The sequence below is a fragment of the Amblyomma maculatum genome, chromosome 6, assembly GCF_055883805.1.
Source record: "Amblyomma maculatum isolate TAMU_Amacu chromosome 6, ASM5588380v1, whole genome shotgun sequence".
In the NCBI taxonomy this organism is placed as follows: domain Eukaryota; kingdom Metazoa; phylum Arthropoda; class Arachnida; order Ixodida; family Ixodidae; genus Amblyomma; species Amblyomma maculatum.
Window position 1 is genome coordinate 177,625,903 of NC_139349.1, and position 72,089 is coordinate 177,697,991.

A 72,089-nucleotide genomic window follows, 5' to 3' on the forward strand; every position below is an offset into this window, starting at 1 on the left:
GTCTCACCCCCCTGTAAGGGGGAGGGGACTTAGCGGCCCATCCGCACGGGATGGTCGCATTAGATGCTGGCCGGTTTGGTTTCGCCGGCGGCCTCTGCTGCCAGTCGGACGGCGGTGAGTTGGAGCTCAGGGTCCGAGCTTCGCAATAAGGTTTCCCAGGCTTCCCTACTGCTAATGTTTTGCGCCCTGCCTGGGGAGTAAGCGCACTCCCAAATTATATGGTCGAGGGTTCCTCTCGCCCCACACTTTTTACATTTATCGTCCTCGCAGTCCGATCGGATATGTTTATTTAGTACTGGGTTTGGGTATACTCCAGTCTGCAGGCGTCTCCACGCCATTGCCTGACCTCTATTTAACGCCGTGTTTGGTGGGGGGAAACGCCTCCGGCATTGCCTGTAGTGTTCTGTAATGTCTTGATACGAAATTAATCGCCCTTCTCTATTATGTTCTACCTGAGCCGAGCCATCCTGTACAGCTCGGAGGTAGAGATATCGAGCTGCACTGTGGGCCGCCTCGTTACCGCTGACAGATTCATGCGCCGGGGTCCAGATGATGTTGATCGTCCTATCAATCACTCCTTGTGTTAAAATTTTGGTGGTGAGGAGGTTTACCCTCCCCCTACTGAAATTTTGGATTGCAGTTTTACTGTCGCTAATAATATATCTAGCTTTGGTGCCAACGCAAGCGATCGCTATCGCAGCTTCCTCCGCTATCTCGGTTTCTTTCCCTAGTATGGTAGCCACCGTGATGAGGGTGCCTCCCCCATCTACCGCCGCTATGGTCATGTATCGACTGTGTCTGTTTCCTGCCGCATCTACGTAGGCAACTTCATTTGGGGGTTTGCTCCGATATATTGTTTCTATCGCTTCCGCCCTTTTCTGTCGCCTTTCCCTATTAAACTCAGGGTGCATGTTTTTGGGTAGGGGAGGGATTCTTAGGTGCGCCCTGATTTTCCTGTCAATGTCAACCCTTTCCTTTTGCCCTCTGTCTGTGGCTATTCCAAGGTTACTTAGCGTAGCTCTTCCCACTCGCGTCGTGCTGAGTCTTTCAAGTTGCGAGGTTTTAACCGCTTCCGTGATTTCTGAAATCGTATTGTGCAGTCCTAGGGCCAGTAGCTGCTCCGTCGATGTACATGTTGGGAGGCCTAGGGCCTTTTTAACGCATTTTCTGATTAGCGCGTCTATCTTTCTCCTCTCATCTGCCTTTAGGTTCAGATATGGCGTGGCGTAGCCAACTCTGCTAATGATGAAGGCTTGTACCAATCTCAGGAGGTTTTTTTCCTTGAGGCCGCCTCCGTTACGTGAGACCCTCCTGATGAGGTTTAATGTCTGGGTCGCGTGGTTTTCTAACTTTTTAATGGTGATCGTGTTCCTTCCGTGTGTTTGTAAGTGGAGTCCCAATATTCGTATTGTCTCTACTTTTGGTATCTCCCTTCCTTCCACGTACACCTGTGGGTCAGAGGGAGGTTTGTTCCTGAGTGCCTTGTCATTATACACGAAGATTTCTGATTTTTCAGGCGAACATCGCGTCGGTAATGTGACGTCAGCCGCCAATCCAATCCACGTAAGCCTGATGCAGGTATTGTTGAAAAGGCTTGGTTCCTGCCTGGGAAGGCGAAATACCGCAACAATGATGAGTGGAACACGCCTCGCTTGGTCGTATGGAACACAGGTAAGCCAGCAACAGGGTTAGTGAGCCGACCTGGAAAACGAAGTAGGTGCGAATTAGGTGGGCGTCCTTGCTCTGCCGCCACTGCCGCCAAAATGCCTCGTATGCGATAACAGCCACCAAGAGCAAAGCACGACCAGCGCGTCGGTAATGTGACGTCAGCCGCCAATCCAATCCACGTAAGCCTGATGCAGGTATTGTTGAAAAGGCTTGGTTCCTGCCTGGAAAACGAAGTAGGTGCGAATTAGGTGGGCGTCCTTGCTCTGCCGCCGCTGCCGCCAAAAACAATCGTAAAGCTCAACAAGTAAAGCTCGTTGCAAATTTCTATCTGGTTCACTCTTCAATTTCGGTGGATCTATTAGGCATCGGAGAAGGTTCCACGTAGTATTGATATCTAGGCGACCGCTCAGGAATTCGCACATTTTTAGCCAATCGGTGCGAGCGAGGCCTCATGCCTATTGGTCTCCTTGTGTAGTTGGCTTCGTTATTCGAATTCTGAGATTTCGATTGTGCCTTTGGTTCTTCCACCGTTTTATGAGACTACTTCTAGCTTCTGAAAGGTGTAGGAGATGGTTGTCAACAGCTGGATCGCTTCGCGGTTTCGTGTAAAATTAAAGTATCAATAGTGTTCTTTTCTTTCGTGACATCACACACGCAGTTTCATAATTATCCTCTAAAACATCTCCGCTGGTACACTTTCGTTGCAAAGGAGATAATCAGCCTGAAGTGTAATAACATCTCACAAAAAAAGCTTTCGAGATTTTGACAAGGAACACAAATTTTCCTCTTTGCAGTGGTGGTAAAATATTTATTGTGGGAACCAGGGTACATTGCAAGGATTGAGGTGGTTCCTGATTCCGGCTGGTGTCTGTCAGGTCATGCCTGGCAGCCACCGCTCAGCCCAGTCAACCTGCATCTTTTGCACTGCTGGGTCCGAGCTGGAGACCGGGTGCACCCACTCCTCTTTTTCCGTGAGGCCCCAATGGGGCGATGACTTGAAATCTTCATTAAAACATTATGTTATTGAGGTGGTTTTATGTTCGCCGCATAGAGAGCATGTGGGGTCGTACCGGCCCGGGTGTGCCAAGGCTAACCAAGCTGGCGAGGCAAAGACTTTGGCTTGTAGCTGTCGCCAGAATACTTGATGGAGTTTTGAGAGAAAGGTGTGAGGTGGGGAATATAAGAGTCGTTGTTATGTTTTGATAGGTGAGAAATCTGTCCAGTGTGCTTCCCCAGTCCTCGGTATGCCCCGCTCGGTTGACATGCGCCTGAGAAGTTGAATGGGCTGCCTCGTTGCCGGGGTTGCCTGCATGGCCTGGTACCAAGGCAATGTTAATGGGTAGGGGAGTTGTGGAGCACGAGGTTATGATTTGATGGCGACTAGGTGTATTTTCCCTTTTACAAAATTTTGAATAGCTGGTTTAGAATCGCTGAAAATAAGTGTGGCCGAGGAGGAGGGGATGGCTAGCTCAATGGCTGCCTCTTCGGCTTCTGTCGACGTTTCTGCTTTGGCAGAGGCAGAAACTGTGTGAATGAAGTTATAAGAAATCACACTGATGGCATATGCCGTGGGGTGACTGTATTCTGCCGCGTGTACGAAAGTCGCTTCGGTGTCAGTAGCGTGGGCTTTGTGTAAACCCTTGTCTTGAGCTTCTCGTCGTGCCTTGTGGTGAGCAGGGTGCATAATTTAGGTAGGGGTTGTACGGTAAGGTGGTTCCGGATGTGTTGGGGAACTAGGCGGCTGTTTTCAGTGGCTGGACCAATTTGATGACAAATGCCTTTACAAGGCGTCGGAGATCTTGCTCTCCCATTCCTCGGTGCCTGTTCGCTATTCGTTTGATGAGTCTGATAGTTTGATGGGTGGTGATAGTCAGTTTCAGTATATTTTCTGTGTTGAGTCTATTGTTTTGCAGGAACATTCCCAGAACTCGAAGTTTACTGACCTCGGGTATTAGGAGCCCATCTATGGTGATGTTTATGAACGCATGTTTGTGCTTGGTATGGTGGGGGTTTGGGTGGGCAACAGGAGTTAGGATTTGGTGGGGGAGCACGCTAGGCCGATGCATGCAACGTGCGTTGCCAATATGTCCGTTCCAGCTTGAAGAGTGTCCTATATGTTTCCTGCATTTCTCGTGGTTGTCCACAGGGTAATGTCGTCCGCATAGAGGGTGTGGTAGAGGTTTTGGATTTGTGTTATTTTGTGGTCCATCGGGATGAGGGTGACGTTAAATAGTAGGGCGGAGAGGACTCACCCTGGGGTGTTCCACGATTGCTTAGGGAGAAGGTGGGGGATTCTATAGGACCAAGTTTGAGTTCCGCGGTGCGGTCATGGAGAAAGGCTTCGATATATGAGTGGGCCGTTCTCCTATCCTTAGGCTGGAGAGGGCGTAAAGGATTGAGAAATGGTGTATATTATCAAATGCTTTGTTGTGGTCCAAAGCCAGTAAGGCTCTCGTGCTGTTTCGATGCTGCGTGTGTAGAATTTCTTCGGAAATCTGAAGCATGATGTCTCGTGTGGATAAGTGGCTTCTGAATCCCAGCGTAAAGTATGGGAAGAGATTTCAGTAGACATGAAAGTTCGGCCATGCATGATGTGAGAGAGATTGGTTTGAAGTGGGCTATGTCTAGGGGTTTGCTGGTTTAGGAATGAAGGTGACTCTTGTGTGTGTCCATTTCGGGGGCACAGTACCTGCCTTCCAGTGCTTGTTGAGCAAGTATGTCACAGCTTCGACGGTGTTGCCATCGAGGTTGCGCAGAGCTTTGTTTGCTAGCCCATCTACTCCCGGGGTGGACATAGTGCGAAGTTTATACATCGCTGCTCGAATCTCCCATGTCGTTATGTCTGCATCGAGATTGGGGTTGGGCTTGCCCGTGTATGAAGGAAGGATAGTTTGTGGCGTAGTTATGAGGTATTTGGCTTTTAGGGTTTGTATTAAAATATCATCATTCATTTTTAGGCTGTGGATGATGCGAGTTGCGTTGCAGTTATTACCACTACAATCATCGTCGTCATACGTCCGGCTGCGATTATTTTCTCCCGCATAGTTATATTTCCATCCTGCTAAATCCTCGTGGATTACAATATCTGTAAACAATAATAAATAAATGCATCTGCCACTTGTTCCAGATTCACCATGCACTTTGCTATGTGCTGCAGATACATTCATTCAAACATTGTAGCGTCATATCCATACTTGAGTTCTTACCCATTTTTTACGCCGCTTTTGCACATTCTAATTAGGTACACCCTCGTAACCCAACAAAGCGTCAATTACTTATTCCGTTAAAAAATTAGGAGCGCGCTGAAGCTTCACCTTCAGAGTGGATGCGATGACGCCTTTGACAGTTATTTCATCATGCGAAACATTTTTATGGGGAGGAGAAGACGGAAGAACATTTGTATCCGCCAGAGGACACCCGGCCCCGTCTAGGAGAAGAGGTCTTCAGCCTCGGCCGCCAGGCGAACGGCGAATCGCTTAGTTTTTTCGTCGGAGCTTCTTAGCGTGGTCCCCTATTCATCACTAGTTTTAATCGCGTTGCGCCCTGGGGCACGAACGCATCTCCATATTATGTGGTCTAATGTTGCCACATGGCCGCAAAATTTACAAAATTCGGTTTCTGCACCATCCCTCTTTCGTCCTCTGGCACCCGTCCAACTCCACCACAGGGGCGAAAAGAAATTTCGAGCTTGGAGTCTTCTCCAGTCGTACGGTTCCTTTTTACTCTGGGACCTATCCGGTGGCGGATATATCCTCCGGTCTTTCTTGAGATTGTCGGTCACATCCCTAAACGTACCAATACATTCTTTGCTCTTAGATGTTGTGGAGACGTCCGCAGCACCCTGAGGTAGCGAGGAGCGGGCGAGCATGTGGGCAGCCTTGTTGCCGGCGAGACCGGCGTGTGCTGGGGTCCAGATTATGGTCACGCTTTCGGCGAGAGACGACTCGTTCAGAATTTCTGCAGCACGATTGCTGACTCTACCCTTGCTAAAATTCCTAACCACCGCTTTGCTATCGCTGATGACGTGTTTCACGCCTGGTCGTGCAATGGCAATGGCTATTGCAATCTCTTCCGCCTCCACCGGCGGTAGATCTCGGTTTATTTCGATTCCTATGGCGATCCCGGTGTCTAATAGGGCGACCGAGGTTACGTCGCCTTCTTTCCCGATCGCTACATCGGTGTAGGCGACCGATCCCGGTGGGAGTTTGTCCAATTTGTTAGCGAGGTCCTTAGCTCTGCTTTTCCTCCTCCCCTCGTCGTGTACAGGGTGCATGTTCTTCGGTATGGTCGAGACGTATAGATGCTTTCTGATTTCTCGATATATGCTTTCTCTGACAGTTTCGCCTTCCCCAGGCGCTAGTAGGTTTACCTAGTCGAGGATTTGCCTACCCGCCGCCGTTCCTGCGAGTCGCTCTCTCTGGGACAGCCTGACCGCCGCAGCTAGCTCTTTCCACTCATTATGCAACCCCATTTTCTCTAGAATGTCGTTAGAAGTAGTTATGCGGAGTCCTAGAGCGCACTTCGTGCATCTTTTAATTATGGTGTTTAATTCGCGTTCTTCGGTCTTGTTGATATTTAGGAATGGAGTCGCGTAGCAGATTCTGCTTGTGACAAAAACTTGTACGAGTCTGAGTCTACTAGCCTCCGTGAGACCACTCCTTCTGTTGGACGTCTTAAATACTCTGACTACGAGCTCCGCCTGATCTTTTAATTTCTTAATCAGGCTTTTGTTACTGCCTCTGCGGTTGATAATCATACCTAATATTCTAATTTCATCTACTTTCGGGACTTCGTTCCCGCTGACTTTAATTTTGATGTCTGGAGTTAGCTTTCCACTACTGCTGGTCATTACCAGGAGCTCCGATTTTTCTGGCGAACAGCATAGACCTAAGTCCTCTGCGTGTTTGCTGATTATATCTGCTGCCTCTTGGAGCCTGGATGTGATGTACGAGTCGTTTCCTTCGCACATCCAGAGGGTCACATCGTCCGCGTAGATGCTTAGTTTTAAGCCATCGAGATGGCCAAGCTTACGGGGGAGCTTCCTCATTACGATGTTAAAAAGGAAAGGTGAGAGTACAGCCCCCTGCGGAGTGCCTCTGTTACCCAGCGGGAACTCCTCCGAATTTAAGCCCTGAAAGCTGATGATCGCCGTCCTGTCTCGCAGGAACGATCTAATGTAGTTGTAGGTTCTTTCGCCTACTCTTAGCTCCGCGAGCCCGTCGAGAATGGCGTCGTGGCTGACGTTGTCGAGAGCTTTCTTAAGATCTAAGCCTAGAATAGCTTTCGTATTTTTTTTCCTGAAGTTCTGACTACATCGTTATGTAGTCTGAGCATGGTATCTTGCGTATAGAGGCCGGGCCTGAATCCGACCAATCCAGCCGGCCACGCATCATTCTCCTCGGTGTATTTGGTTAGCCTCCTCTGAATGACTTTCTCAAGTAATTTGCCTACGCAGGATGTTAGTGATATTGGGCGGAGATTCTCCAAGCCCGGTGGTTTTCCCTGCTTGTGGATTAGGGTGATCTTAGCCCTCTGCCACTCTTGGGGTACTTGACCACTCTCCCGCACCTGATTTTTAATATCTGGTTGGGGCATTGATCGATTCGTCGTCCAGATTTGCGAGCATCTTGTTATTAACGAGGTCCGGCCCGGGGGCCGAGCGTCTTTTTAGGCCGTGCATCTCCGCTCTGACTTCTGCCACTGTTATGGATGCGTCAGGCTCGCTGTTCGCCGGTCCTTTGTAATCTCTGTAATGCGCTGTGGTGGGGCGAGCTACGTACGTGGACTTTAGCTTGCCAATGAGCTGTTTGTCCGTACCTTTTAAAGTTATACCTCGCCTTGACCTGTTCTATGTTGGCGGCCATTTTGGACTTACTGGGGTCTATCAGGAACCTGAGCAGTGGCCAGGTCTTGGCCCCATTCATGGTGCCCTCCATCTCGTCGCATTTGTTATCCCAACGTTGCGACTCTAGTTTCCGGGCGTTTTGTTTTTCTATTTCGACGTTGTGTCTGGCTATCTCTCTCCTAAGATTTCGGTTCCACTTTTGCTTTTTGAGCTTCTTCGTTAGCTCTTCTTTCTTTTTGAACATGCCGAATAGCCTGCTATCCATCGCCTCAGGCAGAGCTTCGCCTTTAATTTCTTCGGTGGCCTCGTTTACATGGGTAATTAATTGTGCGGCTCAATTTTGAATGCAGTCTGTATCTCCAATTTCTTCATTTTTTTAAATAATAATTGGTTCACAGGAAAGGAAAGACGCAGTATATGTCACAATTATTCTGTGGACACTGAACCGCGCCGTATGGAAAGGGAGTAAGGTGGGAGCGAAAATGGAAAAAGAGAAAGGGGTGCGTAGTAGAGGACTCCAGAATAATTTCGACCACCTGGGGATCTTTAACCTGCACTGACATTGGGGGAGGGGGGGGGGGGCGAGATGGTGAAGGGTGGCCGTTCCCGGCCCTCCGGGGCTGGAACTGGTAGGTCAGCGCCGCTTGCGGCGGGGGCTAACCAGCCGCCCAATATTTCTCTCTTGAAGCCGTCCTTGCACCCGCCACCGCTTAGAAGGTGGACGACGGCTGTTGCTGCGCGCGTCTTTATCTCTCTCTTCTTTCAATACTGCTAGCAGTTTTCTGCCGTCGGTGGAGGTCGTTCCTTCGCTACCACGTGACAGCGTGACGTCACGACCAGAGGAGAGCAGGGGCACGGCCGCTCAATGGAGGCGCACTTGGTGCGGCCCGTCGCGTCGCGCCTCAATGGCTGGCGAAGCGCGTATTGGGAGAAGTTACAGTTTCCGCCGTCATTCTCCGCGGGGGCGCCACCACTCCAGGACAAGGCGCCGCCGGCACGGACGAGCAGACGACGCGGAAGGGTTGGCGCTGGCTGGGTTGGCGTGTGTTATCGTTTTGACTACCCAGCATAACCGCGTGTTTCTGATAGTTCTGCATGCGTGTCATCGGTGCCTGTGTCAACAGCGTCCTAAGCGTATGCAGCACCATGCCAGGCAACTGCTGTGTGCCGCTGTGCACCACGAAAGCAAGAAAAGATCGGTTACCATGAGTTCCCGTGCGATTCACAACGTCGGGCAGCATGGCTGAAAAACATATCTCGGGAGGGCTAGGATGGAGAAGGAAGCCGGTGAGAGCCGAGTGACAAGTCACTGGTATACTCACTGCACTTCACAGATGACGACTACAGGAAAAACATAAAACTGAAGATCCTGCTTCCTTCAGCTGTCCCCTCCGTGTTCCCGAACTGCCCACATTACAAATTAAGTTACTCACGCGGGCTCATGTTGAGCCAAACAACATTGAAAAAATTAATGTGCGCAGGCCAATAGCTTTATTTTCCCCACTTGTTATAGCTACACTTCATTTCCTCCTGGACAACCCCCCGTGTCATCCTGAAGCATGTCTTTCAAGATAGCTGCGCCACGATCACTTTTATGACGATGATATCAAAATGGTATGCCTTGCCGAACATCGCATAAGTGAAGCTACGGAGACACCAAGAGGAGCCGCTCTATTTGTCAGATGACGAGCGCCTCTCTTGGTTAGAGTTGGACCTTGCCATATCGAAGACATTCAGGTCCAAGGAGGCACGTCGAAGCAAAGGCTAACCAAACAAACCTACGAAGCAACAATCATGACAACCAGATCCACAGTGGCGCAAATTAAGTACCTTCTTGATCACATCAAGTATCTTACAACAATGTCTTCTGTGTGCCTTACTAGGGCATTGCATTTAACCGAATCTTATTTTCAGCTTCCGATACGCCCTAAAGCAGGCTCTGAAAGCGGGTCTATAGTATCTCTTTTTAGCAGCCTAAGGCAATTCAAAGGCGGGAACGACAAAGGTGACGCAAGGGCTGCCGTTTTCACCTCGGAGAAAATACTGAAGGTACCACTAGCGAAAACAAAAATATATCGACTGAGATTATACACATTTTGCCATGGTTAGCAACTTGCAAGCATCAGTCTGCAAATGTACCTATCAACAATAGGCAGCTATAAAATTTGGCATTCGTGATTGTTAATGTCGTACCTTGCCAACTGCCCTATCACGTCTGCTGCGAGAGAGTTTTCGAGTCAGCTTGGATATGTGTGGTGTGAACCTGCAGCTGAGATAGAGTTAGCACCGATTGCATTCTTGGCTGGTCACCTTGCACGTCCATTTGAAGAGAAAGTATGAATAGTTTTACAGAATCTCATGAAACATTTTTATTTATTCTGTTTTCAGTGCCTGCCCGTGTTTTCATTATTTATATATTGCCAAAGTTTAAATAACTTCTAGTGCTTACTTTAGAGTGTCAATAATTGTATTTTATTAGTCCCCATCCATTTATTAACTTTGTGCCTTGTGATTTCAGCAAAACCCTGGACTTATCAAAATACTTGATGATGGACGCCTAAGGTATCTGAAAATCACCATGCAGCTTTGTTAGCAAGGTGATGAAGTGCCCGCAGATCATAAGAAGCAGCAAGCTATGCAACATGTTAGTTTCATCCCTTCTTCCCCATTTTGTGCAATTTCCGGAGTTGATTCGCGAGAGAGAAGACCGCAGTCACACTAGGGACCTAACCAAACTAAGGCGACCACTGCTGACCAACTGGACAGCCAACATCAATCAGACAGTGGAAAAAATCACGCTTGCACATAAACCTTTTTCGAGAAAACTTCTTCGCTTGTAAAATAAGCTTGCGTGTCTTTTGTGCATCACGCGGCTTCATAATCAAACGAGAAAAAAAGTGCCTGAGCCTGCGGGCGTGTCGTTGAACTGGCTGTCTTGTGTTGTTTCTTTTGCAACAGTTTGTGTTAGCTAGTATGTTTTGGTGGTGGTACCCACTTTAATACTATTTCCAGTGAAAATGGAGGAACAGGCTGAACAATAATGTTGAACGCTACGTCCTGAATTGTAAGTTTCCAGAAAAGTGCACGCAGAATAATGGTCCCAAACCATGTCCCGATTTCAAGATTGCAATATCTAATACGTTATTACAGTCGTTGAAACGCAACTAAATGGGTGCCCACTCAGCGAAGCACACGACTGCCTCGTTCTCGTTGTAAACGGAAGACCACGAATGACTTGGAAAAGCCTAGTGATGATGACTTGCCGCTATCACCTTATCAATAGCAAACTTGCACATAACATCACATACTGTGTGAAACGCCGCTCATAGTCCTAAATTGAGCAAGCGCCGACCACGCGGACGCCGAAACGAAAGCACAGCCACGGCCGCTGCGCGCAGCTCTCCGCCCGGACTCGATGGATGGATGGATGGAATATAGGAGCGTCCCCTTTGAAACGGGGTGGTAGCAGTAGTTATCAGGCTCATTTTTCTCCATATATCTTAATTATTGATTTAGAATGGTTAACTAAACCATCATTCTATTTATTAAATTTTGCTCCTACATTACTAACATCATGTCACTTCTCTGCTTTTAAGCCACCAATCTTCCAGCCGTTTTTTGCTAGTTTCCACCGCCGGTTTATTCACCCGGCCACTGTTATCTCTAAACCCCAGAGCTTCAGGAACAGTGATTGCGCCTGCATCAACTTCCGGATGGATACCATTGCATTCGAGTATGATATGGTCAATTGTTTCACTGGAGTTTCCACATACAGCACATGCGTCATCTCCATTGTTAAACTTCTTTTTGTAGCTGCGTGTTCTAAGGCACCCTGATCTAGCTTCAAAAAGTAGGGCACTGCCTCTTGAGTTATCAAAGAAATCTTCCTTCCTGATCTGCATTTTCCACTTTCGGTATAATTCCACACTCTGTTTTTTTTTCATCGAATTTATCCAATTTTTACCTTCTGTGTTTTTGACCTGTTGCTTAATGCTCCTTATTTCTCCGTCCTTGTTACTAGCATACTTACTAGTTAGTTTCCTAGTTCTTTTCCTCCATTGTGAGTCAACCCTTTTTAGGTACAGGTATTTAAATACCTTAGCTGCCCATCTGTTACTGTCCAATTTCCTCAGGCGTTCCTCATATAATATTTTACTCTGAGCTTCCCGTACTTCGAAAGATGCCCAGCCCATATCTCCCTGTACCGCCTCATTTGTAGTTTTGCCGTGGGCACCTAGTGCTAATCGTCCAACGGATCTCTGATTTGTTTCTAATGTCGACTGTACCTCTGATTTTAGGCACAAAACCGCATTTCCGAAAGTAAGTCCGGGCACCATAATTCGTTTCCAAATACCCCTCAAAACCTCATACCTATTGTATCCCCACAATGCCTTATGCTTCATTATCCCGGCATTCCTTCGCCCTTTGGCCTTAAGTGATTGTTCATGCTTTCCAATGTATACCAATCCTTCGTTTACCCATACCCCCAAATATTTATATTCTGCTACTCTAGGTATTTCAAGGCCTTGAATTTTAAGACCCTGATCAGTTGAGGCGTTGAAAATCGTCAGACCCGACTTAACTGCGCTGAAACTGAAGGCTAGAGCGTCCCCTTCGTCTCCGCAATACTTAACTAGAGTTTGCAATTCTTCCAGACTCTCAGCTAGCAGCACAATATCGTCTGCATACATCAAACCGGGGAGGCGTTGCTCTACCGCCTTTCCACCTAATCTGTATGACAGGTTAAAACCTAGGTTACTGTCTTGTATCCTCCGTTCAAGATTTATCATATAAAGCATGAACAGCACCGGTGATAGAGGACAGCCTTGTCTTAATCCTTTGCATACTTTGACATCCTCCGTACTTCTTATCCCTTCCCACGTAATTTCTACTTTGTTATCCCGGTATATTTCCTGTAGGAACTCTATTATCTCATAACCGATACCTTCTTCTTTTAATATGTTCCACAGGAGTTCCCTGCTTACGTTGTCGTACGCCCCGCTTTTGTCCAGGAAGGCCAAATACAAAGGTCAATTTTCCACTCTAGATATTTCGATGCATTGGGTAAGCACGAACAGGCTATCATCTAAGCGCCTACCATTTCTAAAGCCGTTCTGAAGTTCTCCGAGTATCTTGTTACTTTCTACCCATGCTTGCACCTTTAGTTTGACCGCCGGCATGGCTAACCTGTACATTACAGATGTTATGGTAATCGGCCAGTAGGATTTTATGTGCATCCTGTCTCCTTTCCCTTTATAAATCAAATTCATTTTACTCTGCCGCCAGCTGTCCGGAATTTGCTTATTTGTTATGACTGTTTCCAGAGCTTTTAACTACGTTTCCTTACTTTTTGGACAGAGTTCATTAATCAGCTTGATCGGAATTCCATCTACTCCGGTAGATGTGTTTTTAGGAATATTTTTTCTGCCTTTTTCCAGTTTAGATTGGTCAGTTCTAAGCTGCCTTGTATTATGCTACCTTGTGTTGCTTCCTGATTTGCGGAGATTATCCTATCGTCGCTCCTAAATGACTCGGGTATAACTGATGTAATGTAGTTCGCAGCGTTGTCTCCCTTTAAACAATTTCCCTCGTTATCTTGAATCCGATCCTGCTTTCTTTGATTCTTCTTCCCTAGCCAGCTTATATGGTTTCAGAATTTTCTTGCTCCGCCTCTAGAGGCATTGTGTATATCAGCCATCCAGCGATCGGTGGACTGTCTGATTTTACTTTGGACGAGGGCCTGCACTTGAAGTTTCTTTTGTCGATATGATTCCCATTTTTTGGTCGATTTCTTCCTGAGAAGCCTGTGCTTTCTTTGTCATTCGGTGTTCCCTTGAAGCAGCCCGTCGTTGTTCAATAGCTTCCCTGATTTCCTTATTCCACCAGCTCCGTGGCTTCCTCTTTCCATTCTAGCGGTTTGCTACTTTAACCTCCTGAATTTTACTCCTTATGAGTAGTTCTACCTGTTCATAATCCCAGTCTTCCATGGGGCTTTTCTCTATTGCTTCCTTTATGTCTGCTGCTATCTGCGCTATTTGATCGTCGTTTAATTTTGCGTTTACGTTTTGTCTAAGTTCCATTTCTCTTTTCATCAAGGGCCCCATCTGCAGACTAATACGTTTATGATCACTTCCCAGACTACACTCCCCTTCTTCGTCTATTTCCATTTTTGTGACCTTGCTATAAATTTCCTGCGACATTAGACAATAGTCAATGGTCGTCTGCCTGTTCCGGAATTCCCACGTGATTTGGCCTTCACATTTTTTTTCTCTATTCACTATAACTAGATCGTGTCGCTCGCTGAAATCTAGCATTAGCTTCCCTTTACAATCCGTGTATCCACCCAGATCGTCGATGTGGCCGTTCATGTCCCCCAGCAGAATAATATTGGCCCCGTTTCCAAACTGGCTTATATCGTCACTGAGACATTCAACAAGATCCCTGTTTTCTTGCCTGCATTGATGTCCTGTTCCTAAATAAACTACCCCTAGCCATGTCCTTATGCCGGAAATGGTTCCTGAAACCCAGATATGTTCTTTAAAAGATGATTTAATTCTTTGCCAATTTGTTCCTTGGTGTATCAACATACCTACCCCTCCACCCTTTCTTTCCGTTCTCGTTCTGTTCACCCTTCCCAGACGTAGCCTTCTATAAACGGCGGATCTTCTAGTTCCCTGAGATGAGTCTCGTAAAGAGCGTACACACCTATTTTGTCATCCTTCAACTGCTGTTCTATCTCTAGCCATTTCGCTCTTTTTCTACCTCCTTGCATGTTTATGTAGCTGATCCTAGTGTTAAATTTCTTTTTTGTACTTTTCTTTCTCGACCTACTCTTTGCCATTTTTGGGGGCTCAGCCTCCATTATTACACTTTCTTCTGCTTCACTTCTAACTACCTCTGTGCACGGAGTCCTCGCGGACCCCCTGGGGGGAGGGGGGGGTCCTCGCGGACCCCCCACTCGTCCCGGAGCGGTGGCGCCGCAGCGGTGGCGATGAGAACTAGGCGCAATACGGCTTTTCTGGGCGACGCGACGGGCCGCACCCAAGTGCGCCTCTATTGAGCGGCCGTGGCAGGGGCCCCAAGTCGTTTCTTCGGCCGTAGTCGTTCCTTCGCTCGGCGCGGCGGCTACCACGTGACGGTCTCCTCGGCCCGCCGCGTGAGGGCGCTCGCTAGGAGAGGTGGGGCGCCGCAGGCGCGCTCCGCTTAGTCATGTCTGAGGAGTTGTACAAGGCGTCGCAGCCAGGGCCATGTACCCAGCGCTACAGAAACTGCTTCTATTGTGGAACTATCTCTCTGGTCAACTGGACAGAGATGGAGAGGCGCGGTTTCTGCAGCGCTGGCACACCCGTTTCTTCGTCGTTCGGGACGGCAGGCTTGTTATGCCAGAGAGAGAGAGAGAAAACATTTATTGCTCTAAAAAGTTTCTGGTTTTAGCGGCGGGCCAATGTCTTCATATCTTCGGCCTCTTCACAAGGTCGGCGCCCCTATTCCAGGGCACCGCTGAGTCTTGCTGCTTCGCAGGCGTGCCGCACCAGTGCCCTTTAGGCCTTGAGCTCGCTGCTGGTCAGCAGACCCTCCCATTGTTCCGCACTCGGGTTATTTAGTTTGTGGAAGGCTTTGTTTCGTTCGCATTCCCATGTGATGTGGTATAGTGTGGGGGTTGCCCCGCACCACGGACATGTGTTCCTGTATTGTGTAGGGAACATCTTGTGTAGTATGTATAGATTGTGGAATGTCCCTGCTTGCAGTCTCCGCCAGCAGACCGCCTCGTGTTGTGTTAATGATGTGTGGGGTGGTGGGTATTTGAATCTCCGCCCTCTGTGGCAGTTTAGTATTTCTGTATACGTTGGTTCCACCGTTATGGGGTCCTCCAGGGCTTCTGACTGCCCTGCTCGGTTCGTGATCTCGCGAACTAGGCTGTCTACCCTCGAGTTACCCTCTATCCCGGTGTGTGCCGGTATCCAGAAAATCCTGTGTCTTAAGGTCTTATTTGGAAGCCTTGCTTCGAGGAGGATGCTCAGCGCTTCCTTGCTTATTTTGCCCCGTGTGTAGTTCCTGCATGCTGCTTTGGAGTCTGTTAGGATTATGAGAGATTTGTTCCTACGGTAACCTTCGGCGGCCGCTAGAGCTACGGCAGCCTCCTCCCCCTCCGTTACCATACAGTTTCTTAACGTCGCACTGCTGATTGGTTCCCCCATGTGGTCTACCACTGCTGCCGCGACTCTGAACTTTCTGGTCCTGCGGTCCCATGGGTATAGGGCCGCGTCTGTGTATACCGTATTTTCCATTGTGGCTAGGTTCCGCTGCACATAGTCTGCCCTGGCCTGCCTTCTAGCGGCGTGGAGGTTGGGATCCATGTTTCTCGGCAGGGGGCTGACATCCAGTGTTTGACGGACCTCGTCTGGAATGGTGGCTGTTCTATCTACGATCCCTTCTACGTCGTGTCCTAATCTCTCTAGGAGCTTGCGGCCGGTGACTGTCTGTTGGAGCCTGACTATTTGCGCACTTAGCTGGGCGTCCGTTAGTTCTTCGAATGTGTTGTTTAGGCCCATTTGTAGCAGCTTTTCATTTGATGTGTTTTTTGGTAGGTGGAGTGCCGTCTTGTACGCTATTCTTAGCAGCGCCTCCGTCTGTTCTTTGTCTTTCTTGGTCATGCGGTGGTATGGCAACGAGTACGTGACTCTGCTGACTATCAGGCTTTTGACGAGCTTGATCGTGTCGCTTTCCTTCATCCCGCTTCTGTTCTGCGATACCCTCTTTATCATGCGGCTTACTTGTTCTGTTGACGTCTTGAGTAGACTGATTGTGTGAATACATCTTCTGCTTCCTTGGATCCACATGCCTAGGATGCGTATCATGTCCCTTTCCGGTATATTTTGGCCTTGTAACCTTACTGTCAGGTCCACCTTGGTGGGGTTGGACCCTACCCTAAGAAGTTCCGACTTCTCCGTGGCACAGGTTAGGCCCCTTTCTCTCACGTACTCTTCTACACATGTTGCTGCTTCCTGCAGTCTCTCTTGCTTTTGTCCTAGCGAGCCTCGATTCGTCCAGACCGTAATGTCGTCGGCGTACATTGCGTGCTGGATGCCATCGATCTTGCTGAGTTTTCTGGCCAGTCCGATCATCGCAATGTTGAAGAGCACTGGTGAGGCTACGGATCCTTGCGGCGTGCCCTTTCGTGGGGTGGTGAAGGTGTCGCTTCGCAGGTCTCCCAACCCCACTGTCGATGTGCGTTCTGATAGGAAGGATCTTACGTAGTCGTGGGTTCTCCTTCCGCAATTGGCGTTGTTTAGGCCTTTCATGATGGCTTCGTGGCTAACATTGTCGAAGGCCCCTTTGATGTCCAGGGCCATGATAATGTTTTCGCCAGTTCTGGGTGCCGTGTCTATGATTTCTTCCTTGATCTGCAGTAGGACGTCTTGTGTTGACAGGTTCGCCCGGAAGCCGAACATGCTGTGCGGGTACTGCTCCTCGGCCTCTAGATATTGTTGGATTCGCCTGGTGACGATTCTCTCGTACAATTTGCCAAGGCACGACGTGAGGGAAATGGGTCTCAGGTTCTCTATCTGAAGCTTCTTGCCGGGCTTGGGTATCATAACCACGACAGCGTGCTTCCACTCCTTCGGGACCATCCCCTCTGCCCACAGCATGTTGAGGTACACCGTGAGCTGGTCGATTGCCTCGTCGCTGAGGTTGCGAATCAAGGCGTTCTTGATCTTGTCTGCGCCGGCTGCTGTATTTCGTGTTGTCGCTCTTATCGCCGCCTGGACTTCCTCTCTCGTGATCGGCCTGTCCATTGCAGGATTTTCCGCCCCTTGGTACTCCCCGTCGTAGCCCTGGGGGTTGTCCTTTCCGTAGCATTTGATGCGGACTGCTTCTAGCAGTTCTTCGTCTGTTCCGTCGTACTGGTGGACCAATTTCTGAATTGCCTTGCCACTTTCTGTTTTTGTCTTGGTTGGGTCCATGAGGGCCTTTAGTATGCGCCACGTGTTGGCCGTGCTGAGCGTGCCGTTCAGTGAGCTGCTGAACTGCTGTCATCCCTGCCTGGCCAGTTGTGTTGCGTACTCCTCTGCCTTTATCGTGATTTCCGCGATCCTCTTTTTGAGTTTTTTATTTAGCTTTTGCTTTTTCCAGCGTTTGGTGAGCCCGCGTCTTGCCTCCCATAGCCCGAGCAGCCGCTTGTCCACCTCCGGTACTTGTTCTGTTCTATTTCTTTCGTATAGAGTTGTTGTATTTGTTTTAGTTGTTGGCCCCACTCCTCCACGGAAGTGATTTCCCCTTTTAGTTGTTCGCAGTGTTTGCGGAAAGCGTCCCAGTTGGTAAGGTGGGCCGTTCCGATCTTCTTCTTTACGTTGGCTGCTTCAATTGTCGTTCTTAGTATGTAGTGGTCACTGCCTAGGTCTTCCAGCAGATTTTCCCACTCGGCCTGCTTTGTTCCTTTAATGTAGGTGAGGTCAGGGCAGGTATCTGAACTCACACTGTTACCTCGCCTAGTCGGTTGATTTTCGTCCGTTAGGAGGTCACAGTTTATGCTTTCCGCCGCCACGCATATCTGTTTCGCCTTTCTCTCTGTTTTTTGGTATCCCCAGCTCGCGCTTCTTGCGTTGAAGTCACCCGCGATTACTAAGGTGTTCGTCTTGGCTAGTTTATTTGCTTCCGAAAAGAGCTTGCTGAAATCGCCACCCTTTTGTTTTGGGGGGCTGTAAAGGTTAATTACGAAGGTGCTCTTTGCCTTGTGCTTCTTTTTGGGTATAATTTCTGTTATTATATGTTCTATCTGTGTGCCCTCAATCTCTTTGTGTGCTATGGTGACCAGCTTATTGCTGATGAGGGTAGCGACGCGTCCGTTTTCCTGACATGTGTATCTCTTCAGGGTGGGTGTGGTGTTAGTCTCCTGTAGCATGATGATGTCTGGAGGTGTGTGTCTGGTATTGATGAACTGCTGGAGGAGTCCCTGCTTGCGCCGGTATCCCCTGCAGTTCCACTGCCATATATCTAATTGGTTCTGTCCTGCCATATTGCGTCACTGCTTTTTCCACTTTGGTTTTCTGCCCCGAATCTTCTTTCATTAAAAAGCCTGTCTCTGGCGTCGTTTGTGGTTTTTTGTGTGTTTTGGCTTTTAACGTATGTTCGGAAATTTTGATCTTGTAGCGATACTTTCTGCTTCAATTGCATCAGTTGGTTTTGCATCATACTCATAAAATTTTCCAATTTGCTCTCTAAGATTTGTGGTTGTTGTGTGTGCTGCTCCAAGGGTTGTTCCGGCGCTTGCGGGGCCGGGTTCATTATTCGCGGGGGCGAACCCTGTCTCTGGAGCTGCATTTCCTTTATGAGGTCATCTATTCTTTTTTTAAGTTTCCGCGTTTCCTCGCGGCAGAGTTCGAGCTCCTTTTTAAGTGCCCTATTCTCCTCAGCGAGTTTCTTTTCATTGTTTGTTTGATTTTGTTGTCCCGAGTGCGGAAAAAGTGATTTGGGAGGGCCTGCTCCCCAGCTCACCTTCACTCCACCTTTCTTCTGTTGTTGCTTTTGTTGTCCCGGGTCTCCGCTTTGCTTTACCAAGGGTGGGTAGGACTCGTCTCTGGTCCGACTCTGGCCCCGGCTGTGGCTCCGCGAACGGCTTCTGGACGGGCTCGCCTCATCCCGGGCCTGGCTCCCGGTCCGCTCCGAGCTGAAAAACCTTGGTCCACGTCCTCCCTTCCGGTTCCGCCTCCGGCTTTGTCGCTGTGTGGGCCCGCCTCGTGTGGGTCCTCCTCGCAGCTCTTCGGCCGTCTTGAGCCGGTGCTTGCACTCCCTCGTGCCGGCTGCGTGATCGCCTCCGCAGACCAGGCACTTGGTTGTGCACGAGTGTCCTTCCATTGGATTCTGCGTTCCGCAGAGTCTGCAGGCCTTGCTTCCCGGGTTGGGGCAGACGTCCGATCTGTGTCCTTGTTGACAGCAGATATAGCAAATCTGCCGCGTCGGGCGGTATGGGTAGCACCACATCTCTCCTCCGTAGTATAGTACTTGTCTTGGTGTGGTGGGTCCGTCAAATGTGATGACGGCTGAACTTGACTTTCCAAGCATCCGGGCGCTGTGGATCTTGACTCCTTGCGTCCGCACCCTTAGGTTGGCTTTGAGTTCGGCAGATGATGTCCCCGGTTCTATACCGTGGATCACGCCTCTCTGAGTGCCTTCGGGGGCTGCTACGTAGGCGTCGACTTCATACGCTCTGCTGTCAAACGTAAGATGGGTAATACGTCTTACGTTATGGGCCGTATCTTCATCGTCTGTGCTGACTATGATGATGTTCGAACCGTTTCGTAGTCTTATAATTATGTCTTCGCTCTTGCACTTTGCACCGGTCGCTGCGACAACGGCTCGGGCGACTTGATGGGTTTGTAGCGATCGTATCACGAGGCCCCTCGGTCTCAGGATCATCTTGAAGTCGTCTTTCGGGAGCGGCGGCAATCTTGGGCCTGGCCGGCGCGCCGCTTTCTTGTCTTGCTTCAGCGCAGCTGGCGTTCCAGCTGCCGTCGAGGCGCCCCCCGGCGTTTTCGCGCCTAATTCCACTTGGGCGGGTGGCGGGAGATCTCCGGGGTTTTTCCGTTCCTTGCGGGGTTTCCTCTTGCGTTTCGATCTGGCTAATTCCCAATTTTGGTCGTCTTCCTGCTCGATTTCGCTCTGCGAGCCCTGCGGGCCCAAAATGGCGACCTCGTTTGGCGCGAAAATCGCCGCGTGTCCTGCCTCAGCCGCTGGCCGAGTGCTGACGCGGCAATCTTCTTCTATCTCCTGGATTTCCATGAAATCTTTTGGTGATGCTTCTGATGCCCTCTCAGTGTTGGGTCGGTTGTCGAGGTAGAGGGCCGTCTCCATCGCCGTCGTCGCTCGTGACGAGGCCGGAGAGTCCTCGAACGCCCGTTGTCGCGCTATGCCTAACGAGGCTTAGCTCGCACCCCGCCGCTCGGCAAACGCAAAGTCCGGTAGAAAACCCAAAAATGGGCCCACCTCTTCGAATTTGCTGTCCAAGTGGTCAACTTCTGTTCCTCTTCAAGCTCCAACAAGAATTTTGGAGATCCGTTGAGATGATCGGGCCTGGCTGGTCGAAATTTGCGGAGCTCATGCGAAGCACGTCCGCTCCCTCGAGCTACCGCAGCGCCTCCCCTTGTTATGCCAACTTTGCCATACTAAACCCTCCCCCATTTGTTACGTACCTCGAATCATGAGGAAGTGTATTGCCATATAAGATTTAATCATCTGTCATTAATTTGCTCATTGTAACTCCGTTTGAGTTTGTGTTCTGTGGGTATTGATGAACACGGAATGACTATTAATATCTGATTGTTGCTAGTTAGGGAGATTATCGCACCTTTCGTTGTCCTCCCATGTATGTAATACAGTGCGTGTGTGTGTATGCAAGTACCTATGTGTGTGGAAGAAAATTCCTGCTACTGGAGCGACGTGCTGCGCGCAAACGCCGGCGCCGTGCCGAGGAGACAGATGAAGAAAGGCAAGAGCGGTTGGCTAAGCAATGCGCCTATGCCACAGAATGGCAAGCCCGGTGGCGTTCTACAAGTTCAGTGAGCGAGAGTAGTTTCATGGACTCTCTGATGCCGAAGAAATGTCTATGAGTAGTGCAGAGTGATATAATTACCACAGAAGAAAGCGCCGTGTAGAAGAGCCACCGGACCGGAGAGAGAACGGCTTACTAAAAGAAGAAAGACGTATGCAGAGAAGAAGCAGAACATTGTAGTGAACCGAGGCGGCGACATCATGGCTCAACGACTGGAGGAACAAGAGATGAGAGTCGGCGAGTTTGCGTCTGCTAAGCGTCAGTTTGAGAAACGCTTCACGAACAATCCGTTTTTAGCTTCGGGGCGTTCGTTGGCCATGTTTGGCGGTATGTAGCCTCGCTGATTAAAGAACATGAGGCGCCCGTAGCGACTTCGAATTTTAGCGGCCTTCCCTACCAAAGTCACTATGCGGGCCACCAAAGCGTGTTTATTGGAATAAACAAACAGTAGAAACCATGTTTTGTCCAGAGTAAATCCTTTAGTTGCACAAAAGGCGAAGCCATGCCAAGCCACCAGCAGAGCCAAGCGCAGCCAGGGAGGTATTGCTTTCGCAATCACTCAGACTTAACCAGAGCTAAGCACAGAAAATTTTTTCTTTCTTCTCTACTTTGCCCGCCGGGGTGGTACAGTGGTACACCATTTCCATGGAGGCGAAACGAAGAGGCGTCCGTGTGCTGTGCGATGTCAGCGCACGTTAAAGATCCCCAGGTGGTCGAAATTACTCCGCAGCCCTCCACTATGGCTCTCTTTCTCTCTTTCCACTTTCACTCCCACCTTCCTGCCTTCACTTACGGTGCGGTTGAGGTGTCCACAGCAAAACAAGTGAGACAGTTACCGTGTCTTTCCCTTCCTATAAATAAATCCATTGTAAATCAGAAGCAGCGAAGGTGGCTCAGCTACAGAGCCAGTAGCAGGACCGTGCATTTTCTTTTCCTTCTTCTTACTGCCACAACAACGGCACTGACATCGCACAGCACACGGACGCCACTTCATTTCGCGCCCCGCCGGGGTGGTGCAGTGGTAAGACACCCGACTACTGCGCTGGAGTACTCGGGTTGGAACCCGACCTCGGCGGCTGCGTTTCGACGGAGAAACGAAGAAGCGTCTGTGTGCTGTGTGATGTCAGTTGTTGTTGTTGTGGCGGTAGGAAGAAGGAAAAGAAAATGCACGGGCCTTGTACTGGCTCTGTAGCTGAGCCACCTCCGCTGCCTCGTGCAGATAGAAGAGAATATAGAGAAGAAAGAAAAGCAAGAGGGAAAGAAAGACGCGCGCCGCAACAACAGCAGTCGTCCACTACCAGCGGTGGCGTGTGCAATGACGGCCTACAACAGATAAAAATTCGGTTCCAGGCCAGCCCCCGCCGCAAGCAGCGGGGACCCACCTGCACCAGCCACAGTGCACGTTAAAGATCCTGTCGTGACGCTGGGGCTAAGTCGACCCGGCCTTCACTTGGTAGCGTGCAGAGACTCCGGGTTGATGAAGGATTAAATCTTCGAAGTTGGTAAAATATATACAAGCAGGTTTAATGGCAGTTTGAGAAAACTTATTTACATGAAAAAGAAGGGTATATCAGCAAAATGGCAAGCGTTAAGAGTTTATAGCGAGAAGCGTTTGGATGAGCCGTTTACCCAGGGCTCAGAGCCTCATTTCGTGCTCTGCAACGTCCTTAAAACCCCCTATGTCCAGCTCCTCTCTGAAGATGCTGACCAACCAGTTTCAGGGCACGCCTCTTCAGATATCGGCATCCAATCGAACACATCACTGCCTGATGGTCTGATGCACTGACTGGTCCGGTATTGTTTCGTTGGGCGTGGTCACTTGTTGGCGGGTAGAGCTTGGGAACGGCGAGGAGGTACATTTCTATTCTTCAGCAAAGATCCGATATGGTGTTTCCGGCAAGTGGATTTCCTTCTCAGAAACTCAAGTGCACGTGCGCGCCACATACTGCTCCCAGCATTGTCCCTTTCCGACAATTGCAAATCTTTCCTGCATTCCCGGGAATTCCTCTAATGGCCGTATTCGTCATGCTCCTTTCTTGTCCTGTACGTCAGCGGACGTGTCACTCTGTCGTCTCCTTTGGACAATAGGCATTCCTCACTTGACAACAGCGCTTCTCGACGGGAAGGGTGAACAATTGAACAAAAGCACATCCGGCTATTTCTCACAGGGCGACGTTTCTTTGTATTTTTTTGGATGTTCCCTTGACAGGGCCAATTTGGCATTTGCAGGGTCTCGACAAAGCAAAGCAGGCTCACACAAAAAGATTCATGGAAACAGGCTCACTTAGAGCCCTTGCACCAACAGCACATACCCACAACACATATCGATGCCCACAGGCGAACAATAGTGCGCGCAAGTGCGGACCATGCAAGGTCATAGCAATCCCCAGGTGGTTGAAATTACTCCGTAGCCCTCCACTACGGCTCCTCTTTCTCTCTTTCCACTTTCACTGCCACCTTCCCTTTACTTACTGCGCGGTTGAGGTGTCCACAGAAAAAAAGCAAGTGAGACAGTTACCGCGCCTGTCCCTTTCTATAAATCAATCAGAAATAAATCACTTCGTTTCGCTTCTATCAAAACGTAGCCGCCGGCTGTCGGGATCGAACCCGGGAACTCCGGCACATTAGTGGGACGTCTCACAACTGCACCCCTATGTTTATGGCGTAAGTTTGTTGTTGGAGAAAAAAGGCGTAGCATTTGTCTCACTGCTCGGTGTATACTTACAACTACGGCACACAATTGGAGGCACATATGTGTTGCCGGTTCAAATTCCTGTCGTAAAGGAGACTTCAAGTAGACTAGCAGATACGTGCTAAATCGGAAGCGAAGTGGTGTGACGCCACCCCGAACGCTCTGCAAAGAATGAGTGCGTTGCGCCAAAATTTTGGCACGAAATCACATATGTCTGCGGAACATATAGAACGATTCCAAGATTTTCTCTGATAATTCTGGCACATGACTGCTTTCAGACACATAAAGCCAAGGCGAACGTAATAACTGACCCGTTTAGCTTCGGGTTTAGAAAATAAATTGAGACATAGTTATCGCTGTTGTGTTAGCTGCTCTGGGCTCGGTAGTTCAGTGTTTTCGTAGAACTATAGCCGGTTATAATAAAAAAAGGCGATAGAAGTCCCTTAAAGAACACTCGTAAGCCAACGGCGTGGGTGATTTTAAGGATGCTATGGTTAATCTGATTAAATTGGGGTAAAATGCTTTCATCTGCAACACCCGCGCTGTCACGCTAGCAAGTCTAAATGAATTATTCTCACGCCACTTGAGTTCGTCGACACCATTAGCTGCAGGATAGTGCACTGAGGAGCAAAAGCCAATTTTGTTTGCGGCATCTGTCTCTAAGCCCTAGTTTGAATAAAACATCTCGGACGTCGTAAGCATAATATGGAATTTTTGCTTTAAAATGCAGTCATGAAACTAGACAACTTGTTACGGGTGCATTTCTGACAGAGAGTGAAAAGCGGTAAAAAATATTAGACACTTACATGCTCGCCGACATAATGGCCTTACACCTATTGGGAATTTTTTGTCTTGGTTGTTCTTGATTTCGCCAATTTTTGTTCTATCAGCACATAGTAACGAACAATGAAAATCCAGACTCCGAGTTTTGAGCAATGTCAGTCGGGTATCGTCTGGAAAAACAAAAGCATGTTACAAAACTGCCACTAAACATGGAACCGAAAGAACTCGCTCCATATCTACAGCGTGATAAGTGAGACAAGGGAGAAAACATATAACGACAAACACAGCGCTGCGTTTGCCGTTATATGTTTTCTCCTTTGTCTCATTCATCGTGCTGTATATAGATATGGAACATCGTCACCAACTCGCCCAACAACTGACCTTGTAGAAAGAACTCGCATATCAAAGCGATGTTAACGTCCACAGTGCATTCATGTAGAAGAAAAATATTATTATTACCTGGCCCGGAATAAACCTCATGTCGAATAATTAGTAATTCTAGCCTGCATAATTTACGACACAGATAATTTAGTCACCATTTGTTTTTTATGTTTAGCACATTCAACGCTGTAAAGCGCAACTACAATTAGGGAGATACCGGCCAGGAACACGCACAAACACAACTAGTCTCATATGCGGAGATATATTCCTTTAGAAGCAGGTTATGAATGTCTACCTCGCTGGGCGCTTTTCCGAGAAACGTTATTCAGGAAAACATTATTCAGGAAACTACATATCAATGTAAAGAGGCTAGTATTGAACGCGCTGCTCTAGATTTATTGTGGCCTGACCCCATATAAATCAAGTCGGCTGCACCAGTCGCTTATTTAGCAAAGAACCCAATTATTAGTGTGCGTTACGTAAGCATAACATGCAGTTCAAAAAGAGGGAGTCGGCACTGTTTACACGCACTTCTTGAATGTCTGTATTAGTAAAAGGGTTGGAGAAAATGTGGACATAAACAAAAGCGGTCACACGGCCGACGCCGCATGAGGGTGATAGTAGATAGAACCATTATTTCTGGCAAGCAATTGTGAAACCTTGAGTGCCCACAATAAAAACAGTCACACAGTTAAGACGGGGCCGGAAATACTGTGCGAAATCAAATGTTCTACCACGCTCAAACGAAGAAGTAACGATTGAATATAAATGATTGTCGTTAGTGGCACTTCACAGGGTATAATGTAATACGCGTTTCGTGATCGCTGTCTGCGTTCATGATTCTAGCAATAGCAGAGTGCCATGCACAGGCAGTTTCAAGAGGCTGGTTCATCGAACATGCCGGTAAAGTGTTAGAATCTTCAATGCTAGATTTTAGACGCAGCCACAGGGAGGCATGCTACCGTACAATAAAAAAGCACTGGCTGCTGATAGGCACATGAGCATCGATAGATTCTGTGAAGTATATGTTCAGGCGCCTACGCTCGCTGACGATGCGGCTCACATATTAACGCGGTAGCGTTAAGGAGCTCGTGTCGCAGAAAAGCCGGTGTCGTCGGCGTCGGCGGCGTTGGCCGTGAGCGATAAATCCCGGCATGCACTTTATAAATAAAAAGCAACTTCGAAGATGAGCTGGGTGGGAATCGAACCAGGGTCTCCGGAGTGTGAGACGGAGACGCTACCCCTCAGCCACCCGTTTTTTTTTCTTTATTTCCGAAGTATACATGAACAACAAATGGTCACACTTAATAAAACACTTCAGCTGCCCTTGAGCTAACGCGTGTGAGATTAAAATTTCTTCAATTTTACCCGGTCATCCAGAACTTCTGCCCACTGTGGTGGGTCAGGGAGCGCGCAGATACATTCCCGTAGATAAACAGCACTTTCAACAAAATTTTCACGTACACTGCAAATGTTAATATCTTCATGCCTTACTTGCATTCGTGTTTTCCACAAGCTGTGGAGGCCTAGAAGCATTATTAAATCATAGGGTACGTCTTCGTTCTCCACCGGTAAAAACCGGATGCCATAAGGGTTTAGTGGCAGCTCTTTTTTAATGGTTCTTTGTAGCACGTACGTCTCAATGAAATACTGCATCCCAGCAGTCTAAGAATATGTGTTCGATTCTCTCTGGCTTCTTGCAAAGCTGACAGTTTGTCGTCCAAGGGACATAGATTCCTTTTTCGTGAAGCCAGGTTTTGACGGGTAGAGTGTTCGAGTGCAACTTAAAAAAGAACGTTTTGGCAGCCGGTCGAACTGGCATCCTCTTCACTCGTTTTAAAATATCCTGCCCTGGGCCTCCACGGTAAGGCTCCCGATACAAAGGTGCCGGCAGCATGATTTCCACTAGGTCCTTATACAGCTTTTTCTTGCCAACACTGTACAAATATTCAAGGGAAAAACGCACTTCTAACAACTTGTAAGAAAGAACTACCTCGCGCAAATATCCTGTGACAGCACCACGCATGTTTTCACTTGAGGAGACAACAAATCCGGGTAACAGCCTTTGCAGCCGCACTTGCATGACTGTTCTTAAAAAGGTGTCATTTTGGTCGCGAAGAAAAAAAAAAGCGCGATACCACTTGCCGCAGAAACAAATGAATCAAACCGACTCCTCCGCTTTTTAAAGAAAAAAAATAAATTCGTTCGCCTTGTCTTTTCCCAGGTCGAAGTCCAAAGAAAAACCGCAAACACATGATGAATTTTTTGAATGGCAGTTCGTGACGCACATAGAACATTCATTACATACCATATCTTTGCTATCAAAAACACATTGCAGATGAACGCGCGTGAAAAGATTGACAGTTGCCTTCCCTGTCATGCTTCCGCTTTCTCTCGCACTCTATTTGTTTCTTCCTTCTAGTGTAAGCTAGGATCGCGATAACATTGCAGGGGCACACCCAGATGCTGCATTGGCAAGGAAGACCATTGCAATCGGGAGAAAGAAGCCGGTTCAGCATCCCATAAGCCGTGCCAAAATCCGGAGCTTTTTTCCCAGTTAACCCGACATCCAGTCTGGCCACAAAACTTTTCAACAACGTTAACCACTTCACAAATGCTCTCTGTTTTTACAAAATACTGCAATGTCGTCCGCGTATGCAAGTAGCTTCACATGCGCCGACTGAAGCTTGAAACCTGAGATGCATTCATTATTGAGAATGGCCAAGCATAATGGCTCGAGATAGGCTGCAAAAGCAGAAGAGAGAGTGGGCATCCTTGCCTCACCGAAGAACGCACTGCGAGACTGTCACTGAGATCGCATTCACTATAATACGCGTCGAGCAGTTTGCGTACGCCATTCTCACTCCCTCCACGATTACCGAGCCCAGGTTACAATGCTCTAGAATGGAGAAAAGGATGTCGTGTGATACGCGATCGAACGTTTTTTCCAAATCCAGCTGAATCATGGCAACCTGACTTCCAAACGTGTCTACACATTCTAGTACGGTTCGTGCCACATGTATATTTGTGGCGATGCTGCGACCTCTTATGCCGCACATTTGGTGCGGTCAGACTAATTTGGCTATTACACTCTGCAATCTCTTCGCTAAAACCTTCATGAAGATTTTGTAATCAACATTTGTCAGGCTTATTGGCCTATAGGACTTCACCAACAGGCGTGAAGTCCATCACTTTTTGGAATAAGTACGATGTGTGACGTAGTAAATGATAATGGAACTTGTTTGAGTTCGTAGGCTTCTCTTATCACTTCCAACATAAGGCTGGAAAGATGGTTTTCAAATGCTTTGTAAAAGGAGGCGCTCAGCCCATCTGGTCCAGGGGCTTTCCCACATGGGAGGTCATCTATGGCCTTTTCTATCACTTGCATTGTAATAGGCATTTCAAGGCTCTCTTTCACACGATCTTCGAGCGTGGGCATTAGCCGTAAATATTCTATTGGAAACCCTTCACTATGTTCGCACATATTACTCAGAAGCTCAGCAAAACATTTCAGAATCGCACACTTTATATCTTTAGCATCGTTTGTAATCTGCCCTTCATGTCTTATTTGCGTGATTTCCTTCTGGCAAGCATACCTTTTTTCATCTGATAGCGCTCGCTTTGTCGGCGCCTCGCCAGCCCACAATTTATCGCTTCTCGCGCGTATAACCGCGGCTCTGTACTTCTCAGTGTCGATTCTTTCTAAATGAGATTTCACATCTCTTATTTGCTTAGTGAACTTTCCTGGCGCACAGCTTTCCATGCACAACAGGCACTCAAGTTGTCCATGAAGTTCCTTTTCTGTTTCTTTCTGTTTGTACCGAATAACACTGCTCTTTTCTATTGCTTTTATCTTCACCTGCTGTTTAAATCTTTCCCATTTATCTCCATGGCTTTCTTCATGCACCTTAAGCAAACATTCCAAATCGTTCGTGATTGCCTTAACAAACTCTTCATCCTCCAAACTTCTCTTTCAGTTTCCATAGATGCCGGTTGAAAACAGATTTCTTAACCTTCATTCCGAAAGTCGCACTAACAAGGCAATGATCACTAGACGAAATAGGTTTTACATTATAGTCAGTACAAATTGGAACGAGATCAATAGATACATACAGCCTGTCTAGTCTCGCATGACTATCGCGTTGAAAGTGCGTGTATTCCGGACGGGTTCCAGAAGAAAACACATTTCCAATGTCTTCCAAGCAATAGTCATGCACAAATACATTCAACAGTTCAGCGCTCTTGTCTTTCACTGATCTAATCTTCACTCTATCAGTAGCAGCACACACACAGTTACAATCGCCCAATACAAGCAAAATTTTGTCACATTTCAAGTACGGCTCGACTGAATAGAAGAAGTTTTGACGATCACTTTCAACATTGGGGGCGTACATACAGACAGCACGCCAAAATAAATTTGAGAACAAGAAGTCAACAACCAAGAGTCAGCCACTTTCGCATGCAAATACGCAGTGTACGCTTATATCCAAAGTATTGCGAATGAAAAGAAGGCATCCGCCTGATGCCCCCACAGAGTGACAAACACACACATCAAAGTTTGCGTGGAAAACAGACACCATGCGGTCTGCATGGTCTTGAGATTCTATCTTCGACTCTTGAACGGCTAATAAGTCGATTTCATTATCTAGCAGCAGGTGATTCAACTGGCATTGTCGCCTTCGGACTCCAAGCCCTTTAACATTCAAGGTTGCAACACGTAATGGGACATCTAGCTTAATTGCCCTAAAGAGAAAAAGCTTAAAGAGAAAAAGGCGCCCGATCCATGTGATCCCTACCTCAATCGTCCATGTGGCTCTGCTTGTCCGAGGTTCCGAAGCGTACGCGCTCGTATCCGGCCTCCCAAAGGGATGTCTGAATGCGTACTGAGGCGTGCCTGACCACCGCACTTGCCGCCCTCCATAAACACAGTCAAAGAGCCACAGCCGAAAACAGGCTATGACGGCTGACGCACCCCCTGCACTCACATGCATTAGGTCACGTCCAAACTACGGAGGTGGTCTCCCCGCCTGCTGCGTCTCGGACGAAACGTTCAGCCGAGGCCTCAATGTCGAACGTCGAACCCCCGGTGCTTTAGATGGCGGCTCGTCACTGCCACCACCAGGCTGCAGATCCTCACCGGCGCTCTCATCATGGGGCCGCTTCCCAACGGGTAGGCCGCTTACTCCTGCGTTGAAGTCCATAACGTCGGAGTTGGGAGACTCCGCGCTGCCTTGCCTTTCGAGCACAGGTTCTCTGGCGTCCGCCACGCTGTTACTTGCGTCCAGTTGGGAACCATTCTCCACTGGTGTAGAATCCGCGGTCGCAACGGCCGTGGACGTCCTCCTCATTGTCAAAGGGGTCAACATCGGCCCATCATTCCTTGCCGGTTGCCCGGTTGTTTTGGCTGCCTCTTCCGCGTCCGCCTCATCCATATGATGCACGAAAGAATCTTCGCTGTTCCCAGGACCAGCGATGCTCAGCTACGAGTTCGATGCATGAAAGCGGTACAAAAGCGCTTCTAGTGAATGCGGTGTTGCCTTAGAAACGTGCCGTAGAACGTTATACTGCGGTGTATATCGGTAATTATGAGCATGTTACTTACAGAGAGAGAGAGAAAGAAAGAGAGAGAAGGCCGAGAGGTTAACCAGGAAAGCTTCCGGTTTGCGACCCTGCACTGGGGAAGGGGAATGAGGAGTTTAAAGGAGAAAGGTAGAAGAGAATGATAGGAAAGGTACTTACAGAAGTCGCAGTTACACGAGTAGCGAAGTATGTTTCCGCTACATTTCTTCTGCGCTCTGCGCGCATGCAGAGCCATCTTGCGGCAAACACAGAAGAAACACAGCCTCGCAATGTGCGGCGCTACCCCGACACGTGGCGCGCCACTCGCCCCTGACGTTTCGCCGTGCACCCTCACGGGTTGTAGAAACAAGCGTTTTTCCTTTCTTTAGGTGCAAGAACGCTATCGCGTTCCACTCTTGAAGGCGAAGCTTAAGCGTCCTCCAAATTATTTTGACAGAGAAATCTGAGCTGAGAGTGAGCGTTCGTGCGTCTTCTCGCCTTGTGGTTTTTAAGACTGCATTCTTAGAACTCGGTTCTCTTGCAGCGAGGCTGTGATCACGCAGTTTTGTAGGGTAGGATAAAATAATTGCAATCAGTTTACATTGTTTATATTTTAAATTACGTTTCATTCTATGGAATTTTCAAATGCACAAGCAAGGCTAATGATTTCGAGTTCTGTGCGAGGTAAGGCTAGGCAATGAAACCTATGGCTCACATCATCGTATCTCGTGCCCTGAAGCGTTGTGGGATGTCGAACCGCCTAGAGCGCAATTTTTTAATGCTGCCTAGATAACAGTTGCTGCTTCAACTTGCATAGTTTTTTAGGGAAAGAGTTCTAGTCAATGCAGAAGTGGGACACCGGCGGCCTTCGTCCGTCTGACCTCAGCCCCTGTACCTCAGCTCAGAATTAATGTCAAGCCATTATTCTCTATCAACGTGCAGCTTATTTCGAGTATAATAGCAACTCAACTTTTATATTGCTAGACAAATTGTGCAAAAATAATTGAATTTTACTAATTACGTTTGATATTTCATAAGCATCTCCCATTTTCCTCAAAAAATGTCGCTCGTGTTTCCTTCCTTAACTAAAGTTAAATTTTCTATAAACACTCCGACCGGTTGACCAGGGAATCGTCGAGCCTTTACAGATGAAAAAAACTACAAGATTGTGCGCCAGAAAACCCTCCCTGCTCCTGCATGACTTTGAGGTTGCCTATCTTGACCTAACATATAGCTGCATGTGCCTTCTGGTTTTATTGTTTGACTGCTGCCTGTTCCCGTATCAATGTATGTTTCCTGTGAATAAACTTTAGTTGAGAGTCAGCGCTTATCCAGTGTTTTCCTTCTCTTCATCCACGTTTTTCGCGCTGTTATTCTTTTTGAACATGTATCACTAGGCTATCCTTATTAGACAACAGTATCACTACATTTACTATATAGGGAGGCATGGAGGCATCAGTTTATCATGCATGCGTACACCAGGTGTCAAGCTTTTCCAGCATGAAATCTGCCCCCCACACAACGTGTACTGATACAGCAACCTGCTCTATTACTTGCCTGGATTGCTTGTATGACTTTAATTTCTTCCTTGTTGTAAGCAGGTTCACTGTCATATTGGCGCATGCCCTTGTGATACTGAAAGCGCATTCTCGTGATTGTATGAGCCTTTATAAACAATCTGTTCCTTTTCTGATATTAAACACATTTCGTTCACTGCCTCCGGGGGTTTACACTCATATAAATTTTTTAACATCTGTTTTCTTAACGCTGTACTAATGAACGCAACCAATGCGAACAATCCAGCCCATCTACAGTCGACGTCACCCTTGTGTAGAGCACTCGGGAAACACACGTCCTTGTAAATAAGGCCAGATATCGCTACAGCTGGTAGGTTCTTGAGGCACCACTCGAGGGAAAGTGGTGCCACAGATAGCCGAAACAAACTTAGAGACTAGCACCTCGGCCAGACATCTGGAGGTGGAGTCTATTTTCGGTTTTGGTAGCCCGATATGACTTGTTCGAGAGCTCCACACAAGAGTGACATCGACTGCACACTTTTATATAACCTCTCCTGATCCTACATATCACACAGAACTCTGGGTCGTCTGCCATTCTAAAGTGCTGCGCTTGCTTTACGCCCTAACCTGTTTTTTTTTCTACCTAATCCCAAGGTTACTTCACGTTGCGGTTCTTAATCGATCTCGTTTAATATTGCACTACTTATTAACATGTAACTCAAGTAGACTAATTTTAAAAGATTATTGGCATGAAGCGGCATTGTGCCCACCTAGTTTCTAAGCATTTCTTACTGCGCTACCTTAGAGAGCGTCAGCGCTAATCATTTTCTACTAGTAGCCGCCCTGGCCCCTTTCGTGATTCGGGGAGTCCGCAGTCATCTGACCACACGCAGATACAATAAGATAATAACAAAAAAGAGCTAAACCTGCTGCAGGTCGAATACAGGACAGAACGCCTCAGAACGGTGCTCATGTCCGCCTGCTCACCTTGGCACATATACTCATGCATGAGACCGGAAAAACTGAACACCGCTAAGCGCCGGGATGAAAGAGAAGGCCAGGGGCGCATGCACAGGTAAACTACCAAATGATTGTTTTTTTACACGAAATTCAGCTGTAAACAGCGATTACAGTGACAGTCTGTACAAAAAATGAATGATAAATCGATGAGTGCCAGTTATTAAACAAGTAGTATAAAATGGCATCACTGACTAGGAAAAACAAACTTTCTTTGGATCAGGCCCACCAACTGGCCGCAGCATCTGTAACCCTACTTCTGTATATTAAATGCCTCGCAAATCGGCTGAGAAGAATTCATACTTTGCGGATATTGTGATATTACAAAAGCCATCCGCCTGTGACCGCTTATATTTGAAACTTCGTATGATGTTACGACGCCCAATGTGTGATGACAACACAGGCGGTTGGTGGTTGCTCCTGGCTCTACAGGGCTGGGACTTTTGCAGCAGGGGCTAGCCTGTCACCATATTTTTATCTGTTGTAGGCCATCATTACACCCGCTACCGTTTCGGTGGTGGACGACGGTTGTTGCGATGCGCGTCTTTCTAGACTTTTTCTTTTCTATTTTCTCTTCTGTCCGCACGAGGCAGCGGAGGAGGCTCAGCTATAGTGCTCTAGAATATTGGGAAGTGTGACGACCGGTGCCAGAGAGCGGGCGCTTGTGCGATGACAGGAACCAAGAGGGCGCGACGTGCAACAGGGGCCCCACGTTGGCCGTTCGGCGCGGCGCGCGTTCAAATGTTGCATTGCAGATGGCAGGGACGCATCCCGCCTCGGCAAATAAGAACAAAACCAACGCGGGGCACACTTTGGCACTTTGTCCACGACAGCATGAGCCGTTAAAGGCCTTCGCCTTAATATATAATTGGTTCAGAAGAAAGAAAAGGCGCAGTATTTGTCACACTTGTTCTGTGGACACCTACAGCCACAACAACAAGCCTACCCTCCTATCCTATAATTTGCCTCACATCGTTAGCCTCTTGTCGGCATTCGTTTCACTGCTACATATAATTATAAGTGGTTTACAGAAACGCAAAGGAGCAGTATCTATCATACTTTCTCCGGTAAGTGTGAGTTTGGACGGTACACCATCGCTCCAGTCGCGTGGCGTTCCTTGCCACCAGCAGCACAGCGGTCTTCTCGTTGCTCAGGTGTTTCAGCTGCTTGTTTAGCTTTGGCCTTTTCATTCTTTCTCCGCAACTTCTCAGCTACTCCCGAAGTACAACTTGTTTCACCGTCTTCGATCACGTGGCTACTCAGTTCACATAGACGAACGGCGCTGTAAAGCGTTCTTCTGACGCCGTTTAGCAAGACTTTCCTCTTGTACTTCGGGAGTTTCAGCCGCTCGCGTTTTTATTCGCTGTTTTTCAGTCAGCTCCCAAGCTACCACTTCCGGATCGGTGTTTCGGCGCCGTCTGACTGTTGCTTCTTCGCCTTCAATGGCGAGTGTCTGCGCCTGTTCATGAGCAAGCCCTGCCGGGGTGGTGCAGTGGTAAGACGCCCCGATTACTGTGTCGGAGTACCCAGGTTCGAGCCCTACCTCGGCGGCTGCGTTTCGAAGGAGGCGAAACGAAGAGGCGTCCGTGTGCTGTGCGATGTCAGCGCACGTTAAAGATCCCCAGGTGGTTGAAAAACTCCGTAGCCCTCCACTACGGCTCCTCTTTCTTTCTTTCCACTTTCTCTACCATCTTCCTCCCTTCCCTTACAGCGCGGTTGAGGTGTCCACAGAGAACAAGTGAGGTAGTTACCGTGCCTTTCCCTTCCTATAAATCAGTTTGCTTTTTGTTGTTCATGAGCGAGACCGCCTTACCGAGGAGAAGCGGCGGCGCACATGTGCATCAGCGCGCTGCGGCGACGAAAGGTCAGGCAAAGGAGCCAGAGAGCAGCGGTGACGGCGGCCACCTGCACCATGCATGACGTCACTCGGTTTCGCGCATGCGCAGAAGTGGCAATCTGGGGTTCCGGCTCACGCGAAGTGCGGTCTAGTGAATCTTTCGCTTCACAATGCCATGGCAGGCTAGCCCCGCCGCAATAAAGCGGTGGTGACCTATCAGTCCCAGCGCCGTAGGGCCAGGACAAGCCACCACCCCCACACATGTATCAGGCATGTGTAGCCCGGTTATTCGAACGTAACACTCTGTGACCTTAGACAGTCATGACTAATAGTCACAGTTATGACAGTACACATGCAGCGTAGAGTGACGGGGAAAATTTCAAGGTAAATAAATATAACCTTACTACAGTTTGTACACATATTACACATAGTCAGGACTCTTCTCTCGTAGCCATCAAGCAACGTAGCATGATTTAGCGCTTTATAAAATAAGCAATAAACGGTGTAGACCTTGCAAAAATAATACGAATCACCACGATTCGCAGTCTTACCCTTGCATCAGTCGTTATGAAGGCCAGCATGACTCAGCAGTTCAGAAATGTAATGAGTTATTCTTGGCTTTCTCGCTAGCGTAACCCTTTTAGTTTATTCCAGAAGGAATAATAATAATAATAATAATAATAATAATAATAATAATAATAATAATAATAATAATAATAATAATAATAATAATAATAATAATAATAATAATAATAATAATTGGTTCAAAGGAAAGGAAAGGCAAAGAATCTGTCACGCTTGTCTCTGTGGACACCTGACTCGTTGCGACTGCAAGTAGAAGAAAAAGAAAATGCACCGGCCTGCACTGGTTCTGTAGCTGAGCCACATCCGCTGCCTTGTGTGCTGTTGTTGTTGTTGTTGTGGCTGTAGGAAGAAGGAAAAGAAAATGCACGGGCCTGCTACTGGTTCTGTAGCTGACCGCCTGCGCTGCTTCGTGCCGAGAGAAGAGAAAATAGAGAAGAAAGAAAAGGAAGAGGGAGAGGAAGACGCGCATCGCAGAAACAGCCGTCGTCCACCACCGAAACGGTGGCGGGTGCAATAACGGCCTACAACAGATAAAAATTCTGTGGCAGGCTAGCCACCGCCGCACGCGGCGGTGACCCATCCGTCCCAGCCCCATCAGAGGAGTACCAGGTGGAGAGCCCCGCCGGGGTTATGTAGTGGTAAGACGCCCGACTACTGTTCCGGAGTACCCGGGCTCGAACCCGACCTCGGCGGCTGCGTTTCGATGGAGGCGAAACGAAGAGGCTTCCGTGTGCTGTGCGATGTCAGCGCACGCTAAAGATCCCCAGGTGGTCGAAATTACTTCGTAGCCCTCCACTATGGCTCCTCTTTCTCTCATTCCACTTTCACTCCCACCTTCCTCCCTTCCCTTACGGCGCGGTTGAGGTGTCCACAGAAAACAAGTGACACAGTTAAGGCGCCTTTCCCTTCCTATAAATCAATCAGTATTTTTTCGAGTGGACAGAAAGAAATATTGAGAAGAAAAAGAAGATTTACATAAAGACGCGTGTGGGTGGTGGTGGTGAAAACATTTATTATTATAATACATATAGGTATGTACACTAGGTGGGATGCCTAGACAGGCACTCCATTGGCGTTTGCCGCAGCCCGGGCGCGCTGCGTTGACCTTTTGGGCCTCTAGTGTGCAGCAGCCGGACAGGGTCGCCTCCCAGTTCTCTCGGGTGGGGTTGGGGATAGGGGGCAAAGATGGGGTTTTCTGGCAGGCCCACACCATGTGGTAGATGTCAGACACCTCCCCACAGTGCGAGCACAGCCCGTCGAATTGCGGATCAAAATGTTTTAGAATAGCCAGGCACAACATTGTATTGGTGAGCAGGCGCAGGAGCACCCGCTCATTAGCCTTCCCCAGCCCTTTGCACGGGGTGGGAAGAGTTTGGTGCGTAGATCTGTAATATTCACATATTTCTTTAAATTTGTACACTGGGTTGAAATCTAAATCCCGGTCCGCGTCGGGTCCCGTGGGAAATGCCCGGAGAGAAAGCGCGCGGGCGGCGGCGTCGGCTGCCTCATTCCCTTGGAGACCTTGGTGACCTGGAGCCCAAACGAGAGATCGGTACGCGGGATCCGAATCTCGACTGCAATTTTTGTATATGCGGTAAGCTAGAGGAGCAGTCCACCCTTGCTGGACGTTCCGACAAGCCCCTCGCGAGTCGGTTATGATGTATTTGGAGGAGGAGTCAGAAGCTGCGAGGGCGATGGCAACCTCTTCTGCGTGTGTTGGTGACTGGGCCTTGAACGTAAGGCCATCTACTGTTTTGCCCTTGTGGATGACCGCGGCTGTGTACCAACCCCTAGGGTTTGGGCCGGAGACATCCACATAGAAAACTCCTGGTTTGCTTCTATAATGGCGGTCCAATGCTTCCGCCTGCGCCAGGCGCCGACCATTATGGTCCTCTTTCGACATGTTGGCGGGGAGAGGCCGCACATGGAGGGCGCATCTCCATTTTTCGGGAATGCGACATCTCTCCTCTGTGAGTTGGGTGTGTTGGATGTGAAGTCGGGCAAGAAGACGGCGACTCGACTCTGTATTTGTTAGACGCGTGTACTGATTGATCAGGTGGGCCTCCCGAAGCTCCTTGAAAGTATTCACCACACCCAGCGCCATGAGACGGCTGGTAGAGGTGGAGACCGGGAGGTCCAGTGCTCGTTTCATGATTTTACGGAGGATAACTTCGAGAGTATCCTCCTCCTGTTTCCGCAGGTGGAGGTAGGGAGTCGAATACAAGATTCGACTGAACACGAATGCGTTCGCCAGCCGCAAGGCGTCCTTGCATCGTAACCCACCGCGCTTGTTGGAAACCCGGCGGACCATGCGGCCCACCTGGTCCGCCACTTGCCGGAGCTTGGCGAGTATTGTGTCGCATCGTCTCTGGTTGTGTATAAAGAGCCCAAGAACTCTGATTTCCTTAGATTCTTGAATGGGACCGCTTTGCAAGGTGAGATTGATTTGAGTCGAGCATGAGCGCGAGGGGCGCAGATGCACGAATTCAGATTTCTGCGGTGAGCATTGGAGACCACAGTCGCGGGCATAGCGGTCCACTATGCTAGCAGCCGTTTGCAGGCTTGTCTCCATGTCCCCCAGACGCCCTTGCGTGGTCCAGAGGGTGATGTCGTCGGCGTACAGCGCGTGCTGCACACCTTCGACCGCACCCAACAGAGCAGGCAAGCGCATCATTGCAACGTTGAATAGCAGAGGGGACAGCACTGCGCCTTGCGGATTTCCCCTCGTGTCGAGCAAAAAAGGTCCGTGTTCTTGATCCTGTATTCGGATATAAGACAGTCTGTCTGTGAGAAATTGTTTGATGTAGTTGAAAGTGTTCGTGCCGCAGTGCGTTTGACTCAAGTGCGTGAGTATGACCTCGTGTGTTACATTGTCGAATGCCCCTTTCAGATCCAGGGCGAGGACGATTTTGTCGTTTCTTGTGCATGTGATGGGGTTCAGTATTTCGCGGTCGAGTTGAAGCAGGACATCCTGTGCGGATCTGTGTGGGCGAAATCCGAACATGGTGTCCGCGAAAGTGTTGTGTTGTTCAAGGTACTCAGGCAGCCGATCCCGCACCATCGTCTCCATCAATTTGCCCACACACGAGGTGAGAGAGATGGGTCGGAGGTTGTCCGTGTCGACTGCTTTCCAAGCTTTGGGAATAAATGTGACGAGAGCCGTCTTCCATTCAATTGGAAGGGGGGTTTCCCCTGTCCAGATTGCATTGATATAGTCAAGAAGGCACTGGTGCGCCGTGTCAGGGAGGTTCGCCAGAAGTTTAACGGTGACCTTGTCCCTGCCTGGCGTAGTGCCCTTCATTTTGGCCAGACTGGCCCGCAGATCGTGGAGCCGGAATGGGTTATACAACTCTGAGTTTTCCCTGCCTGCATAGGAATAGGCCGATCCGCGGGGGTCCTGAATTGTGCGCAGGTAGCGATCGCGTAGCGCCACTGCCAGCTGCATTGTGTTTCCTTGGAATGAGTGCATGGCTTTGTGTAGGTGTTTTTGCGTTTCCGTGCGTGTCTGTGTTGGATTGATGAGGGCTCGGAAGAGCCGCCACGTGTTGCGGCTCGACATTTGCCTCGCCGCCGTGTTGCAACGGTCCACCCAGTTAGAGTCAGCGAGTTGGGCCGCGTACTCTGCTGCCTGCCTGGTGAGATCCGCAATGCGAGCTTTCAGCTTCTTGTTGTGTTTCTGACGCTTCCAGCGGCGCGTGAGGCCACGGCGTGCTTCCCAGAGATGCAGGAGGTGGTTGTCCACGTCCGTAACTACCTCTGTGAGCTGTATTTGTTTCTCATGGGAGCGAAGGTGCGCCATGACTGACTGGGACCAGGCCGTGTAGCCCTGCTCTGTGATGTTCGTGTTAGTTTCTGTTGGGAAATTTTGGCGAAAGGTAGTCCAATCGGGGATGCGGGCTTTCGTTGTGGGGCGCTTCAGGGGGCGTGTGTAAACTGTTGTGTTGAGGATACAGTGGTCGCTACCGAGGGTCTCCTCGATGTTGATCCAGTCTGCGTGTCTTATGTTGCGAGTGAAGGTGAGGTCCGGGCATGTGCCTCGGGTCACCGAGTTGCCTACGCGGGTGGGAAATGCTGGGTCACTGTGGAGGGTGAGGCCCAATGTGGAAGCCAGTACTGCCAGCATGCGTCCACGCACTTCCTCCTTACGATAGCCCCATAGCTGGCTAGGGGCGTTGAAGTCACCCACAATCAGCAGGGGATCACGACCCGTCTCTTTAAGCGCTTGGCTAAAGAGGCCCGCGAAGGTCACTCGCTTTATTTTCGGGGAGCAGTATACGTTAAGCACGTGCAGGGCAGGATCCGATCGCCTAAGAGGGAGGATCCTCACCATCATGTATGAATAGGGTATGTTGAGATCGAGGTCAATTTCGGTGGCTGTGTATGATTTGTGCACGAGGAGACACGACAAAGGGTCATGCTGGAACGTCGCGTAATTAGTCAACTTGGCTGCCGCTCCTGGCTCTTGGAGGGCGACCACGGCGGGCAAAGCCTCGAATGTTTCGAGGTAGAGACGCAGGTTCGCGCGTTTCTGCCGAGCCTTAAAGCCTCTACAGTTCCACTGCGGTACGGTTATGGAATTGTGAGCTTTGGGAGGAGAGGAACGCGTGTTAAGCCGTCCTGCCATGATTAGGAACGGAAATGATAGATGGGGGGTTATGAGACTCCGACCCAGAGCCAGCACCGGGTGGGGGTGCGGGTTTAGAGTCCTCTGATTTCGCATCTGTGGGACTGACGACAATTTTCTTGTGCCTGTTGAAGGCTTGGATCCCTTCGAGCCGATGGCTCGTTCGGGTGGTTGATTTCATGCAGCGGGTGATGGCTGCAGGGACCGATGCCTTACATTTGGTCTCCAAGCAGCCCATGGCCGCTTCTACCATTTTCTGGAAATGGGAGGTGAGGCGCGCCTCCATCGCGGCCATTGCCGACGCGAACGCGGGCGGCAATTCGGGCTCACTCTCCATGGCGTCGGGACTCGAGACACCCGTCACAGCGGACAGTTTTTCCTCTAAATTTTGAATTTTGGCGAGCAGTTGCCCGATCTGCGCTTTAAGCTGCTCATTTTGCCTGCGGCTTTCGACATCAACGCCGTGTATCGAGGAAGGGGAAGCGAGTGAGGATGAGGGAACGCAGGAGGCAGCCCGCGCCCAGCTGCTCACCTGAATGTTTTGTTGCTGCGCCGGGGCCCGGGATCCGGCAGCGCCATCTGGATTGAGGGCGGGGAAGTGCTTAGCATCGTCTCCTTTGGGGGGCGGGGGCGGCGTCTGCTTCTTTTTCTTGTTTTTCTTCTTCCTCTTCCCCTTCTTCCCAGTTGACGACTGTAAGGGAGAGGAGGAGTCTGTGTTCACGTCACTTTGGTGTGAGCCGGTTGTAGGATCGCACCGTGGCGCTCCGCCATTGGCTCTGCCGGTGGAGTGACCTTGCTTGCTTTCAGACGCTGGCGTCTCAGGTCCTTCAGGTTGTGAAGGTCTGGCTCCGGCAAGATGGAGTCGGCGAAATTTGGCCGTGAATCTCTGCATCCCGTGGGGTGGGCTAATCCACAGATTGCACAGGTCGGGTTGCATTCGTGTGGCGCAGGACCGTCCTGCATCACAGTCACAGTTTGGCCGCAAAGGCCGCACCTTGGCGAGTTCGGCGTGGGGCAAATGTCCGAGCGGTGTCCCACAGCACCACACTTTACACATGCCGGCACAGTTCGCTTATATTCTCGGACGGGTGTAAGTTCCCCGTTGTAGTGGACGTATCGCGGCACCACCTTTCCCACAAATGTGATGAGCGCGATGGTTGATTTTCCGAGCCGGCGGATGCTGGCGATCTGGCCTCCTCGCCAGACAATTTGGGCAGTGAGCGTCGCGCTTGTTTCATCGTCGGCGATGCCCCCGATGATACCGCGGCACACGTCTCCGGTAAGCTTTAAATTCCCGTGCACTGGTAGGGGGCCTTTACCAGTTGGCAAATTAAATTCGCCAATGAGGCGATCGGCGAGGTCTGGATTTCGTGTCCCTACAACAAGCAGATTCTGCTCCCATGCGGGTACAATGTCGAGAACATTGTCGGCAGCAGAAATGCCTAGGTGCGAGTTCAGTGCCTTGCCTAGCTCACCGCGTCGGAAGGTGTTCCTCAGGTCCGCGGTGACCCTGGGCTTGATGATGACAACATAGTCTTGAGGGTGCATCCGTGGCATAGGACGGGGCTTCCACAGACACGGCTTAGCTTGGTTTCGAAGCGATGAGGCAGATTCGTGCGCTAGCGCTTGCTGCTTGGTTTGGGACGCCGCCGCTGTGGCAGCCGCTGTGTTGGAGCCGGCTCTGGAACGCCGACTGACAAGTTGAAAGAGCTCCTCGTGCTTGAAACGGGCAGGTTCCGTCACAGCTTCAGGTTGGACAGTCGAAACAGTCTTCCAGACCATTTCGGAAGGGTCGTATCCCCTCAGAGAAGCTTGAGAAGCCATCTTGATAGGTGACGAGGGTGAGTCACTGCCTCCGGGAGCGACGCAGCCGTTAGGCCTAGCGCCAACTCCTCGTGGCAGAGTGAAAATCTCCCCTCGCTAAATGAAAATTGGGCCACCTGGCTATATTTGGCGTTCACAGTATCCTGATTATGTTAGGAATACAGTAGCACAAATTTCAAGAGGGCCCGAGTTGATACGCCGCAATAATTAGCGAAACTTGACGGAGCCGATGTGGCATGCGTCCGCTCGCAGTCACAGCGAGTCACGCGTGTCGCAGCAGCCGTTGTCCACCCCCTAAACGGTGGCGGGTGCAATGACGGCGTACAGCAGATACAGACCCATTGGTGGGCTAGCCCCCGCCTCAAGCGGCGGTGACCTGCCAGTCCCAGCCCCATAAAGACAGGATTAGCCACCCTCTTTCATGCCGTAATTTTGACCACCTGAAGATCTTTAACGTGCACTGACATGCAAGAAGCGCATGGCCGTTACAATATTCTAGGATATACGTCATATGCCCAACCAAACATACACTGTAAAAACAAATTGGTCAAAATGACGGAAAATTCTTGGCAGCTCTATTTCAAAGCATTATCCGTCATTTCATTGGATGGTGCTTTTAGTCATTTTAATGTTTACTTGCCAAACTGGAATACATTAAGACCATCAATATGACACTTGACCATCATTTCCAAATAACGATGCATTTCTCCATTTTGATATAGTGTACTTAAGTTGTGAATATGACAGTTGACAGTCATTCTCAAATGACGGTTCATTTCATTATTTGGCAAAATACACTTAGGCCATCAGTATGATGGCTGGCTGTCATTTTCACATGATGGTGTTGTTAATCATTTTGACGTACTGCTTGTGAACCAGGAATACAACGGAGTCATCAATGTGCCATTGTACAATGCGCCATCATATTGACGGTTGTTGTGTCAGTTTGAAATACATTTAAAGCATCAATACGACAACGTAACATGTTTTCACTTCACGGTCCAATAACATTAAGCACTTTTTTCTACAGTACAGCATCCGTTAAACATTCTTTTATCATTCACCATAACGCATATTTAAGCAATCAATATAATGCTACATGAATCCATCTATATCATTTAGGCTATGTGAATCTGAGACACATTTATTTAGAATTTTCTACAGCCTCGGTTGTAAGACGCTGAGCAAAATTTAAGCTCAACTTTGTGCCGCTCTGAAATCGAGCCTCAAGAGCAAAGTTCAATTCTTTCTCTTTGTCATTTGGATCTGTTAATTTTTAATTTTAATCAAGGACTTCCACTGTTGCTGCGGTCAAGCTGCAGTCTGACTCGCAGAATATCTTTAAAGTAGTCACAAAAATTAGCACCTTTAAAAAGGCGTTTATTGTTATAAATGCGCTAAAATGTAATGTAAAAATACACTTTGAACTTGCAGCTTGCTGCTCACAGATTCTTCACAAAATCATGCATGGTGTATCTAGAAACCAGAATATGACGTATACTCATATTAGGTACACGATCATATTAAGGGTATATAAACAGAACAATATGGGGCCATAAGAAAAGCATCCACCATAGGCTGAAACTAAATTCGGGTGTAAAATATACAAACATTCAAAGCGTGGGCAACTTCTATGACCATCATTGCATACCAGTAATTTCTATAAAATGAGACAACGGAAATCCTTCCAACTCGTATTTTGAGTCATTTTGTCCAGCCTCTTCCCTGACTCTGCGAGAGATAGGATTTTGTCAAGCTAGCCTGACATTACAGTTTCCAAGTCCACATTTTTTGGCTGTTATCTCCCAACGCCTCAGAATGTAAACAATTTGAACAGAGATGAACCACAAAAGTTGAGATGACAGTGAAATTCTTTATAGTACCATAGTTCAGGTAAAAACTTTACATGGCCGGAAGGAATGGCTTCATTTTCTCACTTCATTACCACTTCATCTGTAAACCATTGAGATTATATTCATGCAGTTACTTTTATGTTTCCCATGTGAAGGAAACTATATTGGTCAGTTTTCTTCTTTTGCCTGATTCTTTCAGTTATAGAACACAAACGCTTAAAGTCATCTTCAATCCTAATAAAAATTCCTCAAGGTCAAATTTTCACTTATGGGGCACTTCATATGCTGTAATTTAAGCACAGTCTTAGTTGAATGCATCAGTACCATTTCATTCAAATGGCCAGCTCCGAAAAACAAATTTTTCCTCCCGCAAGGCACATTTGCAACCACCACAAGACCGAGAACCAACTTTTCAGATTCACTATGGCTGCAAGAAGGTTAGAAAACTTTTTGTAGAAAAACGTGACTTTACAGAAGCTTCCAATTGCCACCATGGTGAAGCAAGAGATTCGCAGTTTTGTTTACGTTCTGATGCTTGACTGTCTCAGCACACCGTTTACATAGACGACAAGCAGTAATCGATGACAATGGCTGTAGTGGTTCTGCATGCCTGAGGCAAACATGGGCTTAGACGAAGTTTAGGCTCAAAATGAACCTGCCACTGTGAGTTCACTGAAGGGTAGATACTTGGGCTTGTTGGTTCATAGTATAAAAGAAAAGAAGCATAGCACAAAAAGACATGGACACACGGTGGAGACGCACAGTGCTAACTTCCAACAAATGTTTATTTTAGTAAAGAAAGGTTTTATACCTTCATATTACAGTGGACTATCAGGCATGCACTAGCAAAGCATATCTGACAGATACACACGTTCCCTTGACAAAGTGCGACTGAAGGGCTGCTTGCATAATTTTGTTTGAAAAGGGACAATCCACTGTGCTTCAATTATTTTACGTGTTAACCAGTTTTATGCACTTTTAAAACCACATCCTTTCTGAGATGGGGAATGCATGCACACACATGGCAGTGAGTTGTCAAAATTTTCCCGCACATGCTCTTATACGTCCAGACCATGCTCCCGAAGCTTATCATTCAGGTATCTGCCCATTTCTCCTATATATTATTTGCCCCACGGGATAAGAATTGGATAGGGAACATTTTCGGAGCAGTAAACAAATTTTCCCGAAGCTTCCTTGTGCAGCAGCGAAACGCCTTATTGAGTTCTGAAAACGTTTTTGTGCACAGACGACTCAACTTCTTAGGAGCCGAAAAACCCGCTCTGCTACTAGATAACTGCACTATTTTCGTTTGAGCCCAGCTACCCAGCGGCAGAGTTGAGTCATCTGTGCACGAAAACGTTTTCAAACCTCAATAAGGCAGTTAGCTGCACAAATAAACTTGGAGAAAAATTCATTTATTGCACTGAAAATGTTGGCTACCCAATTTATCTGTCCTGTGGCAAACAATATGTAGGCCAAGTGGGCAGATGCAAGAGTGACAAGCTTTGGTACAATGGGCTGGGCGTAAAATCGATCCACTTCCATGTGTGTGAATGCATTCCCCATCTCAAAAAAAACGCGTGATTTTAAAAGTACATAAAACAGGTTAACACGTGAAATAATTGAAGCCCAGTGGATCGTCTCTTTTGAAAGAAAATTATGCAAGCAACCCTTCGGTCGCACTGTCGTCAAGGGAACTTGTGTATCTGTCAGATTATGCTTTGCTAGTGCATGCCTGATGGTCAAGTGTGATATGAAGGTAAAAAAACATTTCTTTACTAAAATATTTGTTGCACTGCATGTCTCTCCTACTTTTGTCCATGTCGTTTTGCGGTATATATATATATTTTTTAGCTCACTGAACGACCACATTTTGTGGGACACTTCCCTGCATAATCTTGTAGTTCCTGTGGCAAACCACTTTCAAAATACGGCAGTTATAGCTGCGAAAAGCCACCACTGCTACTGCACTGCACTGCAGAAAGGTGTGCGAAGGTACGCACAATTCTGGATCATTTCTTGAACATTTCCAAGAATGTGTACAAAACTAGAACACTATATGAAATGAAAAAAAAATGGTCCTTAGCACATGGTTTTGAATAATATTCAGAGCATTCATCAGACAAACGTACTGTGATGCTGTATGTTCTTGGCAGTTCTTGCTAGTTTCATAGGGTCATTCGAAAATTCTAAACATTTATTTCGTCTCCTAATGATGATTTAATCAGGATTGTTGTGTTTGCAAAGAAAGCAAGCACACGTTAGCTCTGCGAACTATGAGCAGTGTAAGTTTTGGCAGTGGACGATACCTCAGAACAGTTTGCCCCGCCGGGGTGGTGCAATGGTAAGACGCCCGACTACTGTCCGGAGTTCCCCGGCTCGAACCCGACCACGGCGGCTGCGTTTCGATGGAGGCGAAACGAAGTGGCGTCCGTGGGCTGTGCAATGTCAGCGCACGTTAAAGATCTCAAGGTGGTCGACATTACTTCGTAGCCTTCCACTACGGCTCCCCTTTCTCTCTTTCCACTTTCACTCCCCCCTTCCCCCTTTTCACTCCCACCTTCACATAGCAACTGTGACAGATACTGCGTTTTTCCCTTCCTGTGAACCAATTATTATTATTACTATTATTATTATTATTACCATTACGAACTTGCAGCCATTCGTATGCACTGAATGAACTCACTGATGATAATAGACTTGCATTTATTTAGCTCCTTTCTAGATTAAATTTTCTGTCTGATCACATTTTCGCCCCGTGAATTCTGAATTATTGACTTTCCACTGTGCATATTATATTGTGGTTCGGCTCTTGGCGGCAGCACTGCGGTGAATATAAAAGGTTTGAAAAACTGAGAACGTTGGTTCTATGACTACTGCTGTGGTTCCATGGAAATTTCCAAATAATCGTGAGGCGGAAAATTCACAGGTCAGAAATTTCGCCTTTGACTGCAACATAGTTGGTCCTTTTGCTCATTGCCTGCTTCAAGTCTCAGCAACTACAGATATTAAAATTTTTGGAGCTGCAAGAAATAGTCATACTAAAAGGGTTTTTTGCAATTACTTTCCCTACTACAGCAACTACCAGCTGCCGCCAAATATTTCTTTGCCTAAATATTCTCAGACGAATTTATAATACAAATGCATTCTTTCTTAATGCACTACACAATTTGCAACTTAGCCTTTAATGTATAATGGTGCATCAATTGAGGCACACTGAACAACACTTTCTTTAAAAAGCCTTCCATGTAAGAATGATATTCCTTGAATTAAGAGCCACTAGTATAAGCTATCACAGTAGCATAAGCCACATAACAGTGACTGTGATCAATTCAAAGGTCAACTCACCAGTGTAAAACCACCCGTAGCAGGCTCAGCAACATCGGTAAAATACCGCTGGCTGGCCCTTTTCCTCGGCCCTCAAAAGGGTTTAATTTGTCCAAAGAACCTGTAAAATATGAATAGTAAAATAAATTCGATTGATTTGCTGAGCGACGCTGCTAACAATGGTGCAGTAGAAAGCAGGGGGATGGGAGAAATAAGAACGTAAAGATATGCATTGAGTAGTTTCCAGCATATACCCAATAATTTGTCTAAAAACAGCAAGGCCAGTGAAGGTATAAAGGAGCACTGAACAAGGCTAAAGGGGCCACGCCTCAGTTCGCAGGTCGAGCCAACGTTTCGACAAGTGGACTTCTCTTCGTCTGGGCCAGACGAAGACAAGTCCACTTGTCGAAACGTTGGCTCGACCTGCGAACTGAGGCGTACCCCCTTTACCCTTGTTCAGTGCTCCATCATACCATGTAAACCATCTTCTTCCTCTTGTTCTACCAAGGCTATGTGATGGACATATTTGAGGTAACAGGTGCTATCCTAATCAAAATTATTGCATGGTATAAATAAATCTATTTTTTTTGTTGAGCAGCATAGTGTTTAGTTGGATTACACATAGATACAGGCTGCTAAAAATTTGTGGGAAAGGTGAAAACAAAATTATGGGAATTTGGCTCAAGTGATGTTTAGCTGTCTTCGGCAGGTACAGAAGCAGAAGACAATGATCTGATGATGGTCAGGAGGAGATATATATTTACAGAAGCAAAATAGTATACATAGGCAAAGTTACAGCAACAAGTCACACAGACAACTGTAACTTAAAAGAAAATGAAGACTCTCACACAGAGAAGTCACTTTACAGGCCCTTACTTTCCTACCGAGCGTTTCGGTTAAAGCCTAGGGGGTTTAAATACGTGCTAAGCACGGAGCCTCAATCTTGACTGTCGAACATGGTCCGAGGACCGCTTTTTGATACCAGACATCAACAAAGAACCAAGGGCGGTCACCTTAAGTGATCCGCCCCGAAAATGAAGCAGCCAATCAAATTATTTAAAAACATGCCACAACCCCCGTGGGTTGGGAATGATATTGGACCTAGGTCCTTAATCACGCCAAATAAAAATACAACATTCAAAACACACACTCTCTCCACTCGCTGGTCCCCAAACCCTCTTACACGGCGCCTGTCTTTGCCTCCCCTCCTCAGCGTGTTTGCGACGCGACCTTGCAGCTGGCGCCTTTGTGAAAGAAACGCCGCGGGGGATCTGGAGACTAGGCCACCCAGCCGTCCCGCTCGAGGAAAAGGGGGGGGGGGGGGGGGGGGCACTGTCCCAGAGCAGTGTACAGTCGCCGTTGCTCGGACCCAATGTCTCGCGACACAGCGGGAGGCCGCTGGGCTGATTGCCTACTTGGGAGGGCCAAGGGTCGCGCCTATTGTCGCCTTCTGCAGGACATTTAGTGAGCACTTCTGGCAGTGCAAAAAGCTTCATTAGCGGCGTCTCCCTGCACCCATGCTTGGCGCCACGGCGGGACATCGCTGGACTAGCTGGCCGTAAAGTGGTTCGCATAAGCGTGCTGCTGTTGTTCCCGCCTGATAAGGATGCGTCTGCCGTTCGCTTCTTGGCGACTCCTCGGGGCGAAGGGGCGAAACAAACCAAGCCTCCCGCGCGCCCGCGCTCCCGCGCCCAAGAAAAGAGGAGAAAAGGAGAAAAAAACAACAACAGCGCTCGCTCCTTAGCCTCGGCGCGTGGGGGGTTCGACCGCCAGCTCGATTCCACGTGCGAGTCGCTTTTCACTGCGGCCTTACACGTCCCAACTAAGAGGGTAAATGAGCTTGGAATCCGGTCATTTCAGCCTAATACAACAAAGGCCGCAACAACCCGCGAAGAAAACAAAACATGTAAGACACTTCGCACGTGAATCTCGCGACACAAGATGGGTATAACAGAAAACAAATCACACATTCGCATCGGCGGACCAGACAGTGTTCGTGAAAGTCCCGCGCGCGAGCAATTGGATGTCCTCACGCCAAGTTCACGCGCACTCGACCGTTCATATCACACATTGCATCGGGTACGCGGGAACATTCACGCGTCGCCGAAAGGCCATGGCTCAAGCGTGTGCTTGCTCTAAGCCCCAAGTCACATTGTTGACACGGGTTAACGCGTCGGCGTTACCATTGCTTGACCCCTTCCTGTAGGTCACCGTCACATTGTAGCGTTCTAGGGCCAGCGCCCATCGCGCGAGTTTTGCCCCATGAGGCGTACTAGTAGTGAGATAGGAGAGGGGGTTGTTGTCAGACACGACGTTAATTTCTGCCCCGTACACCCAATGATCAAATTTCTTTAGTGCCCAGATAATGGCGAATGCTTCCCGCTCGATCGTAGACCAGCGGGTCTGCGTTGGCGTGAATCGGTGGCTGGCAAACGCTATCGACCTTTCCCGTCCCTCGTCTCCCATCTGCGCCAAACAAGCCCCCGCTGCGACGTCGGACGTGTCGGTGAACAGCCAATATGGCCTTTTAATGTCGGAGCTTTTCAGCGACGCAGCTTCGCACAGAGCTGACTTGAGCCTGTCGAGCGCGTTTTGCACTTCCTGGCTCCACGGAATCGTGTTAGGTACACCTCGCCTGTTCAAAGACGTGAGTGGTGCGGCCACCTCGGCGTATCCTTCAACGTAATCGCGGTAGTAACCACATAAGCCTAGCAGACTCCGTAGCTGTCTCTGTTGCGGAGGGCACGAGCCCACGAATGGCCGATATCTTTTCTGGGTCAGGCCCATCGGTTCCGCCTCCCACTATGTGTCCTAGGTACTTAATGTGGGCCTGTGCGACCCGACACTTTTTCCGGCTCACTTTAAGCTTGGCGTCGCGCAACAAATCAAAAATTATTTCTAAGTGCCGCAAGTGTTCAGTCCACGAGGAAGAGAAAATGGCAATGTCATCGAGGTGTGCGGCCGCATAAGCTTGATGTTTCGAGAGGAGGGTGTTCATTATCCGCTGAAAGCTGGCCGCGGCGTTCTTTAGCCCGAACGGCATGACGCGCCAAGCATATTGTCCCTCGTGAGTTACGAAGGCGGTCAGATGTTGGCTCTCCGGAGCTACCGGCACCTGCCACTGCCAGTATCCTCGTCCCAAGTCGATAAGAGTGATATACCTAGCGCGGCCCACCCTCATGATGAGCTCTTTAGGGAGTGACATTGGAAAGGCATCCGTGCGCGTCGCTGCGTTTAAAGCGTGATAGTCAACACACATGCGCACCGATCCATCCTTCTTACCCACGCATACAACGGGATGGGCACACTCGCTTTCCACCGGATACACCAGCCCGAGGTCTCGCAACTCGTTTACCTGGCGGCTCACCTCACTCCCTAATAACGCCGGCACGCGATATGGGAAAGTGCGTTTGAGCTGGTGGCCTTCGTGCAACTCTATCTTATGTGCCCCAACTCGTGCGACTCCCGGCGTTTCGCTGAACAAATCAGCGTAAGCGGCAAACACCTCCGAGATCTCGAGGCGGTCCTGAGTAGGTAGGTGTGCGAGTTTCTCCGCATCTATCAGACAACCACCACATCTCTCAGGCACAGACCGAGGGGTGTACTCGATTTCACCAAACTCCTCGTCTTCCTCTAAAACTATTCCGACATGGCTGACACGTGCGTAGTAGGGTCGCAGCCCGTTCGCATGCACTATCGCTGTAGCCTTTTTTCCCTTGTCGATTCTGTACGAGTTCTGCCTCTCTTGCGCGGTTACGACGAATGGACCGAGCCATTTGGGGGCAATTTTACTGCCAGGGTCTGTGTCAAAGAGCAATACCTGGTCTCCGACGACAAACGTCTTGCTCCGTGCGCGCCTGTTATACGCCTGCGCGTAACTTCCCTGACGTGCGCTCGACGTCAAACCCGTACTTCTGCTGCTACTTCTAGCTGCTCGCGTAGCTGTCGCAAATACTTCGCGGGTTCTTCCCTGAGTGTGTTCGGGAGGGGCTGCTGGCCTGTCTATGTTCGCTGCAGAATTGCCACCGGTCCGATAGGGTTTCTACCGAATAAGAGCCGGAACGGCGCCACGCCTGTAGTGTCATGGGGGACTTCCCTGTACGCCCAGAGAACGAACGGGACCAGTCTATCCCAGTTCTTGGGATCTTTCTCAATAACGTGGAACAACATGTTCTTCAAAACGCGGTTCCACCTTTCCACTGTCCCGTTGCTCTCCGGATGCTCAGGAGTCGAAAAACGCGGTGCGCATCCCAGTTTTGCTAACATCTCACACGTCAGCTGCGCCGTGAAGTTCGTTCCCTAATCTGAACAGACTACCTCAGGTATGCCTGTGCGGCTGAAAATCGTAAGCAAGGCGTCGCATGTTGCCCTAGCGGTTAGGGATCGCAAACAGACTACCTCCGGCCACCGCGTGCACAAGTCAACGAGGCAGAGAGCGTACCTATGACCCCTGCTCGACGGAACATCGAGCGGCCCGATTATATCGACATTTACGACCTGGAACGGATGGTCGGGTCTGGTGAGAGGTGTGATGGGAACCCTATCTTTCATTCGCCTGTCTGAGTGGACTTGACAGCCGTGACATGTCCTGCAGTGTGGCGTGACGTCCCCTTCTAAGCCTGGCCAGAAAAAGCTGTACTTTATTCTGGTCTTTGTCTTCCGTGGCCCCAAATGGCCTCCCCAAAGGGACTCATGCGCAAGGCAGAGTACCTCTTCACGCCTGCTAAGGGGGAGCACAAGCGGTTTCACTTTGCTACCGGAGATCGAGTCCCAGTGATACAACAAGCCGTCTGAAACAAACATGCCTGCCTTCCCTGCCTTTGCATCAGCCCACGCTTTCTTTAAGGTTTCGTCTGATACTTGGTCGGATCTGAATACCTGGCGCTGTTTTAGGGCTGCGTCCGCGTCATCCTGGATCGAGATTACATCTTCCTTCTCGCTTTCTTCCAGATCTACTTCACAGGGCTGTTCCGTCGCCACACCCTGCTCACCACTCATTAGTTTGTCTGCCTCAGGCCCCGCTGCTTGCTCCTCGTGTGATGTATAGCTCAGCTTAGCGCTCTGCTCCGCCATGGTGACAGACGCGTTAACTGCTTCAGACAGAGGGCAGGCCTTATTAATAACAAGTGCCTCGTAACGAATGTCTATCTCCGAAAGCAGTTCCCAATCCTCCCTGGAGAGCAAACAATCCACTCCCTCCGCCAGCTTATCAGAAAGCGCGCATACAATGTCTACTGCCTCGGGCCCTGCTATGTGTGCGGTGGGCCGCCTGATGCTTACCGCAAGAGTGACCAGTTTTGTGTTAACCGTCTCCCCAAAAGCCGAAACTAGCTTTATCGAGCCGGATGGCTCCCGACATATACTTGGCTCGAGGCCTTCCCTAACCACGGTTATCTCGCTACCGGTATCAATTATAGCTGTCGCCGGTATCCCTGCGCACTCAATCTCCACCTGCTGTAGCTTCGATTGGCGTACCTCGTCGAATGACTGGGGCGTTTTCATCTCTGCTACTAATGTTGTCTGGGAGGTTACTGACGTCGGTGTTTCGCATGCCTCTACGTTGGCTACAGCTACTTTTTGCGCTCGAGCGCGTTTCTCCTTCTTCTGCACGTTTTGTGAAGCGCGAGGGCATTCCTTGGCTCGGTGGCCAGATGCGCAGCACTCATGACACTGAATTGGCCGTTTGCTATCATTGTTCGCCGCTTGCGGGGGTCCCTTCGGTTTTTCCGCATACACAACAATTTGTTTCTCTGCGCGCCCCTTGCCCTTAGCCTGTTCGAACGTTTGGAGAACGTCGGATATTTCATCCGGTTTTAGCCACCTCTCCTCCTCACGAAGACGCACATACTCTAAGCCCTCAGGGCTCAAGCTACCCTTTATGCGATCTGCGATAATCAATGATACCAGGTCGTCTTTGGTTTCTACGTCCCGTGACCGAAGGTAGTATTGAAAGTACGTCTTAGTGCGCGAGGTGAACTGCGCCCAAGTTTCATCGCGGCGTTTCGTCGCGCGCTCAAAGCGTTCGAGGTATTCTGAGGGGTTAAGCTTCAGCTCCTTTAAAACGGCTGTTTTTACCGACTCGTAGCTGCCACACTCATCGTCCCCGAGGTTACGGAGAAGGTACCTGACACGCTCAGCTAGTGCTGGCATGATTAAGTGAACGCGGCTTTCGTTTGGCACCTTGTACGTCGTGAAAATTCTCTCGACTTCCTCGAACCATAACGGCACGTCCGCGTCACACGGCAGCTTCAGTCCCTTAAAGACTTTCGCGCATTGGGAGACTGGATCGGGCCCCATTTGACGCTGATCGTCAATGTCTGACCTTACAGACGTCTGCCCGCTTCCCGCTATCGCCATTGCAACCGCTGGATCTAGCCCAAGTTTCTGTAACTCTAGGCGTTCCTGTGAAAGAATTTTCAATTTTTCCAGCTCAAAATCTAGTTCCATGCTGCGAATTGCAACCGCATCGGATACCGACATCTCCGCTACTTCACGTAGCGCTCCTGCTACAGGCTGAGTTGCCACTTGCTGCGACTGCTTGCTGTCATCTGTTATATCTCCCCCTGTCTCTCTCTCGCCTACGCTCGCCATCATGCTCCGTGTTAAAACCATACGCCACTTTACACTTGACCCATAACCACTTCAACAAAGCGCAAGAAATCCCGCTTACCCGTGCTGGTGTCGCCAGTTGGGGCCTCCGTTCCTTGGTGCCGCACCCTCGTCGTAGTCCTTCCCCAGAACGCTGCCTCTGGTTCGGGGCTTGGATCACCTTGCTGCTTCTGGCTGGAAGTGCGGACGCTTGTTGCCTAGTGGGTTCCCAGGGCCTGGGTGCTCTGGGTGATGCTCGTGGTCGCTGGTTGCCGAACCTTGTCGTGCTGCGCCAGTGATGTTTAGCTATCTTCGGCAGGTACAGAAGCAGAAGACGATGATCTGATGATGGTCAGGAGGAGATATATATTTACAGAAGCAAAATAGTATACATAGGCAAAGTTACAGCAACAAGTCACCCAGACAACTGTAACTTAAAAGAAAATGAAGACTCTCACACAGAGAAGTCACTTTACAGGCCCTTACTTTCCTACCGAGCATTTCGGTTAAAGCCTAGGGGGTGTAAATATGTGCTAAGCACGGAGCCTCAATCTTGACTGTCGAACATGGTCCGAGGACCGCTTTTTGATACCAGACATCAACAAAGACCCAAGGGCGGTCCCCTTAGGTGATCCGCCCCGAAAATGAAGCAGCCAATCAAATTATTTAAAAACATGCCAAAACCCCCGTGGGTTGGGAATAATCTTGGACCCAGGTCCTTAATTACGCCAAATAAAAATACAACATTCAAAACACACACTCTTTCCACTCGCTGGTCCCCAAACCCTCTCACACGGCGCCTGTCTTTGCTTCCCCTCCTCAGCGTGTTTGCGACGCGACCTTGCAGCTGGCGCCTTTGGGAAAGAAACGCCGCGGGGGATCTGGAGACTAGGCCACCCAGCCGTCTCGCTCGAGGAAAAGGGGGGGGGGGGGGGCACTGTCCCAGAGCAGTGTACAGTCGCCGTTGCTCGGACCCAATGTCTCGCGACACAGCGAGAGGCCCCTGGGCTGATTGCCTACTTGGGAGGGCCAAGGGTCGCGCCTATTGTCGCCTTCAGCAGGACATTTAGTGAGCGCTTGTGGCAGTGCAAAAAGCTTCATTAACGGCGTCTCCCTGCACCCATGCTTGGCGCCACGGCGGGACATCGCTGGACGAGCTGGCCGTAAAGTGGTTCGCAGAAGCGTGCTGCTGTTGTTTCCGGTTGATAAGGATGCGTATGCCGTTCGCTTCTTGGCGACGCCTCGGGGCGAAGGGGCGAAACAAACCAAGCCTCCGGCGTGCCCGCGCGCCCGCGCCCAAGAAAAGAGGAGAAAAGGAGAAAAAAAAACAACAGCGCTCGCTCCTTGGCCTCGGCGCGTGGGGGGTTCGACCGCCAGCTCGACTCCACTTGCGAGTCGCTTTTTACTGTGGCCTTACAGCTCAGTTTACAACAATATAAATAAGGTGTGCCCAGGACATAACTGCAAAATAATGGCAAGCTAGGTTTACCAATTATTTCATTTTTTGCAACACTAACAGAGCAAGAGTAGTTAGAAAGGAGGAGGCAAAGAAAATAATTCTTGACATACTCAAAATTAATTTCTATATTATATACTGTGACATATATTTTGGCGTAGTTATTCTAGAATGCTTTGAATGTTTATACTGCATAATCTTCTTTGAGGCTGAGTATGCTGAAGGGGTGGAGAGAAACATGTTTGGGATGTCCTCATGGCAGATATGTTCACACTCCTATTATGCTCTACTATACACAATCATTACCTACTATACATGCTTCAAGAGGAAAAGAGGTTAATCTTCATAAGTATTTGGTTGCACTTAGCGCAAAAGACTAAGCTTACATCTAGATGCAGCTAAAGAAATCGAAGCAGCCTCTACATATGACGATGAGCGACAGCAATGAAGCAACTTTTTCACATTATTACCGTGCAAGCTTTAAATATCAGCCCAAAACACAGGACGCGAACTCAAAGCCTTCAGGTAGTTACGTGGACTTGACCTAGAGTTCAGTAAAGGAATCTATTATATCTCATTAACAAATCGGGTGCTTCCTATTCAACAAAGTAATTAGAATGTACTGTCATGCTCAACATAATTTGCAACGCATTCGGAGTGAATCAATTGTGGCATTAATGCAATAATATATCAGTGAGCATTTAGGGAGAGCATGCAACTTGTAAAAATAATAAATGAGCTCGGTTATCCATTTCTTCAATTGAATGAATAAAGTGTGAGCAACGTTATAGTGAATATGTTCAGTTCGTTTTATGTTGCAAAAAACGTAGTCTACGCTCAATTTATCTTACTGTGAGTAATTGCTGTCTTGTATATTAATCTTTATCTGTCGTTCATAGTAGGTCCCGATACAGTCGCTGACTATGGGACCTCCTTCTGTATGTATAAGCTGAAATGTACTGAACGGATATAATAAAATTGAATTGAGTTGATGTGCGCCAAGAACTTTGCTCCTACCGCATCTTGTGCGTTGTAGTGCATATTGAGTGCGACAGTACATTGTCAGAAATGTTTATGCAGGTCAAAGTTGCATTAAGCCCTTGATATAAAATGCATTACTAATATGCATGATATTTACTAGTGTAAATTATTTAGGACTGCCATCTTGCAGTGCTAATTAACTGCTAATGATTTGTTTACGCATGATAGTCAGGCACAACTAAAGAATGAACCAGCAGTTGCTCTACAAGTCCCTCAGCAGATGCCATCAAACAGTCTCATGATGTCATGCCTAATCCAAGTGCAGAGTGTTTATTTACTTTTCCTAGTCATCAAAATAAAAAAAATATCAGTTGTTCATGTTGTTGTACGGAAGCCAATATATACAAAGCGTCAGCAATGAATAAATTGCTCAAAAACTAGAGATGAAATTCTATTTGTTTCTTAGCAACCAAAGGGCTTTATCCTTATAGTAACACTTATGTCTTAAATATTGCTACCAAGATGACGAAGCGGGCAGTGGCGCAGGGCGGGGTGCTCGCGCTAGGCCCGCTGGCCATTAAAGCATATTTCATCGTCATGTCATCACGTCGTTTTGTTTCTGTTGTGTCGCCATGTTACATCGCTTGTCATGCCACCACGTAACAGCCAATACAGCAGCGTACTGATCTACCAGACGACGATATGGCTGTAGTGGATAAGCAAATCAATATTTTCTTAGCAGAGGTCTCTAAGCTCCGACAACACCGCGAAATGCTTGCTCGACGTCGGCGAGAATCAGAAGTTGCCGCCAAATCTAGTAATTTCCCAACACTGCCGCCTTCATCCCGTGCAACAGGGCCATTTGTTGCCTCTTCCCAGAGTACCACAAAGCCCAATAATAACTCTGCAACATCGCTGCTTCGCTATATGATCAACCAGTTGTCCAACCTGACACCTGTGATACTGCAGTGCTTGGACTACCACACAAGAATGGCGAAATCCGGTCGTCCTGGTGTACTACAGTGGAACTGTAGAGGCATTTCCACGAAGGTGGCCGAGCTCAAGACCCAACTGCGATTTAACAAGCTTCGGGCGTCGGCTATGTTACTTCAGGAAACGAACGCCTTGCCATCTATTCCGGGCTTCAACGGCTACGTGTCTCCTTCAATGACCGACCGTCGCGTGCAGACTGCTTCTCCCCCGGGAAAGGCGGCGGTATATGTTCAAACGCGTATTCCTAATGTGCGCCTTTCTCTCGAACGCTGGTGCACATCATGCCAAGAGGTGGTAGCAGTTGCTGCAAAAGTTTTAAAGGAACCGTTGTTCTTGTTTCATATTGTCACGTAGTGGTGACAAGGTCGACGACACAAATGAAGGGGTCGATGATTGCACTAAAGAAACTCTTTGCTGACATGCGCCCGCAAAAGAACTAAGCAACTTAGCGGCGGCGTAGCACCAAACATGCTCGTCGATCGTCGAACAAAGAATGCTCGTCACACTCGGCAACGCTCAATTTAAAGGCTGCACAGAACAATCTAGATAACGTCGCAAACAGCTACCAGCACGGGCTGGAACATTGTGGAAAGACACCCGAGTGGCCGGAACCTTCGCGATAGATCTCGGTGCATTTTGCGCTACAACAAAACTGATAAAGGTGTGACTGGCGACATCGAGCATTAACAAACAAAGACCACGGAACTGATACGCGGTCCAGAATCAGAGTGATAAGACTGTATGCCGGCGGCTGTTAAAAAGCAGCAAACACTGTTTTGAAGGTTTCGCGGCAATATTACGTTCGACCAGCTGGAGGCACCTCTTCCCGTATTAATCTTGGCTGGTTATTAAGTATTCGTCGGCAATACCCCGGGTGTCCAATTTTAGTCGGAGGCGAGTTTAACGACCCTCACCCGGATTGGGGGTATCCGACTGCAAGCCCTCGTGGTAGGCGTGTGCGGGACGCCTTCCCTGATGCCCTGTTTGTTCTGCTTAATCACCCTGGGACGGCAACACGGCCTGTCCGTCACATACGTAGTGCTGCCTATGCTCCAGACTTGACGTGGTGGTTGGGCGCAGGAACTCCCTCAGTGCACATGGAGCCGGACTGCTGGGAAAGTGATCACCACCCTATCCTCATCGGTCTCCATCCCTCCCGTCTCCACCCTTTACGCCACAAATGTTTTGTGATAAACTGGAACAGCTTTCGCTCATGTCCCGACAGTATGTCTTCAGATTCGCCGTCAGTCCTTGTTGACCGTATACAGAGAGCACTAAACAGCGCTACGACTACTACCTGGATTGATGTAGGTCGACCGGCACCAGATCTCGGCCTGCTTAACTTGTGGGCAGCCCGCCGTCAAGCTGCTCTGGCTACTACTCGAGACCCTACTTCGGGACAGGCACGTACACGACTGAATTATCTTACTGCGAAGGCTCGGAGATATGAACGCGATCTCTCGCGACGCCAGTGGCATGCACAGTGTGAACAATTTTCCGATAAATCATCGAATGCCTCACTCTGGCGAACGTTTCGTGCAATGAAGCACGGTCGTCGTTCTACTGACGCAGCAGCAACAGCATGCTTTGCGGCTAATCTGTCGCCGGGCGATTTCGCCAAAGAAGCTGCTCGAAACTTTTTCCCAAAATACGATATACTGCCTCCTTCAGCTGTAAATCTTAATTTGGCAGGTATCCCTGCAGACGCATGGAAACTACCATCTGCTGCCGACGCAGGTGGAATTGCGATCCCCTTTTCGATGTGTGAGCTGCTGGCTGCAATTGACGATGCGAAACGAAAAACAGCGCCCGGCCTGGACAAAATTAAGTATGAGGTTTACAAGAACCTCAGTACTGCTGCACTTCCTCAACTACTGGACACCATATACAAAGTGTGGCTTGGTGGTGTCGTACACGAGAGCTGGAAAACCGCTGTTGTGATCCCTATTCCCAAACCTGGGAAGCCTCCAACGGACCTCGCCAACTTACGACCAATCTCCTTAACATCAACGCTTTGCAAGCTCGCAGAGAAAATGCTAGCCACACGACTTTCTTGGTGGCTTGAACAGCACTGTTTTTATCACCCTGCTCAAATTGGATTTCGTCCATACATAGGTACAGCGGACGGGTTGGCTGTCTTGGCATCAGCAGTTCTATCATCTACTCGCAGCCGCAATGTACGTACCATATTAGCAATGGACGTTGAAAAGGCATATGACAACATTAGTCATGCCGCAATCGTGAATGCCATTGACATGCTTCATCTCCCTCCGACAGTACGCAATTTTGTCGCATCATTTTTGGACGGAAGAAAATTTGCAATACGCCTCAGCGGTGACACTGTTGGTTCATTCGTTTCACTACGTGGTGTGCCCCAGGGATCAGTATTGTCTCCGACGTTGTTCAATATTACCCAAGTAGCACAAAGTGGGCTATGACGTGGGGGCCCGCGTTGGGCCCGTGAGGGCAGCCGATACGGGCCCCATGCGGGATTTGCAACACGTACCCAGAGGGGCCCCGCATGGCCTGCCCAATTCTGCCGCTATCGGTCCCAATCTCTATCCGTGTGGGCAGCCCAAATAGGGCTGCCCGCATTCAGCCCAGGTAGACGAATGTGGGCAGCACACCAGAATCATTAATGGGTCCCACATTTGTGCAGGCAATGCCATCCCATTGATCAAGGTTTTAATTTTTAAGTCGATTAATCCCTCCAACACCTGAATTATACAGGCGCGGGATTTGCGAAAGCCAGTCCGTTTTGGGCTGGCCCACGTGCTACCCTGATGGGTTGAATCTGGCATTTTCGGGGCTGCCCAAATTCCAATAATCAATTGTGAAACATTAGGCGCTATTTTTTTCCTTGTATGCGACACTCAGTAACATGAGAGAAATTTATTCCCAACACTACACTAATGTGGGCTGGTCCACATCAACCCCAACATGTTGGTCTGAATATTTATTTCGGTGGTGCGTGTAGAATAGTAATGCCGCAGGAAACATTTGGAGGTCGTTCAGTGCATACACGTAAAGCAGAACAGTTACTGTTGCATATTTTCTGTCGAAACTGCATAATTAACGTAGTTGTTAGAGTAAAAATAAATAGTCTTTATTCATTGCATAGGTATGCTTAGGACAGTTATGTGAAACCTCCAGAAGAGGCAATTAGTAGCCGGTATAACATGATTTACATAAATAAAATGGTGCCTTAAAGATAGGGTGGAGACGTTTCAGAGCGGTAAGCCCGCCTACGGCCAATTTGGGGCCCACTGCGGCATTTCGTGGGCCGCCCCAATTGGGCTGATCTTGATTTTACCGAATGGACTATGAATATATATTGCAATTTCCCGCAAGTACCCCAAGAAATACCCGTGTGGGCAGCGTGGCGGTGTGGTCGCTTTTCAGCCCGGCCGCAAACCATGCGGGACCTATTCGGTTTTTGCGTGGGCAGCCCCAATCGGACTAGCCCGTCATCTATTTGCTTTAGGCCCACATTTGCATCGCATCTGCCCTAAATTGCCCCGCAAGAGACCGATGTGGGCAGAAGGGGGAAAGAGCAATTGCCTGCCCCGCTACGGCCCACGCGGAAATTATTTAGGTTTTAGGTGGGCAACCCTATTTGGGGCAGCCCAGGAGTTTTCTGCATGAATTCCAGATTTTCGTCTGACCTTCCCTCAAGTACCCCTCAAGGGTCCCATGTAGGCAATGTGCGGGCATACCCGTATTTAGCCCCGCCGCGGCCCATGCGGGATCTATTCGGCTTTTGAGTGGGCAGCCCCAATTAGATCAGCCCATGCGTTTCCTACACAAAGCCCAAATTTCATTTGCATAGGCCCTAAAATTTCCCAAGCGGGACTCTTGAGGGCCAGATGTGGGAATATGTACTCAGTTAGCCCTTTCCACGCCTATATAATGCCTAAATGGAAAAAACAGGGGCAAGCCCAATTTGGGCTTGCCCGCTTGATCCCTAAAGCGGGCCCTCCTGGGTGTTATTGTGGTTGCCCAAGCCCAACTTGCCCATACGGGCCCCCGGTGGGCCATGTAATGTGTGCTACTTGGGTACTTTCATCCCATTGGCGTGGCGCTTGCATGATATCCCTGAAATCAAGTGTTTGCAATACGCAGATGATATCACGGTATGGAGCACTCACCATGATCTTCTCACTCAAGAGGCCGCCCTTCAGTCAGCATTAGACGTAACCTCTGATTACGCATCCCCCATTGGCCTTCAACTTTCTGTGTGTAAATCTTCATACACGTCAGTCGCCAACCGCTGGGGACGCCGAAAACTTACCTCAAATCCAATTCGTCTCTCTCTATGAGGCACCCCAATACAAGGAAGTTCGAGCCTGAAAACTCTGGGCTTAACAATTCACCAATCATGATCAGCGACTGCTTGGCTTTCTCAGGCAAAAATGCAAGCCCTTCTAACTATGAGTTTAATAAGAAGAATTGCGCCTAAAACGGGTGGCGCTGGCTCGTCTGTTGCACGCTAGTTAGTGAGGGCGGTTCTGTAGCCACGTATTGTTTATCAGGCCCAGTTCCAGCATCTTACAAGGGCACAGAGGAATCGCCTTGAAGCCGTAAATCGAGAAGCTATGAGGACCACAACATGCCTTCTACGACTCACACCGGTCGTAGCGTTACAGGAGAATGCGCAGCTCAACACCATCGATGAACTGGTGCAGCAGCGCCGTGATGCTCGCAGACTCACGGCCACTTTGTCACATTCCGCGCAACCACTGAGGGCATATGCAACGTCACACATTATTCTTCAGCCACCTGCGCCAGTTCTCCCTCCCTGGAAATTTATACAGTTAGGAGACAACAAGCCAACTGACATCCGCAGACCAACGTCTGCCAACTCGGCATCGTAGCTTCGCCAGAAATTTGAAGAGCAAGATACTCACCTGCCTCAGGATTCCATAGTAGTGTACGTAGATGGAAGCCTGCAAGGCTGTGAAGCCAAAACCGCAATCTACTGTCCACGGAGACCTAGCCTGAATCAGACAACTACGTTTCAGCATTCGGAACCACTTACATCTTTCTGCGCTGAGCTTGTGGCAGTTCAGGAGGCACTCTGCTCCGTGACTTCCATAACCATGCTCCCAACAGCCCACGTTGTCATCCGCACTGACGCACTTCAAGCAGTACGTCTGCTCTGACGTGTCAGCCGCGGCCCTAAAATTTGCCAGGACATGCAGCAGCTTGCGGCGCGCATCCCACAATCAATACGCATTGAGTGTGCCCCACGGGATCTGCTGCCTTCCCAAAATCAAGCTGATTTTGCAACCCGCCTGGTGAACCAAGACGCATCAATCACACGGCTTCTGGAAGTCAACGACGCTACCCTCCTTTTGTCAAGAAAGGAGCACCTCCGGCGCCACACACGTGAACTTATCCCTCCGTGTGCGATATCCTTTCCCCGCGGTCTCAGCCGTGCAGAGGAGGTTGCGCTTAGGAGGACCCGGGTCGGTGTTGCCCTTACACCAGCTGTCAGTAGGACGTGGTCATACTTCCAACACTTATGTCCTCGCCCCGGATGCCCGATCTTTAAAAACGAATATGTCGAGGCCGACATCCACCACTTGCTGTGGGACTGCCCAGCACTCAAGCCAACACGAATCCGGCACCTCAGCATAGCTGGCCTTTCACAACCAATCCTGCCTCATACGTCACTTGGACACAAGGACCTCATCATCGCTCACTTCTGGACTTCATAAAATCAGCCAACCTTTTTCCATTCATTTAATCATTTATTCAACCTTCATCTGATACCCTACTGATGCCCTGAGGCAATAAATATCGACTAAAGAAAAATGCACGTTCTCTATACAAATACGAAGGGTACAAAATGTAGCGCACCAAGACAAGGACAGAGAAAGAAGACACACACAGCGCTATGTGTCTCTTCTTTCTCTGTCCTTGTCTTGGTGCGCTACATTTTGTTCCCTTTGATCATGTACCAACAAGCCCAAGTATCTACCCTTCTGAAATACAAATACCTCGCGCCTACAATTTTCCCTTACGGAATGCAAGCGGACAGCCTTCTGTCATCATGTGGAGCACAATACGAGCGCACGCCGGCTGCCTTCGGATGCATGTTTCGCATAAGCTCGGCGCACGCTCTTGTGTCCTGCACCATAAGCGCCACAAAGTCTTCAAGTAAATAAAAAAACATGCAGTACACTTACCGTAATCAGGCGGACTTGGTCGGAGACTGCAACTTCGTGTGCGGGGTCGACTCCGAACCACGCCGTACTTTTGCAAAACGCAATACGAAATGGCGCAACACGCACAAAGGAACCCAGGCAGCGCCTCCTATATACTCGGGAAGCTGACGAAAACGGTGCAGAAGACGTCGAATTCACAGGCTAGTTCTCGCCCGATGCCGAGCAAAACATTGCGATAGGCCAAGTGCGGATCACGGGTTGTGTGACGTAACCCAAACGGCAGCGAACGATCACACCATATCGCTGCGCGCAATGTGCTTGTTTTTTAGGACTCCTGGACTGTTTTCTCTCTCTCTCTCGCTATTTGATACCTGGGCTCCTTTTATTCTGTTGGCGTTGGCACTCCATGAAAACTGAGCAGAGAGTGGCCGCCAAAGTGACGAATAATTTTTACAGTCTACGTACCAAACGGCAAGCGCATTCCCCTGTCTACACCGTCACTTATGTTCTCAAAAGCCTGCCAACCGTTGAAATCGAGACCAGTCCGTACAAAACGTTAGGCAGAATACGTATGCATTTTAAATAAGCTTCCTCACATACCTGAGCCAATTTTAACACTCGATACGTAATGGGCACCATCCACAAAGCCTTATCTCAAATGGCTCACTCCTTTTCTTCAGCAGTATCCTTTATGTCCAGTCGTAGGGGCTCGAGATTTCAACGCTCCCCATCCCGACTGGCTCTAGACGCGTACTACTCACTCGAGCTGCATCCAACGCATGGTGACACAAACTCGGTTTGAGCCTTTGTAACGACCTCACATCACCAACATGTCAGGCCAACAGCGTCCTGCGCGACACGGTTCCCTACCTCACATGGTCCCTGAGAACACCAGGTGGTGTATGGGAAACTACTCATGTCACCTTTGGCAGCGACCTCGTTATTATCACTCACCACCTTCCTCTACGTTCCAAACGTACAAAAAGCGCCCGCAGAGCTCACTTGACAGACTGGGCCCTTTTCAGAAGGCGCCTTGAATCTATGTACTTTCAAAATTGCTCCGAATTGCAAGAAAATGTCACACAGACCGCGCACTAAATCAGGTATTAATATCACTGACAAAGTCCCTGCCATCGACTCGCACCTGCTCCATCTTTGGGTCCAATCCCAGGTACTGCAAAAGAAGTGGATGCGAAATAAGCAGAACCGTCTGTTGAAATCTAAGCTGGAAGCCATTACAGCTGAGGCCCTGGGCTACGCACGCCAGCTGGAGACCAGCGACTGGCTCCAGTTCTGTGACTCGCTTGACGGCCAGCTGCACACGGCCAGAGTATGGTACATACTCGAAGCAATGATTGGGCAGGCACGTGTTCACACGGAGATTCCGCAGTTACAGATACCTACCAGACTCTCTGATTCCACACTTTCTTCCGAACTCCACACCATGCTTTTTCCGTCCCATCCTGCACCTCCTGTACTAGACCCACCTAAAATTAATCCCACTGACCTTCCCATCGATGTGGTTTTCAGTATGGCTGAACTCCGCACGGCTCTTTCTCAGTCTCGACAACGAACGACCCCTGGCCCCGACGGCATAACATATGGCCACCTTCGCGATCTCTCTGACACTCCACTAGAAGCCCTGCTCGGTCACATAAACGAAGTATGGCGTACACGGATCATCCCCGAGAAGTGGAAAACTTCTCCTATAGTTCCTATTCCGAAGCCCGGCAAAAGAGCAACCCTAGACACCCTTCGCCCGGTTTCTCTCAAGTCATGTGTGGGCAAGCTTAGGGAAAGATGGTCCTCGCTCGTCTCACTTGGCTCACAGATAATCCTGACTCCCTTCATTGGACCATGAATGGATTAGGAGCCATGTCTGCACGCACGACATGATGCTCCGTATTCAGCAAGATGTCTATCAGTACTCTAGCAGTCAACAACTCCGCTGCATTGTAGGTCTCAACTTCCAAAAAGCTTTTGACTCGATCTACCATTCTGCCATCCTTGAACAACTTAAACATCTAACCCGCAGCTCCCGCCTGTACAATTATGTTCACCACTTTCTCACGACGCGTTGCCACGCTATGAAGCTACCAAACTATCTTCAACCCTACTAGACACCGACTCGTGGGGTTCCCCAAGGCTCTGTTGTCTCACCCTTCCTCTTCAATCTTGCTCTTCACCCTCTACCCTTCCTCCTCGAAAGGGTGCCGTCACTCTCCTTTGGGCTTTATGCGAGCGACGTAACCCTCTGGACGTCCACAGGCAACCCTGGCACTATTTCATCTACCCTTCAACAAGGCATTGATATAGTTGTCAACGCCTCTCATCAGGTTGGGCTAGCCCTTTCTCCTACTAAATCTGAATAAATAGTGGTCACTAATCACCCTCACCGAGCTTGAGCGCAAGCCGATCGCAATCTTATCCACCTCACCCTAGGCGACACACCCCTCTCCCGTCAGCGAAAAATCAAAGTACTCGGTTTCGACCTCACAGAGGATGGCAAAGCCACCGAATGGTTTTAACACATGCCAACGAACACTCACTCAACTTATTCACATAATCGAACGCATGAGATGTAGACATCAGGGCCTTAAGGAGCATGACATGCGCCACCTCACAGGGGCCCTCCTCTACACTAGAGTTATGTATGTCCTCCTATACATACGACTTAAACACTCCCAACAACAAAAACTTAACAGACTCCTGCGCCCCGCCACACGCCTGGAACTCGGGGTGCCCCGCTACACGCCACTTTCAAATCTCGAAAAAACCGCCCTCCACACGCCTCTGGATGCAAGAATCGACATGCACCTCCTAGCCCAACACTCGCGCCTCCGCCTGATGCAACATGGCCGACAGATTCTCAGTTCCCTTCACTACAACATCCGCGACCTTCCCCCGATTCCACCAAAACAATCTGCTTGGACAGTTTTGCCTCGTATACATATACCACCCTTACCCCGCAACATGCACCGAGTAAACCATGCTGGCCGCAGGAAGGCTCCCATCTGCACACTATGCTACCGCTAACCCGACCCGAAAATTATTACCTATACAGACAATTCATACCATGCCGATACTAAGCAAGACACAATGACGGTTATAGCCCCAAGACAATTGCCTATTGTCACCCACTTTTCACATGTTCCCACTTCCTATCTTTGAGATCCAGGCCTTAGGCTCAGCCATACTCTGCCACACCACTCCTGGCCAACACACCATTCTTACTGACAGCCTAAAAGCAGTTCGTGACTTTCTTGAGCATGCGCTTCCTCCTCCCAACCTCCACCAACTCCGAGTTCACTTAGCCCATTATCAAGGTACGACCTATACGCTTGACTGGGTTCCAGGCCACGATGGAGCGGCGGGGTAGGAGTTGGCTGATCAACTCTCCCGTGCAGCAGCTCATCTGGGAGACTCACGCACACCCTGGCCCACCCATATACTCCCCGACCACAGCCTGCCAAGAACGAGTAAGGCGCCACAAGATCCTCCAGGAGCTCCTGGAAGGCTCCTGCTTTCTGCCATCACCTTCCAAGTTCCTTTCTCGTCGATACTCCTGCCTTTTCCGACAAGCACAGATGCATAGTCTTCCCACCCCTCACATCCTCCATTATATCTTCACGGGGATGCCCTCCCGCCCTGGATACCCTGTTGTTGTTGTGGCTGTAGGAAGAAGGAAAATAAAATGCACGGGCCTGCTACTGGCTCTGTAGCTGAGCCACCTCCGCTGCCTCGTGCAGATAGAAGAGAATATAGAAAAGAAAGAAAAGCAAGAGGGAAAGAAAGACGCGCGCCGCAATAACAGCTGTCGTCCACCACCAGCGGTGGCGTGTGCAATGACTGCCTACAACAGATAAAAATTTGGTGCCAGGCCAGCCCCCGCCGCAAGCAGCGGTGACCCACCTGCACCAGCCCCATCAGGGCAGAGCACTCTCTGGATACCCTGACACCATGCACGTGCGGTGGGACTGCCCAAACAGCCTCCAATTCTGCTAACAGTACATAAACTCTCTCCCACCCAGTTATCGACCTAGTTCACTTCGGGAGTGGCTCGCTCCACCTGAAGGGTCAGACGCGGTAGCAGGATGGAGGACCCTCGTGTGCCATATCAACAGGGTCCTTCCGGATGCTTAATCCTTTTTTAAATCATTTTTGTTGCTCTGGAATAAGGGCCCACTTACGGTACCTTTGTTTTTGTCTTAATTCAATCAAGTTTATTCACTCACTCATTCGCATACGCACGGATGCTTCTGCGTTTCGCCCGCGGGTGGCTGCTCCCGGCACTACGGGACAGGAACTAATAGGTCTCCGCTGTTTGAGGCGGCGGGGGCTAGCTTTTGACCGCTGGCTATACCTGTTGTAGGCCGTCATATCACCCGGCACCGCTTCAGTGACGGACAGCGGCCGTTGCGACGCTCGTATTTCTCTCCTCCTCTTCTTTTAATGCGAAAGCTTTTAGTAGCTCATGGTCGTGGTTGTGTCCGTCCGCGCACCGGAATCGTGCCAGCCGTGGCCTCTCCTCCGTGCACAGCGCAATCTCCTCCCTTAATTAGCAACCGGCGCGCCGGTTGGGGGCGCAGCTGTGCATAGAAAAATTGACGTCACACAATAGAGGCAGAACGAGCACGCGCGCGTCGGCGGTGGCAACTGCACCACTGCTCCTACGTCCTCGTTGCAGCGAGTGAGTGAGTCGATGTCAGATATTAGATTTGCATGCGTCAGGCTTTGACCCACCAAGACAAGGCAAGAGAGACGCATGGCTCCGAAGTGGCCCAGTGATTAATAATAATAATAATTAATCACTGGGCCGCTTCGGAGCCAATCGTCTCTCTTGCCTTGTCAGATGGAAGGGAGGATGCACCAGGTGTAGTCCTCCTGTGAGGGTACAGACCTCAACCAGCGACTATCATCCTCATACGGCAAACCCAGGCAAGGCCTCCCGCACCAAAGGGGGAGATTGTTTCAGGGAGCGGGCTTTTCAAAGCCACGGGGCTCATGCAATCTGGCTCATTCCCGCCGGGGCGGAGTTGCAGTGCCAGTGCACCACGTCCGTGTCACCCCGGCAGGTGACAAGGCAAGAGAGACGCATGGCTCCGAAGCGGCCCAATGATTCCGTCACAAGCATTTCTGGGAAGCGGCAGTGGACGCCGGATTCCCCCAACACCAAACGCCAGAAAAACATGTATATAGAGAGAGTCCCTCGTTTACTAAAGCACCTTTGGGTAATTTAAAGGGGTATAGGCGAACACTGTGCCCCTTCCACTGGGGCGCCATGTACAACTTAAGTTCACCAGCTACAACGCGTTTAGCCAGCACTGCTACACATTATTCGTCGCCTGTCCAACCGCCACAGCGGTGCGCGACAACATGCCTGCCGTGCGATGGCCCGAGCAGCAGCGGTCGGAAAAATCCTCTATGGCACACCCGTCCTCCAACTGTCGAAGACTGACTTCACCAAGGTCAAACGCCTTCATCGCGCAACACTACGCACTATTACCGGCCTACCTAAGCACACTCCTATAGCCGAACTTGAGCGTTTGGCCGCTCTTCCAACGTTCACTACCATCGTTACCTAGTCACAGACGCGTCATCGAATACGTCTAGAGAACATTGTCCAAGGGCGTCGCCTGCTGGCCTGGGATGAACAGCGTAACGACAAAACACCAGCCCTATATGTATTTCTTCCCCCTTGGGAGATGCCAGTTGTCACACGCCTCCGTCGCCGACCTTTAAACCGCGATTTTGCTATTCCCCGAGAGCTCCTCGCTGCCACTCAGCGACAAGAGCGAATCCCTGATACGACTGCCATATACACCAACGCATCGATTAAAAGTGAAACTGCATCTGTGGGCTGGGTATGCGATGAAAACCCTTCCCTTTCAGGCGCTTATGCCTCCCACCTACCTCAAGGTACACCTCTTCATGCTGAACTCCTCGCGATTTGGGGAGCCTTGTCAGGAGTGCCTTGCATCGGAACTGGTTCAATACGTATTCTTACTGATTTCTCTGAAGCTTACAAGGAAATCGCTACTCCGGGTTGACAAGATGCAACAGCTACGGCCATACAGCGCCTCATTAAACGCCACCAACTCGCGACCAGAACTGTCACTATTCATTGGACCCCAGGTCATACGGACGAATCAGAGGGCAATGCGGCGGCACACGCTGCGACTGACTTGGCAGGTTGGATGTCCACATTTACTTCACCACCCCCCTTGATTAATCCTTACTCGACCTTGGGCGGGCAACTCACCCCTTCTCTTGCCCTTATGCACTATACTCGGACCAGTCTTCGTAGCCTCAGTCAGCATCGTATGCAGGTGGCCACACTAGACCCACCTCACCCGAAGTCAAGAAGTCTTTTTGAATAAGCTTTTTGAATAAGTGGCGTGTAAGCCCATGCGGCTTACACGCCACGTGTTATGGCCCGCTGGCGTCAGTACACAGAGAAAATTATTACGTGCCCTCACTGTACGACTCTAACTCGCGGCGGCATATCTCATCTACTCTGCGATTGCCCTGCTTTTTCTACTGAACGCTTCGAGATTAAACCCTACCGCCTGAACAACCATTCCCTTCTAGAAACTGTAGCTAACACACAGATGATATTTGCCAAGTGTGGCTCGCTTAGTGGCCTGGTTAGAGCAAAGTGATTTGAGTGACGACCTAAACATTAAAGACTCTGTCTACTCCCGTTTATCCCCATCGATGGCCATGAGCCTTCCCATTCAATAAAGGACATTCAATCAATCAATCAATGCTCCTGTCATGCACGCTTTGGAAACAGCGGTTTTTCCTGCCTTTGAAACAACCAACCGAAATGGCAGAAGGTTCCTCAAGGATGTTGAGAAAAACCTCAGAACGCATACTCATGATGCGGAGTGCATTTTAAATCCGGTAACTTTACTGCAGTGTCTGCTCCGCTGCGGTGGTGCAGTGGTAAGACGCCGGACTACTGTACAGGAGTACCAGGGTTCGATCAAAACCCCCGGTGGCTTCGTTTCGATGGTGGAAAAACGAACAAGGCGTTGTTGTTGTTGTGGCTGTAGGAAGAAAGAAAAGAAAATGCACGGGCCTGCTACTGGCTCTGTAGCTGAGCCACCTCCGCTGCCTCGTGCAGATAGAAGAGAAAGAGAGAGAGATAAGAAAGAAAAGGAAGAGGGAAAAAAAGACGCGCGCCGCAACAACAGCCGTCGTCCACCACCAGTGTAAAACAGACCAGTGTAAAACAAACAAACACCAGTGTAAAAACAAACTGTATGGACAGTTGTAATTTGATGCGTTTAGAGCAAAAATCAAAATCTAATACGTTATTGACGTACGTAATTCAACACCTTAAAAATGTCAATGGCCTAGCTCTGCTATGCCATGATATACGTAGCGTGAGCGTGGTTTTATCTTGACTTGTCCTGGCCTTTGCTTAGGTCCGACGAGTTGAGATTATGTCTCCTGCGACGACAAGCAGCCGCTCGACTCTTTACAAACCATGGAGAGCACGGCGCGTTGACCGTTTGTGTCTCCGCATTTATACGTACGGCGACATCTCCTCGCTCATGCACAGTCGCGCGCAGCGCACCAGCACTCTATAAAAAAAAGTTGTGCAACAAACGCCGGTGTGTGAGAGCCTGTCAACGAGCACTGGCGGTTTACTGACGCCGGTCTACGAACTACGAGCTAGGAACGCCGATATACTTTGTCAAGGGCACGGTTGCGCTCTTTCTCTCTCTCTCTCTCACTTGACACACCCCGGTAGAGCCAACACCCTCTTCTTCTAGGTGGTGTTGGTGAGACGCCCGACTACTGTGCCGGAGTACCCGGGGTGGAACCCGACCTCGGCGGCTGCGTTTCGATGAAGGCGAAACGAAGAGGCGTCGGTATGCTGTGCGATGTCAGCGCACATTAAAGATCCCCAGGTGGTCGAAATTGCTCCGTAGCCCTCCACTGCGGCTCCGCTTTCTCTCTTTCCACTTTCACTCCCACCTTCCTCCTTTCCCTTACGGCGCGGTTGAGGTGTCCACAAAAAACAAGTGAGACAGTTACTGCGCCTTTCCTTTCCTATACCAATCAATCAAGCTTAAGCTACGCCTTTAGCGGCGTTCTTCCCCTTCGTTCATTTATGGTTCAAACGCTGGTGTGCGAGCGCCGGTCTGCGAACACCAGTGGTTTACGAACGCTGGTCTACAAATGCCGCGCTACGAACGCCGAACTACACTGTCATGGGCACCAGTTCCTCTCCTTTCTCATTCTCTCGCTCGAAGCACCCTCATTCTCCTATTCCTCCTTCTTAACTATACTGTCATGGGCATGGTTGCTCTCCCTTTCCCTCTCTCTCGCTCGACACACCGTTTCTCCTTTTCTTCAGCTTGGGTTGCGGCGGCAGCGGCAGCTGTGTCGCTGTGACGTAATGTAGCTCCCGCCCATGCACAGCTCGGTCGGCGCTGAAGACACGCGAACCGCTACAAAAGCTAGTATTTCAAGCCATCTTGACGCCGCCAGCCACAACAAGCCAACAGGCGCCCTCAGGCTGTATTGTGTAAATACCCTTGGTTTTGGATAAGTACATGTATGACACATATAGCCTTGATTTTGGTCTAGGAGGATGTAAGAAACTGCGGGAGTGGAATGTTGTTGTTGTTACGAACTTTATTTTTCCACCGATGTAGGAGGCCCCCTACTCCCCGCCCCCGGCACGCAGGCCTATGGGACGGAGGCCGGGGCCTCCGCGACTAAAGACAGGCGAAGTGACAGTGTTTCTTCGCGGCTTCAGCCGCCAGGCGGACAGCTTGCTGCTGGTTGGCGGGGGACTCGCTCCGCAGTAGCAGTTCCCAGGC

At 49.3% G+C, this 72,089-nt stretch overlaps 1 protein-coding gene across 1 annotated transcript; it reads right to left on the reverse strand.

Annotated features, from left to right (window-relative positions):
• Positions 1-2,539: 2,539 nt before the first annotated feature.
• LOC146187476 (uncharacterized) lies at positions 2,540-20,365 on the reverse strand. Its single transcript, XM_084608216.1, has 2 exons — positions 18,817-20,365; positions 2,540-2,670 (listed from the first exon to the last, which is right to left on the reverse strand). The coding sequence occupies exons 1-2, from the start codon at positions 20,363-20,365 to the stop codon at positions 2,540-2,542; spliced, it is 1,680 nt and encodes a 559-aa protein (XP_084464342.1).
• Positions 20,366-72,089: the final 51,724 nt, after the last annotated feature.

Coding starts and splice junctions, on each gene's coding strand:
- LOC146187476 (XM_084608216.1), bottom strand. CDS start 20,365: ATGGAGACGGCCCTCTACCTCGACAACCGACCCAACACTGAGAGGGCA. Junction 2,671..18,816: donor AATGCAGCTCCAGAGACAGG/GTTCGCCCCCGC, acceptor GTTTTAATGAAG/ATTTCAAGTCATCGCCCCAT.